Source organism: Cupressus sempervirens, chromosome 6 (assembly GCF_028749045.1).
Source record: "Cupressus sempervirens isolate cs-2001-9-10 chromosome 6, ASM2874904v1, whole genome shotgun sequence".
Classification (NCBI taxonomy): Eukaryota; Viridiplantae; Streptophyta; class Pinopsida; order Cupressales; family Cupressaceae; genus Cupressus; species Cupressus sempervirens.
The window spans coordinates 482,390,256-482,462,344 of record NC_143123.1 but is presented as its reverse complement, the minus strand read 5'-3'; the positions used below and the strand labels follow the sequence as shown (position 1 = coordinate 482,462,344).

Below are 72,089 nucleotides of genomic sequence, written 5' to 3'. Positions count from 1 at the left end.
TGTGTCAATGCCAAATGTCCCATTCAGGAACTGATTAGTCACTAGCCCATCATCTGCACCATCTTCAGCATGAATGCAAAATGTGCATAAGGATTTGCATGATGTGCACATGTGATCGTGACATGCAAAAGGATCCTCCTCAACTAATGGACTCATGCAATGAATGAGGGTCTATGTCAAAGCTCTAATAGTCCCTAGAGCACTGGCCTCTACATGTTCCTTCACAACTAAAGGAATAGTCACATGCTCACCCTATGGCTTGACCATAGGTGCCCTAACTACATTAGGGTCACAACGTTCCCCGACCTCTCAAATGATGACCCCCCACCTCTACCCTAAGAGTCTAATATATCAAAATAATTGGGGATGTCCCCAAGGACAAACTCATAATACAATTTCCTTAAGAAATACATAGGGACCTCGTGATTATTGCAAGGAGGGGCATCAAAAACCATCCACCATGTATCCCAAAAAAATTTCTAATAGCATCATGTATGGACCAATGGATGGGGAACTGTTTAGTACCCTCTCTACTTGTATCTTGTTCACCAGGTTTTCTAAATAATGCACATATTCTACCTTTTGGTATATCATTTTTTTTTTAACATCTTGATATGATAATTTATTTGCATAATATCCTTTTTGTTCTTCCCTCTTAACCTGCCAAACATCTAACTGACCACTAATAAAAGCTATGTGGGTCTTAATAGATTCAAGGGATGATGCCAATTAAGCTCTCATTGGATTGGTTTGTCCATATTTTTTCAACCAACCAATGAGTCCTTCTAATCCAGTTTTGCCTCTTTCTATTTCATTTATTATATTTTCTTGTGTGCCAAGAGGAGGTCTTGAAATTGGTTTAGGTTACAAAATTTTTTGTTCTTCTTGTGGAGGGTTTTGGTTTTGACCTTCTTGGGGATTTGCTGGTTCATTATTGACATTTCCTGATAAGAAATCAATTGAAATCTAAATAAATAAACAAATTTTAAAAAATTTTGAAAAAAACCTAGAAAATAATATAAACAACATATCAAACAATGCAAAAAGAAAGTTAGATAACATATGGTGTGCTTGTGATCTCAAACTTCAATGACAAGGAGGCATATTGGCAAGGCAAGTGGCAAAAAACTTGTTTTGTTACAATCCACATACACGCTGTAGCAAGGAGAAATAGAAAAAAAGAGTTAAAATGAATTGGCTACGGGTATGTAACCCATTTATAAAAATTAGGTTTTTTTAAAAGTGCATACATGCTATAGCACGTATGCGCCATGACTTGGGTTACCTAAGCCATAGTGCATGCATGCTATAGCGTGTATGCACTATTTAAAATTAGAAAAAAAAAGGGTGTCACCTTTTTGGTACCACAACTTGGTGCACATACCCTTATATTCTAAAATCAAATATCTACTTGAAATCTTTGTTCAATCTTCAAATGCTACCCAAGGTTTACCATAGCTTCCTTGCATCATGACAATGCTCCAAGGAACTTCACTCCAAAAAATTCATTGTAAAAACATAGTTTTCATCTTCTACTATAGAATTAACTTTCTTTGTTATATTAGTAACTCTTAATTCCTCTATAACAAGTTTTGATAAGCTAAAAATTGTAAGTGATCTTAGCTATAATCTAAACTTATCTAGATACAGCTTTTTAGAACTTTGCTAACCATAGTTCGATCTCTAAACGAAGTTTCAAATTTTGGTGTGGTGATTAAAATTAATTCAACTTAGTTGAATCAAACTCAATTACTGACTTCAATTTTCCTATCTCTGCATCATCTAACTTTTCTTCAAAAATATTTAATCCCTTCACAAATGCCTCATTAAGTTCTTCTCGAAGTTCACTAACTATATTTCTTTGATCTTCATTATCTTTTCTAGTTTATGAGTTCCTTTCATGTTTCCTTCTATCATTTTTGATGTTTCTTCTATCGTTCCTTTTCTTTCCAAAGTTTCTTCCATTGTTCTTTCTATCTATGAAGTTTCTATCCATTCTACAATACCTTTTTTTATGTCCAAAGTTGTTACATAACTGACATACTAGAGTTTTGCTTCTAGGATTCTATTGATCAATAGGTGCATGACTATTCCAGGCTATGTGTCCAAAGTTGTTACACATATAACACATGATCTACCTTCTTTCTTCATAAGGTCTTCCTTTTGTCAATGTCCTCTCATTAGATCTTCTTTTATTTGTAGGATTAGTATTTCCACACATTCTACTATTCCTTCTATCATTATCATATTTAGGTTTCCTACAAGCAATTGCTTTATAACCCATACCATGAAAATTATGACAATAAAAATCTGTAACATGATTAAATGACTTATTTGTACAATCTCTTTTCATATGACCTATTTCATTACATGAAAAACACCTACCTCTAAATTCATACCTAGTTTTCTTAGGAGATTTAGCTTGCTTTGGTTCATCCAATATCTTAGCTTCCTTGTCTTGTCTAACTTCTTTAGGTTTATTAGAAGATTGACTAGATTCAATCGTATTATTAGATTTTTAGAGTAAATAATTAATTAATTATTAATTATTTATTCTATTTACTGAAGCTTACTTAGGTTAATGCATGTAGTTAATTATTGTAATGATGAGTTGTTGAAAACATAGGAGTTTGTTCCCTTCTAGCATGTTCCACCTTTTTATGGATGCTTAGTTATCAACCTTATCTTCTACCACTTTCCAACTTGTTCTAAAAACTTCCATGAGACCTTTATAGTTGGGCTCTCTCATTGTATCTCACATTCCATTTTTATTGTAAATATATTTTCCTATTTTTACAATATGTTCTCTGTCAAGTCCATTTAGGGTTTTTCTAAGCTCCACCTCTTCCTTCCTTGGTTTCCCTTTGACAAATTATTTGCATGTAGGTGATCTTGGTGAGCTATGGAGTTGGATTTCATCAACTCCTACATGGTATTAGAGCCTCCCTGCTACTTCTTCGATGAAATATTTTTGAAGCCACGATTCGAAGACACAAACCCTAGTTTGTTTATGCATTTTTCTTCAATCCGAGGGAAGAGCATTTTTTCATAGCACTTTGGGCCCAAACAAATGCTGCCATTGGATCTAGAAGGCTATTTATTGTCAGAATCCATATAAAATTTGTCAATTTTAGAGAGAGCTCTGAGAGGAAAAATTTTTTGGTTGTAGGGCTTGCCATATGGTCGTATGGATGGATTTAGTAGAGAAAAATAAATAAAAATAAAAATAGGATGCGCCACTATAGCACCACCCAGTGGCCACCACGGGACCACCCGTGCTTAGTCTGTGCTTTGCAAGATGCCGGGGCACCACCCACGTGATGCTTGAACAATACCTTAGCCTCTCCGCCACTCTTTTCGATGGCACCTCCTTTGTTCTTTTCTTAGACATGTGTTCTCTGCTCAGCCCTTGTGCTGGTTTAGCCACCTCCACTAGTTTAGCCACCTTTGCTCCACTCACCCAACAACATTATGCTATTATTATAATGCATCCTTGGTTCAATGGTTTGATAGTGTGAGCTATGTATTCAATGGTTGATCCTATATACAAGGCGATTGTAATGGCTGGCTACCTATGCATTTTGGTGTGATGGATCATCTACCATATAGACATGCTTGGTTTGTGCCTTCTTCTTCCATGGAGGTTCTTCAGATCAGTGGTTTCTTTCTGATGGAAAAATTTGTGGCTTCTTCATGCTTTAGTGATGCTCTTCATGATCACTTTTTGTTCCTATTTTAGGGGACATTCCTCTAGTTGGAGGCTTCTTCAGTTCTTCACTAGGTTCTTACCTCTTTTTGGGGGAGGGTTTTTCCCATGTGGTTTTCTCTCTTTCCTCATTTTTAGAGGTTGTATTTCTTTGCATTGTATGTGGGTACCTAGCATGACCTCATTATCAAGACCCATTTTGCATTTTCATCTTAGTTTTGTGAGCTTAAGGCATTCCCCTAAGTTGCACTTAAGAGGGGTGTTAGAGTAAATAATTAATTAATTATTTATTATTTATTCTATTTACTTAAGCTTACTTAGGTTAATGCATGTAGTTAATTATTGTAGTGATGAGTTGTTGACAACACAAGAGTTTGTTACCTTCTAGCATGTTCCACCTTTTTGTGGATGCTTAGTTGTCAATCTTATCTTCTACCACTTTCCAACTTGTTCTACAAGCTTCCATGAGGCTTTTATATTCGAGCTCTCTCATTGTATCTCACATTCTATTTTCATTGTAAATATATTTTCCTATTTTTGCAATATGTTCTCTGTCAAGTCTGTTTAGGGTTTTTCCAAGCTCCACCTCTTCCCTCCTTGGTTTCCCTTTGACAGGTTATTTGCATGCAGGTGATCTTGGTGAGCTGTGGAGTTGGATTTCATCAACTCCTACATAGATTTATCTTTTCCTTTTAGATCTAATCTATTTTTAGGTTTCTTTGCAGACATGTTAAATATATAACCAAGATCGGTCTTATCATAGGTAGGTCTCTATATTGACATTGAATCATCTAGTTTTTCTTTGCTAGAATAAAGCTTTTGAAGCTGTATTTTTCTTTGAGTTAGTTCACCTTTCACAATAGTGTTGTACTTTTGAAGTTCTTCATGATATGCTTTTAATTCTTTAAGCTTAGATGTCATATTTTTTAGATTGGCTCTAAGACATAAATTTTTAGTCTTCAAATTAGATTCAACTTTGCTAGGATCACTCTTCAAGCTTGACTTTAGATTGGTAATCTTCAATTCATGCTTCAAGATCTTGTAATCTATTTTCAACATTGAATATTCATCATCATCAACTTCAAATTCTATAGCTTTAGGATTGGATTTAAGATGTTCAATCTTGTTCTTCAGTTTTCCAATGTATACTTTGGAGTCTTCATATCTATCTCTCAAATTATCTCTTTCTTTATTAAGGAGATCAATCTATTTAAGTGCCTCTTCAAGGTTCTTCATCAATTGTTCCATATCCATAGGGATCTTACTCAAGCTATTAAGCCTCTTCTAAGTAAATGGGCTCTGATACCAATTGTTAGAAATAGGAATTACTGAGAGGGAGGGGGGAGGTGGCGTTGAATCATTAATCTAAATACTTTAGTCACCAACTGGATTTTATTTATTACTTTGAACCATACATAAGAAAGTAAACAAGTAATGTTGAATAGTAACAGTAACCATACACAAAGATAACTCATAACACCATATTTTGTTAATCAGGGAAACCCTAGCTAAGGGAAAACCCACTAGATAATATACAGATACATATGTTCCTTGGTAGAGGATGGACCCTGTTAGGAACCAATGAGAAAGTTTAGTATAGAGAGTCCCTGTTAGGAGACTTTGAATCCCTATTAGGAGATTCCAACCATGTTAGGAGTTGTAGTAGAGTAGATGCAATATGAGCCCACTGCCCAAACATGCACTTCCAATTACAAGAAGAGCTGATTGCCCAAATAAGTAATTAGTCTTTAGGTATAAAGGTGTTGTAACTTCCTTAGCTGATCTCTAGCCTCAGCTTGATCTTGGATCACAAAATTAGGTTCTTAAAACTTCACATATATTACTTCATAGAAAGTTTACATATCACTTATTACAATACAATTGCACACTTCTTTTCGCAAGATGTCCTTGCATAAATACCATGCCTTTTCACAAATTACTGCTAGGTAGGCTAAGACCATAATATACTTTTCCAACTTAGAGTAAACATCGAGGATGTTAGTTCTAATTGGTCAAGTAATTATTTTGTAAAAAAAAATAATTTCTTTACCTCCAATTCTGATGTTCGGTAAATCTTGAATATCTTTTATTTGTATAGTCTGTGCTGATGTTCGAGGTTATACACATAATCATCAACATGCATACTATCACCATCTAACTTCTCTTGTCATAATACGATGTCAGAAAATTTATGCATATAAAACAATATACTGTTGAAAACCAATTTCATACTTAGACAATTTTTTGGGTACCAAAAGCTAAGTATCTTTATTTTTGAGGTTGTCTACAAGCATGTACATCATGTGTTGCCATAAATGACAAAAATTACATATCTTCATTAGCCAATTATCAACAAGATGAGATCTCCATTTTAAAAAAAGGATCAAATCTTTTGACAACAAAAGGATTTTGCATTATGAGAGAAGAGGTAGGCAAGCCTCCATTAAAAATTCCTATTAAAAAAATTATAATAAAAAATTATAAATTCCTCCAAAATTGTTAAGAAAGAGAAAATATATAAATCCAACTTTAATAATCTTTGTAATTTTATTTTTTAAATCAAGGAGGTTCCTCTTCTACCCACCCAATAGTCTATTTTGGAGCGAGTGGGGTGAAACAAGTTCCCCTAGGGACGCACACACATGGCCATAAAATCTTTTTGTAATATTTTTAAGACTACTCTATTCCACCCCTTCCCTAAGTCCCCCTACACATGCCCATAAAATCTTTTTGAATTTTTTTTAAGACTACTCTATTTCACCCCTTCCCTAATAACAATCTAACATAAGAAATTCAATTTTCACACATATAATTTCTATCTTTTTAATATGTTACCAATTATAATAAGTTAAATACTATTAAAAATAAAAATGTTAAGTACTACATATCTATTAGTGAAGCTGAATAAATCTTCATGAATGGTTTTGACATCATAAGAGGTTGAAACAGGTGAATGTCCATAAAAAAATTCTATCAAACAATTAAAAATTCCCCCAAATAGATAAGAAAGAGCATGGAAGGCTGTATTAAGTTAAATATTCCCCCAAAATGGAGAAGTTAAGAGATGATTAGAGAATTAATTAAGTAATCACAAGAAGAGAATCAAATCCATTTTGACTCGTTGCATGCCAATGGGAAATGATTAGATGCAAATGGAATGAAAGGTGTCATGTTCATGGGGAGACAAAGACCTAGGTTTTAAAAGTAGAAAAATCCATGGTGAGTAGGTCAAATCTATAATCATGGTTTTGGGGGAATCTTCCATCTCAAAAACCCTAGTGGTATGGTACCCACAAAATGATGTACTTATATAAAAGTTCCTTGTAAAAGGATATGACCATGTTATGATAAAATTTGCTACAATTAGTACAAATGAGTCCCTATTAGAGGACTTTGAATCCCTATGAAGAGATTCTAGCCCTTTTAGGAGCAATAAGGAAGACAACTAAACCCACTGTCCAAATTGCTTTAGAATTGTTACACAAAAAAAATCTCTAGGATAAAATATCCCAAGTAGTGAACTAACTAATATAGAAATTTTGTTTCCAATATATATCCTTTGAAGTTCTCAATCCAATCTCAACATCATCTATTGCTCATCTTTGATCAAATTTGTATCTTCAACATCAATATAATACCATACTCACAAAAGTCACTTAACCACACTCATAACCTTTCCTTTATAAATTGTCCTAGTAACTAATTGATTCAACCTATGAGGGATTTCCCAATATAAAATGAGTAATATAGGTCCTTAATAAGATACCACATCAAGGTTCCACATGCTACAATACACTTTACAACTTCTATAATAAATATCAATTCAAAAGTTAGTTGCCAGTGAACATATCACATGTTACACTTTAGCAAACTCCACAACATGATCTCCAACATCTACTATCAAAAACATTGAATCATGAGTGTTTCTTCAACTAAGATCTAAGATCACTTAACTGCATTCCATCCCACTTAATGGGTAGGTGCAAGAAATTGAGTCCCACTTTTGGCCAAAAATTGGAAGTGTTTTTCCTATTTTTCAAATTTATTGTCACTTAATGTCCAAATTTGAACACATCAAGATTGAATCTCAGATGACTTCACTAATCAAAAAATGTAGTGCTCGAAGTCTAGTTCTCAAGTATGTAATTTTTTGGAATACCTACATGGTATAAATTATATTTTAGTAGACATGTTCAAAAACCACTTTTTCAAAATGCATGTTTCAGGATCATAGCATACACATGTATGACTAGCCTTTTTTGGAGAAAAAAAATGAATTTTTGGAGTTCTATTGGGAAAAGGTACCTAACATACCAAAGATTGATGAGAATATTTTTCCTTATTTTTTATTGAGTATTTTTTTTTTCATAAATTTTCATTTGACCATAAAGTGGATTTTGAAAACCTCTAGTGTATGACCACCATAATTTGATGAAAACTTCACCTTTTTCCATTTTTAAAAAAAAATATTGAAGTACACTCTATGTAGATTGATGACATATAATTCATTTTTCAAAAAATGTAAAATAAAAAAAATTAGCAAAATTTTAGTTAACCATACTATTGAAGTTTAGGTACCAATTTGGCTTGATAAATATTGTAAAAATACTAAAATAAGTCATATTACTATAAAATCTACATTTTTAGAAACTAGACAAAGAGTATTATAATGGGTTTTCATTTCATCAAAAAAATCATTTGGAAAGTCCTCCAAAAAATTACAAGAAGTTGAAAATTTCATGTTCTTGTGCCTTAGCCAAATTTTCTAGAACAAGCACAGGCTTGGTTCTACCAAGCCTATCCCAAGCTAAAACACAATGCAACCCATGACATTTGAAATTCAAATTTTAAGAAATGGGTACATATTTCAAAATGGGTACCCATTTCTAAAAGTAGGTAAAATTGAGCTTTCAAGTGCTAAAAAATAATTTTTTGAATTTTTTAGAAACGTGCACCCATTTTGAAATGGGTACTCACTTTGAAAATAATGGGTGCATGTTTCGAAATGGGTACCCATTTTGGAAAAAAAAAAACCCATTTTTTGAATTTAGGATCGGATAGCTGAGCCTAAAGAGGGTACCTATTTTTTTAATAAACAGGTACCCATTTCTAGCAACAATATTTTTTTCCTCAAGCACTTCCACAATTTTGGTACTTAACTTCTTGCATTTATCCTAATAGATATAACTAAATTACTAGTAAATTGTTTCCTGCACACTAGCCTACAACCAATCTTCAATAAATTAAGTGAAACTCATATGAATCTTCATACTAACTTGAGTGAATATAGATGTAACATCTAAAAACATCTATGAATTCAAATCTAGTAGTTTATAAAGTAGATTATGAGTACTAAAATTTATATTTTTTACTCATGTTATCATTTTAGGTCTTATCATTTTAAGTGGATGATGCTCAAACATCTCATCCAATTTTAGGTTTACTCCTAATTTCATAAAAGAAGTGTCTACATATGCCCCCTTTTTGTACACCATCTTGTTACACTTACCCTATAATATGTTCTTGTACCTTAATCTTTGTATGCATAAGAATATTATGATGTACTATTTTTGGTTTAGTATGAAAAGTGGATGAGAGATAATATATGCTCCTCATTTTGCTAATTTAAACTTCAAGACTCCTTACAAAAGGTGTCAATTTGTATTTCAAACTTTCCAAGTTGTGCATGGTAGATATGACTATAGGGTGTTATATAATGGATAGAGATATCTTGGAAAAGGAATAACATTTATGGGAAGAATATGTGGACACATAGAATTTGGTTTGCTTTGCTAGAAAACTTCCTAATAATAGTAAAGATGGTTTGGTCTTGACAAACAAACATATGGAAGATGAGAAGAATAAAGGGTGTATAAAGAAAAATACCTAATGATTGTATTAAGTTTAAGGGGTTATCATTTACAAAACCCCAATATTGGAGTGGGCTATAAGAGGTAAGTGACATATTAGAAGAGGGTTTTCATAGAAAATAAGGATGAAAAACATGCTACAAATGTTTTTGTTGTAACAAAGAGATTGAGAATGAAAAATATTACTCACATATTTTATATGGATTATAAGACACAACACTTCCTAAAGATTATGTGAATAGGGTAGAAACTAAGAGGAGTTAACTTTGAAAGAAATTTCATGGTTAAGCATGCTTGAGCTAGAGTTGTAATAGTATGGGTGATCTCCTAGGAAGGCTCAATGCTTCATCCCTATGAGAATAATCGAGAGGCAATGAGTGCTAATTGTTCCATTCATTCTCATGAGAGATGGTTCTTATTAACTAGTACTTATAAATCATAGGAGAAGGAGTTTAACTAAAAAACTATGTATTTGAACCCTGATAAATCAATATCATAATTTGAATTGTTATAAAGAATATATATTATTTATCAATTGATGGGATAAGGGGCTTAATAGTTAATGGTTTAAAAAGAATAACATATTTTTAAGGTTTTTAATATGGGTTAGAAAGCTAAGAGAAGCTAACCTCAAAGGAAACTTAATCGTTAAGTGTGTTTAAGATAAAGTTACATACTACAATTGGTAACCTTCTAGGAATGAATGATGCTTCACCCCTATGAGCATCACCTAGATGCAATAAATTCTAACTATTTTATTCATTCACATAAGAGATGGGTTCTCTTGAACCACTAATCATGAAACATGGGTCAAGGAGTTTGATTAAGAAAACTTCACAATTGAATGCACCAATATAAAGATGTTTGATAGTTTTAGAGGAGAAAAGAGTAGATGGACATGATTTGAAAGATCACATAGCCATATTGCATAGTTGTGATGGTGACCTCATACTTTCAGTAGAAGTAGCATCCCTCAAGGAAGAAGTGATGCTCCTTAGGAGCCAATTTGACTACATGGAAAAAGTCAAGAAAAGTGTTGCCCATTTTAGTTGTAGGGTAATACATAGCTCCAATACTTCTCTTTTCCTTCTGAAATAGAGTTTCTCTATTAATGGTTAAGATGTTGAAGGCAAAAAACACTTCAATTTTCTTAGGGGAGACTAGGCTAAGGTCTTCTATGGTGCCCATCATGTCCCTAGATGCCATGACCATAATTAATATCTTAAGGAATTTTTCTTGTAATCTATTTTTCTATTTTTAATTCTTGTTGTTATCATCAATTGCCTTTGTTGTTGATCTATTGTTCCCTCTTTTTCTACTCTTCTTTCTAACTTTATTGACATATTACAAATGCAATAGCTATTTTTAACTACCTCTGATAGTAAACTTGCCCTTTGGGCTGATCTATTATACGGGACACCATCCTTATTTTGTTTCTTCTAACATGAAAAGCATGTTCACGCATCAACCAACTAAATAAAAAGCATAAGAAGAAAAATATATTTAAAAGATCATAAAGATATTCAAGAAAGCCCCTACATGTCCTTATAATTTATTTCTTTAGGCACACTTAAATCTTCAGTTATACAAGTATGTAGATTATTAAGAAATTTTGAAAAAAAGCACATTGTTGGGATTAACTCTCCTTTCCTAAATGATTCTCCACCTTTGACTTGTAGTCATCTTGTAGTAGTAGTAGTAGCGGTAGTAGTAGCTTTTCTTAAGTATTAATTTACAAAAAAAATAATTTAAATGTTAATTAGAAAGACACATGAAATAACCAATTTCATTATATTACTCGCTAGTTATAGAAATAAAAAATAAAAATCAGCACAAACAAATATTATGCAAAATGGAAAAATAATAAATCATACAAATAACTTACAAGCTTAGTAGATAGATGATTAAAATCTTGACCACCACATTTATGACATGTAATTCACAAGGAAAGAAACATGGTATAGCTCCATTCAAAAGAATAAGGCTAAAGGACCAAGGTTGTAGAGCAACTAAGTTCCTCTCGAAAAGTGGTAGATTTGTTTAAGTTATTTGAAAATAATAGACGAGCTTAGAAACATGACTTTGGTTTTTTAAAAAAAAATAAGAAATTATATAGATTTACAAAAAGGAGTAGATAATATATTTTATAAAAAGACTATTTGTAATTTTAATGTATTAAGATTTATTTTGATACAAAAGCTTGCAATTTGAAAATTGAATTTATTAATGTTTGATTTATTTTGATATCAAAAGATATTAGTCAAAATTTTAAAATAAATTAAGGAAATCTTTTTTAAAGTACTTACAAACTTTCAAATTTAAAAATATTAAATCTTCTAATTATTTATTATTATTTTAAAAATATTTTAACACAAATTTTGTATAAATAAATAAAATATAGGAGTTGACATTTATGCTTACAATATGAATATTATATGAATATATTAATAAGAAAAATAATTTAGTAATTAAGATTAAAATAAATAATATATGATTTGTTTTTGGTTAAGATGCAATATTTTTCCTTTTCTTCAAGAATTATTTATTTAAATGGACCTTCTAGAAAGCTATTAAGACAAGTAATCTAATGAATTAGTAAATTATATTGAATAAATTTTGCACGTGTTTTTGAATAAAAGAGCAATAAGAGGGTACTGACTTGTGGTACATTGGGAACTAGAACATTAACAACACATTGACTGCATCTAACACATTCATAGTGTAATAGAGCATCCACTTTTTGCCTCTATAAAAATACAAAATGAAACAAAGAATTTAAGATCAAAATTAAAGCTACTAGTAGTAACATACTTAAACAAATGTTAACGAAAAAGATTAGCCACAAAAGGCTAACAACAATGACAATGTTTTTGTTATAAAACTAGCAGAGCTCCCAAGGCTACCATAGATCAGATAGAAGAAAATAAAGAAAACCATAACCAACTAAATTTTAGTATCCCCTCCTAGTCTCTTTTGGAGAGGAGGGTCGAGGCACATTGCTCCTTGAGGATTTCAATGAGATCCTTGTGGTCCTCCTCAACTTTTGGCTTCACACTTGCAATCCTCTACTCCATCATGCAAAGGGTGACATAACAAGCATGCATCACTTTGATGACAAATTTGTTAGAATTATGCATTTGTCTATTGAGACTAGTGACATCCTTCTTCAACTCTTTCACAACATCATCTAGGTCTGACAACTAGTGCTTGATGTTTCCAACCATTCCACCAAGTTTGGGAGTGGTGGTGTCTAGCTCTAGCTCCCACTGAACAACAACCTTCCTTCTCCATCTAATGACGATTGGTGTAGTGCCTCTCATGTTTGTTTTCTGTACCTTGTCTATTTTGATTCAAGGGATGCTTGATACTCTTATTTTATGTACCTTGACATGACCTAAGGGTCAAATGTTATACTTTGATTCAGTATCATAGATGTTATACTACTATGTTATTCAGTTTATCATATTTACATGTTGATGCCATTTTGAGATGATAGTAGGTCTATGATGATATTTGATTATCTGGTATTTGGACATATTTTTTTATTATGCTATCTGATGGATTTTATGCTATGGTTATTTACTTCATTCTTGTCTCTTTATGCTTTATGCAAATGTGAGTGATGTAAATGGATTTTTAAGTATAATTGAATAAATGGTTAAATTAGTTATTTAATGCAATTATTGCTTTGACTATGTTATTATATGCAATTGCACTTGATCTTGTGTTTTAGTGTGTAGGATTTATATCCCTAGCAGTGGCACATGGAGTTAGTGATTCAACTATTCATATTTTACCAATGTCGTCCTTGTGTGGTTGACATATCCTTAATTTAATTGTTTAATTAAAACCTTTCAGAGATTATTAAATCCAAACTCATCTGCATTATGTGATTAGACCAGTAAGCGTGTTTGTGTATTTAGAGGTTCACATTGTTGCAAAAGTTAATTAAGGGTTTTTCTGTGATTTTGGGTTTTCTGGCTTTAATCTTATTGAATTTAATTTCTGGTAGCTTTGCTTTAGGTGAATTCTTTTTACAAGGGAAAACCTATTTTTGTTTGGGTCAATTTGAAGTCTAGCTAGTCCAACTAGCTATTTGCACTAATTGACTATTAACTCAAGAAGTGAATAAGTATTGGAAAAGGGATTTGTTGTCTCACTTGTGAATTTTACAATTTAGAAATTGGAGAGCTTTTTTGAAATCCTCCTTCTGAAGGATTAGTTTTCTATTCATTCTGGGAGCTGTGAGCATAGGGATTTTTCCAGATTAGTCTCATTGGATCTGGCTCGGGGAGACCTTGCTATGTCATTACTTTTGGTAGTTTTGGCAAATTATTTATTTTATTAGCCTGATTTCAATTTTTGCCCCTTTTGTTATTAGGTAGGGCTTTCTAGTTTTCTTTTTTTTGCTTCTATTTCTAGTAGTAATTTGTCAAGAGGCTGAGAACTAGTGTTCCCCTCTATTTCTAATTGCTAGCTATGCCTAGTTGGTCAGGTATGAATATTTTCCTTATTTTTGGGATGGGGGTTTGCGGTTTTGCACCATTATGCTAGTCATTTTTTGCATACGATGTTTAAACACAAATATTATTCATTTTTTAGCATTTTTGTACCCAAAGGCCAAATGGGTTTTAATTTTGAAGTTTTCCAATTTTTGGGGTTTTTACCTCATTTTGCATGCCACAATATTTTCTCGAGTTTTCTTGGCATGAGTTTGGTCATGGAACTAGATCATCTATTTGGATGTCAGCCAAACCTTTATTGCACTTTTATGCTACATTGGCATGCATGTCACATCCCTCCTCTTGAGTCTATTTTTAGTTGAGTGACTTCTTGCTTTGTGTTCTCATCTAGTCCTTGTGTTATGATCTTCGTGATGGTGGTACGCCACACATGAGTACTTGTGCATACATTTGTCAGGTGACTTGTGAGGCTCGCTCTTCTGTGGTACTTCTAGAAGTTATGATCATTGGAGTTTGGTTGGGAATTTGCATGCTTATGGGAAATCATCATTGGATGAGCATGAGTAGTGTAGGGTAGCATATGAAGGGGGATTCTATCTCACATCCTAGTGATCATTGCACCATAGGTTGGTAGAGGAAGCTTTAATTAAGTGATAACTAAATAAAATGTTGGGCGGTAAAACAACTTAAGATAATAAAATGTGTGAGTACCCGATTAAGTTTGAGGACACAATGTCTAAGCACCCATTTAAGTTTAAGGACACACAATCTAAGCTTGATATTTCTAACACCAAGCAACTCTCCATGATGTCAGCCCCAATTGAGTGTATGACCAGGACCTATAGTTTATGCATTGTCTATGTTCTTGGTTTCAGTCATCATTCTATCTGGCATGAGTGTTAGCCATGGATGTTTTCTTTATGTGTGTTTGTGGTTGGATCATTATCTCCATCAGCATGATGGGAGTGGGCTTGCGAGTTCCACATGGTTGGGAGGCATAGCTACCTTTACCACTACTAGGGACCATTACTAGATGTTTTCACTTGGTACATCAGGTTCCAGAGTATGCTTTCTTTTCATTTATTCTTTCATTGGAATGCTTGTATACAATGTTTAGATGATGTTAGTTATTGAATCATTTTCTTATTATGATGATTAGCATATGATAGATGATGTTATCCATATTTTTAGGAGTATCTTATGCTTTACTTATAACATGTTAGATTTCCTTATGCTTATGTTGTAGCACATTTTAGCAGTGATGTCCTTATATGATAGTACCAACAATATGATTAGTAGCTTGGGAAGTTATGCATGGGGATGGCTAGGGCCCACAATTGTCTTATGATGTTATTATGGTTGGGAGGAACCGCATACTTAGTTTGGTTGTAATGTTCACTATGATGTTACTTTAGTTTATTGTGATGTTGTTTTAGTACACTATGATGTTTCCTTTTGCACTTTCAGTTCACTAATTGTTAGATGGTTAGATTGTGTTTCTATCATCCAATATTTTATTTGTGTCCTTGCCTCGAGATGTGGATCTAGTACTCCCCAATGTGGAGGAACTTTATTCCTTAGCTTTTTACCTTTTTGTTTTCTAGCTTGTTGTCTTGGAATCTCACACAAAATTGTACTTTCTCATGTGAGAATGCAAGATCTCATGTGGTGTGTTGGGTTTCCTCATGTGGCCTTTGGCACTTTCTTGTGCAAAACTAAACACTAGTTTTGGGTGTCTTGACTATTTTGCCAAGCACTTTCTCATGCCATTTGGTGCACATCTTCGCATGTAAGGTATTTCCTCACATTTCATGTTGCAAATCCTCACACGATAATTTGTCTATCTATGGTCCTCGAGCAAAAAGTACGAGACATCTCCATTGGTTTTAGGGATTGACTTTTGGTGTTTCTAGTACCCTTTGCATTTACTTAATTTTCCATGCCTTGACAGATCTTAGATTCCTTGTGCAGTTGTCATTTTAGTTTTTCATTTCCTATTGTGTGTGTGTCACTTTGGGTAGTGAAGTTTGGAGATTTGTTGGTTGTCAGGATGGTGGTTAAGACTTCCATTACAATCTTTGTGATCTATGTATGATGTTACCATGTGCTTTCATACTTGTTCAATTTTATTTTTTTAATATCTTGGATTGTATTTCATCCTTGTTCCAAGGATCTCTAGGTAGAGCATTACATCTTGTATCAAAGGCCATGTTGCAACATTTGGATCTCTGCATTATGCTTCCATTATGGTTTTATTTTCCATTGAGTATTATTATATTATGGTTTCTATTTTGATATCTGGTTAGTTCATTGTTTTGACTCTTATGCTTGTGATCCAATTGTTCTGACATTATCTTGTTATTCCCATAGTGATGCCTCCTGTACATAGACCTAGTGGTTGAGGTGATACCCATAGTGGTAGCCTTGGAGAAGAGCACCATGAAGAAGGATGTCAGGATGGAGAAGGAGAACATGGTAATAATGAATAGAATGGTGTATGGGCATTGATGCCAGTGCTCTAGGGGGTTCTTTCTTGGTTGGGCCCTCATGTAGAGGAATGCTGATAGGATCATGATCAGGAGGAGGGATCCCATCATGGTGATTCCCATCATTCAGAGCATAAAGAGGAGGAATGTGAATGTGAGCATTCGCATACTCCACTAGGTGGTCAAGGGAACTATTGGGGTGGTAGGGACCATAATGGTGAAGATTCCATTAGGTTGGATATCATGAAGTCTCTTCATTGATCCAAACTACCATTGTATGATGGTAAGGGAGGTGGTCTCAAGGAAAAAACTTGGTTATTGGACATGGAGCACTGCTTCATCATGTACCCATATGCAACCAATTTGAAGGCACATTGTGTGATTATGGAGTTGAGGGACTATGCATCCATATGGTGGAATATTGAGGGCCATAAACTCAAGATCAGCATTGTAGATCTCACCTAAGAGATCTTCAAGGAGAGGTTTTGAGAGAGATTCTTATCTCCTCAGTTTAGAGAGGCTCATGCCGATGAGTTCCATGCGATCTGGCAATGTAAAATGCCAATGGATCAGTACAAAATTTGGTTCTTTGAGGTTAGGTAGTACTCATGCTACAATCATGATGATTTACTCCTGGCCCATCATTTCATCTGAGGCCTTAAGGATGCCCTCATTGGAGAAGTCTGTATGCATCAGCCTAAGACTCTTGTTCTTATTGTTATGAAGGCACATATTGTAGAGGAAAATTTGGCTAGAGGTTTTAGTAGCAGGTCTAGTTCTTAGAACCAAAGTGCTCAGAATTTAGGCTAAGATGCATAGTTTATTTAGTCTTCTAGAAAGGGCCAAGCCCAATCAAAACCCTCTTAGGGTGGTTATCAAAGTAAGGGTAAGAAAAGGTTTTGGTGAAAGGGTGGCCAGTATTCTGGTACCACTAAGAAGAAATGAGATAACCAAAGCCGAGGACATAAATCTCAATAGGATGATCCTCCTTAGAGTGCTCAATAGAACTCTAGCAGAGGTAGTGCACCTTATCCTAGCACTACTTAGGGATGTCATGGGATAGGTTCCAGCTTTGGGGGAAACTATTTTTTTTTTGTAGCCAGCCTAGCCATAAATCTTTTGAGTGTTCCATCAAACCATCTTAAGGACCTGGTGAGGGCATAGTGAAATCTGAACTACTATAGGAGATACTCATATGAATCACATAGTCTTTGTGGTAGTTGACAACCATCAAGCATATCATCAAGGTACAGTAGTTGAGGTGAAAGGTATGTTACATGGTATTTCAACTTTAGTTTTGTTTGACTTTGGTGCTTTAGATTCTTTCATTTCACCATCTCTTGTTCAATGATGTGGGCTAGTGGTAGCACGTCAGGTTGATAGGTGGTAGGTTCAATTAGACACGGGTTCCAAAGTGACTGTAGACTCATTGGTCAAGGGTTGTGTTTTGAATTTGGGTACCTTCACTACTACAGTGGATCTATGCATTTAAGTTGAGTTAGCCATGGGTTCCAAAGTGACTATAGACTCATTGGTCAAGGGATGTGTTTTGAATTTGGGTACCTTCACCATCACGGTGGATCTATGCGTTCTCCCCTTGGGATCATATGACATTATGTTGGGCATGGATTGGTTAGCTACCCATTAAGTGAATATTGATTTCCATCATAAGATGGTATAGTGTGTTGATGACATAGGTGGCCAGGGAGAACATTTGGGAGTTCAGAGACCACTCTCACTTTGTATGATCTCAGCTAACTAGCTGAAGCTTAGTTGTTTCTTTTTTCTATTAGTGATCTCGAGGAAGCCTAGAGCCATGTGGTGACACTTGATGATCACCCACTCCTTCGTGAGTATACTGATGTGTTTCTTGATGAGATTCTAGGTATGCCATGGTAGTGTGACATTGATTTTTTAGATTGATTTTGTACTAGGAGTAGAGCCGATTTCATGAGCTCTTTACTGCATGACTACTCACGAGTTGAGTGAGCTCAGATTGTAGTTGGAGGAATTGTTGGCCAAGGGCCATATTTTTCATAGTGTATCCCTATGGAGTGCACCAGTCATCTTTGTGAAGAAGAGGGATGGTTCTATGCATTTGTGCATTGACTACTAGTAGTTGAATAAAATGATAGTGAAGAACTGCTATCCTTTGTCAAGGATAGATGACTTGTTCGATTTGATGAAGGGAGCTTGAGTGTTCTCAAAGATGTATCTAAAGTCAGGATACCATCAGCTTCATATCCAGGAGGATGATATTCATTGAATAGCTTTTCATACACGCTATGGGCATTATGAATTCATGGTTGTACCCTTTGGGTTAACCAAAGCACCATTAGTGCTTATGAGTTTGATGAATGGTGTATTTCACACTTACCTCAATTAGTGTGTCATTGTATTCCTAGATGACATATTAATCTATTTGAAGACTACGGAGGAGCACAAAGTCCATTTATGTCAGGTATTGTAGTACTTGAGAGACCATTAGTTGTATGAAAACTTGAGTAAATACAAGTTCTTCTAGTTAGAGGTGAAGTATTTGAGACACATCATCACTGGTGATGGAATTGTAGTGGAACCAAAGAAGATTTTCACTATCATGGATTGGCTGTACCCACTAATGTCTTAGAAGTTTTTAGTTTCATGGGATTGGCAAGTTACTACCATCACTTTGTGAAGGATTTCTCATGAGTAGCTCATTCCATCACTTCCCTTTAGTAGAAAGGGAAGAAGTGTGTTTGGTTTGACCAGTGCAAGGAAACATTTAATGCTCTTAAGAAGTGTTTGAATAGTGCACTAGTCCTTATAGTTGTTGGCATTATGTTGTATTTGTCATTACTGACAACACTTATTTGATTCTTAATGCTTACCGAGCTTATCACTCAATCTTCAGTTTACACCGAGCATTCCTGAAGCTACCAAGTAAATATAGGCAATGTGAAGACCAATAGTGCCTACCAAGTTTCTTAGTGTCTACCGTGCTTCACAGTGTCTACCAAGCAGTAAGTTTGTGTCATGAAGATTCAGAGAAAACCAAGTGTTGGAAGAAATAGTGTTTACCGAGTGAAGCAAGGTAGACTCAGTGTGCATTATCTATCGATGACACTACATCTACCAAGTCACCAATGGTTACCAAGTTTAGAACTACATTGAGTGATTAGTATGGACCGAGCCTTCACTTCTACTGAGTGCATGATGATGCCGAGTAATGTAGTGGATGCCATGTATCAGAAGGTCACCGAGTCAGTTCAGTGAACCCAAGTTATTTACTATTGGACTGACTTTGCAATGTATTTTTTCACTTGTATTTTGGCTGACCTTGTAGTTTTGTAAATTTGAAAGGTATATATGTAAGATGTATTCTAAGATATCAAAGATATCAAGAAATAGTGTAGTAATGTGAAGTAATTTTGAAAAGTATCTGTGAAATATTTTCAACAGTAGTTCAAGGAATACAACAAGGTCAATATAGAGGCAAAAAAGTTATATTCATCACATGAGGTGATCAGTGCATAAAGGATCTTATCAGCAATTAGTTGTAAGCATATCCACTACTTCATCTTAATAGGTGAATCAGTTTTCTAAATCCTCTAACAAGGTAGACTTGACAGTCTTTGTACAAATCTCTTAATTGAGTGCATAGTTCATTGTATGTTTGTAAATCCTCTAACAAGGTGGACCTAGCAATCCTTTGTGCTCCTAATAGGGTAGATCACTAGAAGTGTTCAATGTAAGCCTTAATAGGCCAACTTTATGCTATAGTATTGAAGTTTTGTGGGTATCATCCACACCCTAGTTTTACTTTCTATTTGGAAGGTTTCTAGGTCACCAAAATATTGTGTTCTTTTGTGTGATGAATGTTTTATCTTTCAAAGTTAATGTATGCAATAACATATATGGATGTGTGGTAAATTTAAAGGAAAGTTTTAAAGTTACTGATTCACCCCTCCCCTCTAAGTAACTTTTCATATCTTGAATATTTTCAACAATTGGTATCAGAGCTTTGTGTTTCTCAAGATAAAAGTTTGGTAGCTTGAGCAAAGATCTAAAGACAAACGGAGATATTCCGACTTGACAAGGTAATTGAAAATGAAAAGCTAGATCTAGAAATGGCCATAGCTCAACTCAAAGAAGAAAAGGAGCATCTTACCCAATCCCTAAAAAGAAGAAAGGAACTTGCAAGACAAATGGATGACCATCAGTATGTTGAAGAAAAGATTGAAGACCTTTTACCATCAAGCAGCTCAGATGAAGCTAATGAGGCAATCAAGGAACTCCTAGCAAAGAATGGCTCTCTGTAGGAAGAAGTAAGACAACTCAAAAGAGAACAAGAAATCCAATCAACCAGACTATGTGAAATTTTGGAACAAAGGAATAAGGAAAATGAAGAATTGGAGGCAAGAAACAATAAAGAATAGAATCAATCCAATCAACATGAAGACCTCATTGATCAAATCACTGGAGCAAATGAAGAAATTAGGATTCTCAAAGCATAGAATGAAAGAATAAGAGGTGATCTAAATTATGAAAGGGAAATTAATGAAAGAATATTGAGAGAACTAAGATGTGAAAAGAAAATTGTTGAAAAATTGAAGAATGACCTAAATGCTGAAAAAAAAATCAATAAGAGAATGTTGAAATCACAAGAAGACATGAATCAACTGATTCAACAAAATGAGCAGAATCTCCATAAGCAAAAAGGTAAAGTAGGACTTGGATACAATGAAGAACAAGGTGAATCTTCCAAGCAAGGTGTAAAACGGAATAAAAAATTCTCATGCAATCATTGTGGAAAAATTGGTCACAGATCAAACAAATGTTGGAGCAATGGAAAAGAAAAATTCAATGGGAAGTGCTACAACTGCAATCAGCATGGTCACAAAGCTAACAAATGCAAGGAGAAACAAAAATTTGAAGGTAAATGTCACAAATACAAAAAGCATGGTCACAAGGCATCTCAATGCAGATTCAAATCATTCAATCCAGTTGAACAACTTGTAAAGGCAATATTTGGATGAGACTGCAATACTTAGTGTAGATGTCATTATTGTGGAGAATATGGACACACTAGTATAAATTGTGCAAGGCATCACCTAAGGAAGAAGGAAACTACTATAAGGTGTTACACATGCATTGAACTTGGTCATATAGCTAAAAACTGCATGAATATAGGCAAAATTGAAGATGAAAAAAAAGCAAGGGCTAACAACATAAGGAAACAAATGAAGCAACAGTGGATTCCTAAATCCATTGAAGATACAAGCTCAAATCATGGAAGTGAAGTCACTCAAGAAGTGGGTGACTCCATCCACTCAAACTAAATTCCTAAAATTGTGTTGGAGCTGTACTCAGCAAGAAAATCATAAGCACTTCCAAGAAATATGAGGAATGCAAATGATCCAATCAATATTCTAGATACACCAAGATCACAAAAAGGTTATCTTTCACTAAGTTGCATCAGACTCCACCGAGGAAAGTTGATTAAAGACCTTACCAAGAGAGGTTGGGAGTAAAATGAATTTGGTTTATCTATCGAGTTGATACTCTTGCTGAGTTAGGTCAGTGGATGACAGTTTGTCATGCACTATGACAGTATGGTACCTAGCATTAATGGCAAAATTTTCATCAAAATGGGCCAAATTCAAATTCATTTTTTACCTTATCCTTAGAGAAAAGAGATCTCCATGTGCATTCAAGAAATTTCAAGTGATTCCAAGCAATTTTGAGTGAATTTGCAATTAGGGAATTTGTTCGAAGATTTTCATCACTTACCGAGCAGCAATGGCATCCAGAAGCACCAACAATAGCAAGGAAAAAAGAGGATCAGAGATTTTGGTCAAGGGTGTAGAGTGGAAAGCACCAGATTTCAATTTAGGTCCAGCAGTGGTGGAGGCACTTGACCCTAATGGTGCACAATCAAAAATTCCACCAAAGGTATATCTGATTAATGATATCTGCACTCATTTTAAATGTTCAATTCAAGAGATAGGAACCCTAGAAATGGATAGTGCTTTAGAAGAAATGTGTGTTGATGGCTCATTAAAACTTGAGCACAAGAATTTGGAAACAAAAGGGTTGACACACATATCACACCTGCCAAGAAGCTTTTAGATAAAATGGATTAGGTATATTCTTAGCCATGTTCACAATGGTCAGTTATGGTTGGAGCAGCCCGTATTGATCACCAAAAAGATGATTCAAAAGATTACTGGCCTTCCCATTCTGAGCAAAGCTAAATCCACCAAAACCGTAGGTCGAGATGAACTCCAAAAGAAAACCCTAGCCAAGTAGGATGGTAGAGGCTTGAAAATTAGCACCTTTACTGATGTGGAGCTGAGGTTTGGAATTCATGTAATTTCTCACAAGATTTACAATTTCAGTCATTTAAATAGTGTGCCATGTGAGGTAGTAGACTTAGCATTCAAAGTTGTGAAGAAAAACCTAGAATTTGACCTGTTAGAACTACTACTAAGGAAACTAAACAAGAATATGGATAGCATCAGGTCATCAAAGAACAATCCCTACAAATTTGTTTCTTTGTTAACATGTCTCTTCTTTTATGTGCAAAAATTCTTTCCATCAAAATGTTTTGTTGTATGGAGAAAGGATGTTCCCATTTTGTATCAGATAAATGAGTTTATAGTAGAAATGGGTGTAAACTTTGATAGTATAATGGATAATTATTTTGAAGACTTCAAAGAAAGAATGAACAACAAGTTCAAGATTTCTCCTAAACTTGTTGAGGACTATAAAGATGATGTATATTTCATGGTAGACTATGATAGAGTATACATTTAAGCAGTTAGGCCCCGAGTTGCATGGGTGAAACCTCTCCCTTATGAGGTCAATATTGATGAAACAAGGGACATCATTGAAGCACTGGTAAATGAGCCTATAGATCCCAAGCAACCAGTCTTTGGTACTTATGATGAGGCAAAAGCCAGAATTGAATTAGAAATTAAGCTACATCAAGAAATCAACAAAGGTAAGAGAAAGATTGCTAAGATGAAAACTATCACTGGTCCCTTAATGCTTACCAAGGGAAAAGGAGAGGATGAAGAACATGATCAAGAACAAGAAGATGAAGAGCAAGAATTAGGAAAAGAGGCATAGACAAAAAAGAAGAAAGAGAGGGTTATCATTACTAAACCTCTAAAGACCTCCACAATTGTTCTCACTAGAAGAGGCAAAGGAAAAAATAAAGATGAAGTAGTATTCAACAAGCCCCAACTTACCTTCCAAGAAAGGTTGAAACAAATGGAAGGAGCTGGCATCACAAATTTCAAGGCATTAAAATTTGAAACTAGAACTGATGTGGAGAAGATGCAAATTGAGGAGTTGGTACTCACCAAAATGAGAAACTGAAAGTATTCCCCAAACTAGATTGCTCCTCAGATCTCAAAAGAATTATTAGTAAGACTGCAATCGAGGTGGGATTTAGCCACATAGATAGCAAAGGACATCTATGAACAATCCTTGAAGAATCTATTACCAAATCTCACTGAGGCAAAAGTAAAGGTAGCCATGAAGAATAATGAAGGTAAAATGATGATTAGATTTCACAAATGTTTGATTCTAATTAAGGACATTAAGCATGTTGTAAGAGATTCAACAAACATGTGGAAGAATATCTATCATCTGCATAAGCCTAGTGATGATCTAGTTGTGATCAAGGATGATGATGGTGATAGTGATGATGAAGAAGATGACAACACTCCATGTGCTACTATTGATATTGAAGATTATTAGGCACTAAGGGCTGATGATGAAGAGAAAGGGGAAGAAGCTAAAGAGGAAGACAAGGAGGAAGTGGATGAAGATGATGACCCAATGAAGATTGCAACAGAAGTCATTACTTCCCTTCCTCACTCTCCACCTAAGCTAGCAACATCATCAGGGTTGAAGATAGCTTCAACAGGATTGATTGCATCTACATCAGAAATATCATCTGCTCCTACCAACCCACAACTCCAAGCATCTTCTATGGAAGTATCAGTTACTTCATCTATCTAGTTGCAGCCCTCTTCATCAACACCTGAGCAATCAATGAAAACATCATCAACTATGCCAACTTCTTTTGCTCCATGTACAATAAGTTCGCCAGCCCATTCTACAATTTTGTCTACCATAGCTCTAACTGCACCAATCTCTGTTAGTACTTCAATTGTAAGTATTCCAATCTATACATTACCTATTGGTACATCATTTTTGGGAAGCACATCAATTTTGGATATAGTTGGCACTTCTCTCAATTTTCCTCTAGTTGGACCAATTCAAGTTTTCTTTGCTAGTCCATTTATATCAACTATTGTTTCTATTTCTAAATCCAAGGAAGTAAGCACTGAAGTACAACCTAAGACTCCTCTAAAACATCTACTTATTGGTAAGGCAATTGATGAAGATTTAGACTTGGATAAAGAAATTATCATTCTCGAGACAGATTTGGACACTACCTTAGCCAATGAAATGAGAATGGTTAGTCAGCTTTTAGAGCAAAAGAAAAGGCAGAAGAAGCTAAGAGAAGAGAGGGACAGAGAATACACAATAATCAAGAATGCCAAAAATATAATTACATAAGCCATAGGTGTTGATGTTGATCCATCTCAACATATTTTGTTATAATTAGAAGAGGCTATAAATAAGTTCAATGAGGACACTTCTTGGCAAGAGAAGCTCATTGAAAAGGTAGAGAAGAAATTTGACAATAAGGTGCTTGAGCACATTGCTCAGCACATTACAATAAAATAGGTAGAATTATCCACAATTTTGAGCAACCTTGAGCAATCTTTTACAAATGTAACATTACTTTTTGAAAGGCCCTATGATGTTACCGAGTACACCAAGGATGTTAACGAAAAATTAAATAAGATTGATATGGATATGAAGGCTAGTGCTGAAAAGTTATAGCTTGACCATAGTTCAAGCTCTTCACATCACATGAAGGTGAAATTTTTGTCAGAAATACAAGCAGAGTTACTTAGAGAAGAAGCCAAGATCAGGTCTACATTGATTGACATCCAGAATATGATCCTTCTAGTCATGGACCAAATGTAGAAACATATTGCCTACTCAAAAACATTGATCCACGACAACAATTTTTCTATAGTAGATCATATGATTGAACTTTCTGTAGAAGTTCAAGTGGCTCTCTTCACCTACAAAATTTTGCAAGAAAATTGGGATAAGACATTGTCTCTTATTCTCAAGGTACAATCCAAATTTCTCCCACATTTTAGTGTCTCTATTTGAATCTATTGTATATACTCTTTGGCATTATTATAAAAAAGGGGGAGTATGAGATGAACAAGAGAAGAGAGCGCGGGGAGTAAAAGAGGCTTGTGAAGAAATAAGAAAGAAAATAAATTGACATATTTACAGATAAAAGCTATGTATGCCATATGTATGGGGAAGACATGTAAGATATGCATATACAACAGCTTTACAAAGATCAATTTTGGAAAATCAAAATCAGAATGTCAGTTAACATAGGTTTTGGTTCATAAGTGTTTTTGTCACTAATGCCAAAGGGGGAGATTTTTGGCATTATGTTGTATTTGTCATTAGTGACAACACTTATTTGATTTTTAATGCTTACTGAGCTTATCAATTAGTCTTCAGTTTACACTGAGCATTCCTGAAGCTACCAAGCAAATACAAGCAATCTGAAGACCAACAATGCCTACCGAGTTTCTCAGTGTCTACCATGCTTCACAGTGTCTATCAAGCAGTGAGTTTGTGTCATGAAGATTTAGAGAAAATCGAGCGTTGGAAGAAATAGTGTTTACTGAGTGAAGAAAGGTAAACTCAGTGTATAGTATCTATTGAGTGAGACTACATCTACCAAGTCACTAGTGGTTACCGAGTTCAGAACTGCATTGAGTGATTAGTATGGACCGAGCCTTCACTTCTACCGAGTGCATGATGATGCCGAGTAATGCAGTGGATGCCGTGTATTAGAAAGTCACTAAGTTAGTTCAGTGAACCCAAGTTATTTACTGTTGGGCCGACTTTGTAATGTATTTGTTCACTTGTATTTTGGTCGACCTTGCAATTTTGTAAATTTGAAAGGTATATATGTAAGATGTATTGTAAGATATCAAAGATATCAAGACATAGTGAAGTAAAGTGAAGTAATTTTGAAAAGTATCTGCAAAAGATTTTCAATAGCAATTCAAGGAATACAACAAGGTCAATATAGAGGCATAAAAGTTATATTCATCACATGAGGTGATCAATGCATAAAGGATCTTATCAGAAATTATTTGTAAGCAGATCCACTACTTCATCTTAACAGGTGAATCAATTTTCTAAATCCTTTAACAAGGTAGACTTGATAGTCTTTGTACAAATCTCTTAATCGAGTGCATACTTCATTGTATGTTTGTAAATCCTCTAACAAGGTGGACCTAGTAGTCCTTTGTGCTCCTAACAGGGCAGATCACTAGAAGTGGTCAATGTAAGCCTTAATAGGCCAACTTTATGCTGTAGTATTGAAGTTTTGTGGGTATCATCCCCACCCCAGTTTTACTTTCTATTTGGAAGGTTTCTAGGTCACCAAAATATTGTGTTCTTTTGTGTGATGAATGTTTTATCTTTCAGAGCTAATGTATGCAATAGCATAGATGGATGTGTGGTAAATTTAAAGGAAAGTTTTAAAGTTACTGATTCACCCCTCCCCTCTCAATAACTTGTCATATCTTGGATATTTCCAATAATAGTGCCTAATCTTATAGGTGATTTCATGGTTTGCACAGATGCTTTGTTGGAGGGTGTGGGTATGGTGTTGATGCAAGTTGGTTGAGTGATTGCATATGAGTCTAGAAAACTCAAGGACCATGAGCTTAACTACCCCACTCATGATTTGGAAATTACAAGCATAGTGCATGCCCTTTTCCATTGGAGACATTTCCTTTTGGGACATAGGTTTGAGTTGCATAGTGATCATAGGAGCTTGTAGTATGTTTTTACTTAGCTAAATTTGAATGCATGCCAAGGTCACCGGATGGAGTTCTTGTGTGAAGATGACATTGATGTTCATTACATTAAAGGAAAGGAGAATGTCATCGTAGATTCCTTGAGTAGGAGGTGACATGAGGTATTAGTATTGTCATTGGGAGTGGATTTGCAAAGCCATATCTTAGAGGCTTTGACTAGTGACACTTGGTATCAAGAGGTGAGGGTAGAGATTAAGTCTGGACATACCCTTGAGGGGAGATTTTTAGGTTATACACTTTAGTCTGATGGACTGCTGTGACACTTGGGGTGTATCTATGTACCAGTGTGAGGTGACCTTCATACCTTGGTTTTGTCAGAAGTGCATCATGCACCATATTTTGCACATCCTGGTGTCAAATTAAACATATGTACTTCTAGGCAGGGATGAGATGCAATGTTGCTAATTTTTTTTCTAGATGTCTTGAGTACTAGAGAGTGAAGGCAAAGCATCAACATTTGGCAGGTCTTTTATAGCTGCATACCATTCTAGAGTGAAAGTGGGATATGATATCTATTGATTTTATCATAGGGTTGCCTATGTCATCATAGAGGCATGATTGTATTATGGTGACAGTGGACAAATTGTCCAAGGTAGCACACTTTTCACGGTCCATGAGAACATCCTACACAACTTCTTCTATAGTGCACATTTTCTTGAATGATATTGTTCATTTGCATAGGATCCCACATCAAATTATTTTTGATAGAGATCAAGTGTTTAATTTTGCATTGTGGATGTCTCTCCAACATGCTTTGGGCAAGTAACTCAATTTCAGTTTGGCTTATCACCCAAAGACCAATGGTCAAACTGAGAGAGTAAATAAGGTTTTGGAGGATATACTTTGTAGGTATGTTATGGATAGGTAGGTAAAGTGGGAGGACTATTTATACCTTGTTGAATTTGCATACAACAATAGATATCATAGTTCTCTTGGCATGTCACCTTTTCAAGTGTTGTATGGTAGACCATGTCGGACTCCACTAAGTTCAGATCATTTAAAGGACTGACTTCTTTTGGGTCCAAAGATGCTTTAGGATATGGAGCAATATCTTGTTCATATTAGGGAGCATTTGGTTACTACTTAGGACATGTAGAAGAAGTATGTAGATTCCCATAGGTTGGATCGCCACTTTTCTGTTGGTGATAGGGTATTTTTGAGAGTGTGATTGAGGAAGAACCCCATCCATTATGGGAAATGCTCTAAGTTGGTGCCACATTTTGTCAGACCATTTGAGATCCTTAAGAGGATTGGTCCTATTACTTATCAACTAGCATTGCCACCCAGCCTATCGCGCATCCATGATGTTTTTCATGTTTCTATTTTGAGGTAGTATATTCTAGATGTGACCCATGTTCTTGATTAGGATGCTTTACAGGTAGTGAATGGATAGCTTACTTTGGAGTCCATTCGTATCCTACATCAGTGGAGGTTGACCTTGCAAGGTTGGGATGTCAAGCAGGTAAGGGTCCAATGGGAGCCAACCAATGAGATCTTTGTGGCTTGGGAAGATGCTACATGACTAAGGGTATTGTACCCCTATCTTTTTGTTGGCTTCCATGAGTAAACTTGTGCTAGTGGGGGAGGATGTAGTGCCTCTTGTGTTTGCATTTTGTACCTTGTCTATTTTGATTCAAGGGGATATTTGATACTCTTATTTTATGTACCTTGAGATGACCTAAGGGTTGAAATGTTATACTTTGATTGAGTATCATAGGTGATATACTGTATGCTGTTCAATTTATCATATTTGCATGTTGATGCCATTTTGAGATGACAGTAGGTTTATGATGATATCTGATTATCTAGTATTTGGATATATTTTCTGATTATGATATATGATGGATTTTATGCTATGGTTATTTACTTTAGTCTTGTCTATTTATGCTTTATGTGAACATGAGTGATGTACATGGATTTTTAAGTATAATTGAGTAAATAGTTAAATTATTTATTTAATGCAATTATTGCTTTGGCTATGTTATTATATGTAATTACACTTGATCATTTGTTTTAGTGTTCATGATTTATATCCCTGGCAGTGGCACAAGGAGTTAGTGACTCAACTATTCATATTTTACCAATGTTGTCCTTGTGTGGTCAATGTATCCTTATTTTAATTATTTAATTAAAACCTTTTGGTGATTATTAAATCCAAACTCATCTACATTATGTGATTAGATCAATGAGCATGTCTGTGCATTTAGAGGTTTGCATTGTTGCGAAAGTTATTAAGGGTTTTTCTATGATTTTGGGTTTTCGGGCTTTATATCTTATTGAATTTAATTTCTAGTAGCTTTGCCTTAGGTGAATTCTCATTACAATGAATAACCTATTTTCATTTGGATCAATTCAGAGTCTAGCTAGTCTAACTAGCTATTTTCCTTAATCAACTATTCACTTGAAAAGTGAATAAGTATTGAAAAAGGGATTTGTTGTCTCACTTTTGAATTTTACAATTTAGAAATTAAGAGCTTTTTTGAAATCCTCCTTTTGAAGGATTGGTTTTCTGTTCATTTTAGGAGCTGTGAGCATGCGATTTTCACGAGATCAGTCTCAATGTATTCAATTTGGGGAGACCTTGCTTTGTTGTCGCTTTCAACAGTTTCAACAGATTATTTATTTTATTTGCCTAATTTCAATTTTTGCCCCTTTTGCTGTTAGGTAGGGTTTTCTAATTTTCTTGTTTCTACTCCATTTCTACTTTCGTTTTTGGTAGTAGTTTGTTAGGAGGCTAAGAAATAGTGTTCCCCTCCATTTTTGTTTGCTGGTTCTGCCCAGTTGGTCGGGTATGAACATTCTCCCTATTTTTGGGAGGGGGTTTGGAGTTTCACACCATTATGCTGTCCATTTTTGCATACAGTGTCTGAACTAAAATATTATTAGATTTTTGAGGTTTTTATACCCAAAGGCCAAATGGGTTTTAATTTCAAAGTTTTCTAGTTTTTGGGGTTTTTACCTCATTTTGCGTGCCACCCTATTTTGTCATGTTTTCTTGGCATGAGTTTCATTGTGGACCTGGATCATCTATTTACATGTCAGTCAAACCTTATTGGAATTTTATTTTGCATTGGGATGCGTGTTGCATCTATCCTCCCCAGTCTATTTTTGGTTGAGTGACTTTCTACTTTATGTTCTCATCCAGTGCTTGTGTTATGATCTTCATGATGGTGGTGCACCATACACGAGTACATGTGTGTACATTTTTTGGGTGACTTGTAAGGCCCGCTCTTCCATACTACTTTTAGAAGTTATAATCATTGGGGTTGGGTTTGGAATTTGCATGCCTATGGGCACTCATTGTTGGATAAGCATGGGTTGGGTAGGGTAGCATATGGAGGGGGCTTCTATCTCATAGCTTGATAATCATGATGCCATAGGTTGACAGAGGGAGCTTTAATTAAGTGATAACTAAATAAAATGTTGGGTGGTAATACGACTTAAGATAATAAAATGTGTGAGCACCCGATTAAGTTTTAGGACACAATGTGTGAGCACTCATTTAAGTTTGAGGACACACGATCTGAGCTTGGGCTTTTTGATGCCAAGCGAGTCTCCAAGATGTCAGCCCTTACTTAGTAGCCATTGAGTGTCTGACCAAGACTTGTAGTTTATGCATTGTCTATGTTCTTGGTTTCAATCATCATACTATCTAGCATGAGTGTTAGCCATGGATATTTTCTTTATGTGTGTTTTTGGTTGGATCATTATGTCCAACAGCACGATGGTAGTGGGCCTGTGGGTTCCACATGGTTGGGAGGCATAGCTACCTTTACCACTACTGGGGACTAGTGTATAGAAATGGTCTACTATCCTAGTACATCCACTGCTGGATGTTTTGACTTGGTATTTCGAGTTCCAGATTATGTTTTCTTGTGATTTATGCTTTCATTAGAATGCTTGTATGTCATGTTTAGATAATGTTAGTTATTGATGCAAATTTCCCTATTATGAGGATCAACATATGATAGATGATGTTACCCATATTTGTAGGAGTATCTTATGCTTTACTTATAACATGTTAGATTTTCTTATGTTTATGTTGTAGCACGTTTTAGTAGTGATGTCCTTATATGATAATACTAATGATTTCATTGGTAGCTTGGGATGTCATGCACGGGGGATGACTAGATCCCATGATGGTCTTATGATGCTATTAAGGTTGGGAGGAACCACATACTTAGTTTGGTTGTACTGTTCACTACAATGTTACTTTAGTTTATTGCGATGTTGTTTTAGTACACAGTGATGTTTCCTTCTATCTTTTCCCTTCACTAATTGTTAGATGGTTGGATTGTGTTTCTGTCATTCAATATTTTATTTGAGTGTCCTTGCCTTGAGATGTGGATTCGGTACTCTCCTGTGTGGAGGAACTTTATTCCTTAACTTTTTACCTTTTTGTTTTTCGCTTGCTGTGTTGGAATCTCACGCGAAATTGTACTTTCTTGCACGAGAACACAAGATCTCATGTGGTGTATTGGGTTTCCTCATGTGGCCTTTGGCACTTTCTCGCGCGAAACCCAACATCAATTTTGGGTGTCTTGGTTGTTTGGCCAAGCACTTTCTCGTGTGGAAGGTACTTCTTCATGTAACATGTTGCACATCCTCACATGAGAATTTGTCTATCTATGTTCCTCACGCGAAAAACAGAGGACATCTCCGTTGGTTTTTGGGGATTGACTTTTGGTGTTTCTAGTACCCTTTGCATTTACTTAATTTTCCATGCCTTGACAGATCTTAGATTCCTTGTGCAATTGTCATTTTGGTTTTTCATTTCCTATCGTGTGTGTTTCAATTCAAGTAGTGGCATTTGGAGATTTGTTGGTTGCCAGAATGGTGGTTAAGACTTTTGTTGTGATCTTTGTGATCTATGTATGATGTTGCCATGTGCTTTCATACTTGTTCAAAACAAAAAAAATCTTGGCTTGTATTTCATCCTTGTTCCAAGGATCTCCAAGCAGGGCATTACAATTGGGGTACTTTACTTTTCACTCCTACCTCTATTGGTACGAGTTAGGCACGTGGCTCAAGATCAGAGATTGTAGGGGATGATTAGGATCATAGGGGAGGGGGGACGGGGGAGGGGGAGCTTATTAATAAAAATCACTTATTATAATTAGAATAATGTAATTTTCTTCAAAACCACCCCTTTGATATAACTTAAATATTTATAATAGATTATTGATGCTAATCTAATTGAAGACATTACATTGGAAAAAAATACTTTTTAATATAGATGGAAGAGATAATATAGTTTGTGTAAATTGGATACATATAAATAATAAGCTCCCTCCTCCCCCTCCCTTCCCACTCAAACACGCATCGCATATAATTTTAATTTAATTTGTTCGGCATAGTCACCATTATATAGCTTAAGTCACTAGTTCAAAACCATGAAATTATCACTTCTTTTAAGCTTATGGGATGGATGGAATAATGTATTGATTTCTGACTTCTATGGCAACTTAAAGTTCAATATATGATAATTTATGTTTATATGTATGTTTCAAAATATATATTTTTAATAATTTTTAATATCACATGTTGAAAAAATTAAACATATTACATCATCAATTTTTTTTCATTGTATATGATTAATGAAATTTATAAATTTTCTATTTCATTGAATATATTTAAAGCTAACATTTGAATAATTAATTTACTTTTAGTGTTATTATGAAGAAAGAATATTTTCAATGATATTTTGTTTCTTCATAATATAGTTTTGTTAAAGGAGTTTATACATATAATATAATACACATACATCACTTTCAAAATCATCATATTAACTAGATGGTCAAAAATATGATAATTTTTACAATTTATATTAATATTTCATTTACAATATATTGATTTGTGACTTTTATAGTAAATTAAAATTCAATATATGATAATTTATGTTTAAAAATATCTTTAAAAATATTAATTTTTAATAATTTTCAATATCACATGTTAAAAAAATTAAACATATTACATGATCAAGTTTTTGTCATTGTATAGGATTAATGGAATTTATAAATTATCTATTTCATTGAATATATTTAAAGCTAACATTTGAATAATTAATTTACTCATAGTGTTATTGTGAAGAAAGAATATTTTCAATGATATTCTATTTCTTCACCATATAGTTTTGTCAAAGGCATTTATCTACTTATAATATAAGACACACACATCACTTTCAAAAGCATCATATTAACTAGATGGTCAAAAATATGATATTATTTATAATTTATATTAATATTTCGTTTGTTTTTATAATTTATATTTTTACAATTTAGTTTTAGTGTTATTGTGAAGAAAGAAGATTTTCAATGATATTATATTTCTTCACGATATAGTTTTGTTGAAGGAGTTTAAACTTATAATATAAGACACACACATCACTTTCAAAAACAACATATTAAAAATATGATATTTTTTATAATTTATATTAATATTTCATTTATTTGTATAATTTATATTTTTACAATTTAGTTTTAGTGTTATTGTGAAGAAAGAAGATTTTTAGTGATATTCTATTTCTTCATGATATAGTTTTGTTAAAGGAGTTTAGACTTATAATATAAGACACACACATCACTTTCAAAAACATCATATTAACTAGATGGTCAAAATATGATATTTTTTATAATTTATATTAATATTTCATTTATTTATATAATTTATATTTTTACAAATTAGTTTTAGTGGTTTGTGAAGAAAGAACATTTTCAATGATATTCTATTTCTTCACAATATAGTTTTGTTAAAGGAGTTTAGATTTATAATATAAGAAACATATCACTTTCAAAAACATCACATTTACTAGATGGTCAAAAATTGGATATTTTTTTACAATTTATATTAATAATTTATTTATTTATATAATTTATATTTTTACAATTTAGTTTTAGTGTTATTGCAAAGAAATAAGATTTTCAATGATATTCTATTTCTTCATGATATAGTTTTGTGAAAGGAGTTTAGACTTATAATATAAGACACACACATCACTTTCAAAATCATCATATTAACTAGATGGTCAAAAAAATGATATTTTTTACAATTTATATTAATATTTCATTTATTTATATAATTTATATTTTTGCAATTTAGTTTTAGTGTTATTGTGAAGAAATAAGATTTTCAATGATATTCTATTTCTTCACGATATAGTTTTGTTAAAGGAGTTTAGACTTATAATATAAGACACACACATCACTTTCAAAAACATCATATTAACTAGATAGTCAAAAATATGACATTTTTTATAGTTTATATTAATATTTAATTTATTTATATAATTTATATTTTTACAATTTAGTTTGGTGTTATTGTGAAAAAGAATATTTTCAATGATATTCTATTTCTTCACCATATAGTTTTGTTAAAGGAGTTTAGACTTACAATATAAGACACACACATCACTTTCAAAATTATCATATTAACTAGATGGTCAAAAATATGATAAGTTTTACAATTTATATATTCAATTCTACAAAAATTACAATTTATATATTCAATTCTACAAAAAATAAATCACTTGTTTAAATAAAACCTCTAATTCTTTTAATATTTTCAAAACTAGTGTGCTCTCTATAAAACCGTATCCTTAAGAACATTTTTCAAATTTGATTTAGAATACTCTATTTCATCCTTTCTTTCTCTCAAGAAAGATGTAAATCCTAAAGTGATACACAAATTCATACTCTTCTAATAAGTACCAAAATATAAATAAATCACTACAAGCCATTAAATACTTAAAAAATCTAAAATCTAAATAAAATCATTAAATCAAAACTCTTCAAAAAAAATTAATAATAGAGCCCGATTCATTCAATAATTTGGAAATCTAATCATTTTCTATTCAATTATAGTCCTCAAAATCTTTTCTAGATCTCTTTAGGAGTACTCTATTCATCCTTCCTTCTTAGCAAGCTCCCTAAAAAATAAAACAAATTGCTAGAGGCAAAGTTAAAAAATATAAAATAAATAAAGACATTAAATCTATTAATAATAAGTTTTTTTTTTTTTTTTTTTCATTTTAATTTTTTTTGTCAAAATATAAAAGTTAAGAGAGGGTGGAGCACTAAATCAATTGATATAAATAAAAAATAATAAAAATTTTACTTTATAAATAATCTTTTAATATTTAATGTTTTTTGGTAAAACGATAGTTTTGAACATCTTTGAGAAATTCTCTAGATTTTGTTAAAACTACTATATTCTAGCAACACACCAAAAGATGCAAATCCAATCTTGAAAATCTATTTGAGATCTCTTTAAAATTGCTCTACTACCCCTTCCCTACTAACACACTAAAATAAGCAATTCCTAAAACACAAACAATTTCAAGTCTTTTAATAAGTCAAACAATAATAAATTAAATATTAAAAAAAAAAAACATTAGAAAAATTGAACACCCAATACAAATTTAGTCTTGCTAGTAAGACTTTGACAACAATAGAGATAGGCTTCCCTAAAAAAATGGAATAAAATCTTCCCTACTACAAAAGGCTTTTTCATTTGAGAGAAGAGGCTTCCCTTGAAAAAAATGGAATAGAATCTTCCCTACTACATAAGGCCTTTTCATTTGAGAGAAGAGACTAAGGTGTCTCCATTAAAAAGTCCTATTAAAAAAATTCTAATACAAAATTATAAATTCCTCGAAAACCTCAAGAAAGAGAAAAGATGCAAATCCAACTTTAAAAATCTTTTAGAGATTTTTTTTTCCCCTAATCAAGGGGGTGTCTCCCCTACCCACGAATTAGTCCATTTTGGAGCCAATAGGACAAGATAAGATTACTGTATTCCACACCTTCTTAAGTCACCCTTTGAAACACGCGCCCATAAAATCTTTTTGAAATCTTTTTACTACTCTATTCCACCTCTTCCCTAAGTGCTCCTTGAGACATGCTCACATGACCCTAAAATCTTTTTGAAAGGTTTTTTTGACTACTCTACCCCTTCTCTACTAACATAACCATTAAATTTTCACCCATACAATCTCCATCTTTATAATAAATAACCAGTTATAATAAATTAAATGTTATAAAAATTAAATAATATAAAATAATAAAAATATTAAGAACTACGTACCTATTAGTGAAGTTTGAATAAATCTTCATGAAGGGCTTTGACATCATATGAGGTTGAAACGGGCGAACCTCCATTAAAAGTAACCTCTGACAAGCAATTAAAAATATCGCCAAACAGTCGAGAAAGAGATGGGAAGGCCGCATTAAGTTAAATATTCCCCAAAAACGTAGAAGTTGAGGCCCCGTTTGGTTTGGTTGGGGAAGATGATTTTTTGACATAACCAGGTTATCTTATAACCAGGTTTTCGAAAACCTGGTTTTGTGGTTTGGAAAGCCAATGGTCCGTTTGGTTGACACGGAAGATGAATATACTGTGGACCCCACAATATTATTAAAAAAATTGTCATAAAATTCAAACCCTGGTTTTAATTTCGAATTCCACCTTTTTGTTGGAAGAAACTTCTTCCAATTTTTGACCAAAATTGGAAGATGAAATTGAAAACCAGGTTATAATTTTAACCAACCAAACACCAAAGTTTTTTTGCAAAACCTGGTTTTGCCTCTGATAACCCGGTTTTGGCCCTCATCTTCCAGCAACCAAACGGGGCCTGAGAGAATTAATTAAGTAATCGCAAGAAGAGAATCAAATCGGTTTTGGCTCGTTGCGTGCCACTCGGAAACGATTAGATGTAAACGGAATGAAAGGTGTCGTGTTCGGAGGACTGGGTTTTAACAGTAAAAGCAGAAAATCCATGATGAGCAGGCGGAATCCTTAATCATGGGTTTGTGGGAAATCTTCCGTCTCGAAAACAATGAAATGCTGCTGTGAAACGTACAAGAAAAAGGAAAAGGAGAGAGGGAGCATTTGGGGCAGGTGACTGTATGTATGTATGATTGAAGAGGAGGAAAAAGGGGGAAGGGTACTTGCTACAACTACTACTGTCCCAAAGGGGGACCAATAGCCCTCTCAATCATCATCTCCATCCCTGACAGGTGTAATGCCCGCGTACTGCCCTCTCACCGCCGCTAAGTACTCGCACAACTTCTCTGTTGTCGGCGCTCTTCTTCGCCTTTCCTTCAAATATATGATGTAATGGCCGCAGCAGCCGCCTTCCGCACCAGTAACAAAATGCGTTACCTATGACATGCTATAGAACGGCACGAAAACGGCAGCTGTTATTATTGTTTTTAACCTTTTTTGCTTAGTTATTGCAGAGTGGGGTGGAGTGGTGGCAGGATCTTAGTGGATTTTCTGAGCCTCTGCCGCCAACCTTTGATCACAAACAAAACCAAAACCAAACCCCACTTGTGCTCCTCTCTCTCATGGCGCACAAGTAGTAATCACAAGGGTCAGCCTCTGGTGTCTTTTCATTCATCTTTGTCCTTTCCTTTCGCTCTGGACTGCACTCACAGATTTTTGTACTGTGAACATCCTTGCTAATGCTCTTCCAGGATTCCCAAGGCCCATCGGTTTTGGACGGTTGGTGCTGCTCAAAGCTCATCCATGCAACTTCTGCTTCTGTCATCCATATTGCGAGGTTGGTTACAGAGAGGCCTCTCATCTTTTTACTTTGTCAGTTCTTTTTTCTGGTTCTTCAAAGTTGGTTGCTAAGATCTAAGAAGAATGTACATGTAAATGTGGTTTGAAAGAAATTTGAGACTGTTTTGACTTCAAATGTTTTTAGAAAAAAATCATGTATGTGACAAATTAACAAGAAATATATGTAAGGAGAGCATTTCATAATTTTTCATTTCCGAGTTACGCACTGTGTGGAGTTTTTTATCAAAAATGTTTCGGATTGTACTGCATAATCAATCTTCCGGATGAAAGCAATAGTTGAAATTTGAAATGTATTGATTGTATGAAATGTGTATCTGGAAAATATAAAGGAGTTCAATTGTTGTTTTAATATTGGTAATAGAAGAATCTGCATGAAGCAGTTTTTTCAAAATGCATTAATTTTGTGTTTCTTGGAAAGTATCACAAGAGGGAGTTTCTTGTTTAAGATTGATGACAGAGAAATCGACATGAGATAGAATAGTTTTGTGTTTCTTGATCCTCAGAAGAAGATATGATAGGTGGAAAATGTTTCTTCTTAGAAATTCTGATATGAGAAAAATTGGAAATGTGTTGATTTTGTGTATCCGGATCCCCTACGCAGTTGGGTTTCATTGTTATCATTGGATTTCCTCTTCTTAGGCTGCAACGCAGGAATCTGATGTACTTTTCCTTACTTTTTCTGCAGGATTATAAAGCCTGTGTCACTGTAAACAGGAAATTTTCGTGAACATCCCCAAGTTACGAGATTTAACCAGGTGGGCGTCGAAAGTACAGTTGTCTGCTTTGGAAATCAGGATGGTTTGCATTAACTCGAAAAAGCTGGCAGGCTTGGAATTCGGAAGAACAGTAGAGACAAGAGTGAAGATTGAAGAAACAGCGCCGCTTAATCCAGTCACAGTGCGAGGACGTACGGCTACAGACATTCACAGAAGCGGTTGGCGCCGCCTGATGAGGGGGACTGCAATCATAATCCTCCTTCTTATCCTTGCCTCTCTCTTTTCACTTCTCAGAGACTCCCATCATTCCGTTTTAGCAGAGGAAAAGAGGATTTCCCAGTTCCACAACTGGTTCATCAATTCAGTAAGCAATATCACTATCGCCACGCATCTGAGGGAGCTCACAAGAACCCAACATGTTGCAGGGACGCCGCAGGGCATGCAAACTGCCGCGTATGTAGAAAAGTATTTCCAAAAGTACGGCCTGAAAGCACATAGAGTCGACTACAAGGTTCTTCTCTCTTACCCAGTTTCTAGATCTCTCTCCTTATCCACAGAACAGCAGCCCTTTTTAATGCAAGATGCCAGCCACCAGAAATCAATGATTTGGCCATTTCATGCTTATTCCCCATCCGGAACCGTGGCCGCGCCAGTAGTATATGTCAATTACGGGCGGGAAGAAGATTACGGTTTGCTTGCAGAGATGGGAGTGAATGTTAGCGGCTGTATTGCGATTGCCAGATATGGCGATGTCTACAGAGGAACCGTGGTCAAAACTGCCGCTAAATTTGGCGCAATTGCTGTTATTATGTACAGCGATCCGCAACAATTTGGCGGCAATGGAGCTCAGGGATTCTTCCCCAACTCCAAATGGCTGTCCCCAGATGGAGCCCAATATGGAACTGTAGTAGATGGAATGGGCGATCCTTCTACCCCGGAATGGCCCAGCACAGATAATAGTGAAAGAGTCTCACCCAAATTTCCGAGTATTCCTTCCATGCCGATCTCTGCAAAGGAAGCTCAGCACATTCTCATGTCACTCTCAGGCCCAACTGTTCCTCCAGCTTGGCGAGGATCTCTAGACTTTTGTGGGGTGGGGAGAAGCCCGGGGATTCTCACTTTTAGCTATGTGGTAAGCAGAGCTTTCATTGTTTATTACATGAATCCAAAATGAACATCACAGTTTTGCACTAAAATTGTATGCTTTGCTTAGCTCAAATATGTTTTGCACTGATATCTTATGCTTTGCTTAGCCCAAATTTGTTGGTAGCCCGTACTGTAGAGTGAAAAGATTTGACTTCAAAAGAGACCAAGCTTGTATGTATGGTGAGAAAGCCGTAGCTTCCGTAGACACCGTATGCTACCATTGGATTTATCTTTAGGTCTTTTCGTAGACACCTAGTGCTTCAGGGCAAAGTGCAATGCTTGTTATTGGTTCCAGCTTGGAGTACCCTTTACACAATGAATGCTACCTTTATAAAGCAGAATGTGACATTTATGCTCACATTTATGTCACAATTTGGTTCAGACTTTTCTCCTCAAATGCTTCTTACCTATAGTATGGGCTAAAGTTGTTCGCTTGGATTCTCATCACATGCGCTGACTTTTTTGCATGCAGGAGAATCAAACGATGACTACTATTCGAAACGTGTTTGCTGTAATACAAGGCTTTGAAGAACCTGACAGGTATTCCCCCTTTTCTCTAGCAGCTAATGCCCTTCAATTGGTATTCATTTCCGCTTAACCAACAGCTTTGTATGTGTTAGTGGGTAAGGAACGTTACATGTTTACACTGTATATTTCTCAACCAAAACTTTTATACATGTTGGCGGGTAAGGAATGTTACATGTTTACACTGTATATTTCTCAACCAAAAGTTTTATACATGTTGGCGGGTAAGGAATGTTACATGTTTACACTGCATATTTCTTTCGTTCTGATGATAGATAAACATTAGACAAAGAGTTTAATATATGTTGTTGGGGGAGAAAACAGGTTTGTTATTCTTGGGAACCATCGGGATGCTTGGACATATGGAGCAGTGGATCCGAATAGCGGAACAGCTGCTCTTTTGGAGGTGAGCTAATGCATTTAACTTTGCCTTTCATGTTTCAAAAGCCCAAGTTGTGGGAATTTTTCATGTGATTTGTTATACAATTCCACCCAGATTGCTAGGAATTTTGGTGCAATGCTTCAGAAAGGATGGCGACCAAGGAGAAGTATTGTCATTGGTAGTTGGGATGCAGAAGAATATGGAATGGTAGAGTGCTCTATCATTCATACATTATATTCACTGCTTTTAGTAATATCAGATTTTAACAATTTATATTAATGATTTTTTTTTCTGGGTATGATTGTGTAATAGTTTTTTATCATTAACATTTTAGATCACATTATATGATTCAGTCAAATAGATGATATATCATTTATTGTGATCTGCAATTCTAATGATCAAAAAACCTATTACACAATCATACCCAAAAGAACTCATTCATTCATTACTGTGTCCTCTCATATATACACTATTTTTCTATTAGATTTGTTATTTTAATTATTATATGTCATAATCTATTATATCAGAATGAAATAGAAAGAAATTATTTTATTCAGATGAATGATGAATACAATTGATTTGAATGGCAGATAGGATCAACGGAATGGGTAGAACAGAATATAGGGAGCCTAGGGGCAAAAGCGGTAGCTTACCTGAATGTTGATTGTGCTGTTCAAGGGCCTGGATTCTTCGCAGGTGCTACACCACAACTAGACGATCTTCTGATTGAAGTTACAAAAGAGGTAGGTACATTGAAAAAAAATATGTTCTTGAGCAATGATTTGACTGTGTGTGAGGTTTATTATTAGATTCAGCCATCATGAGTTGTTTTTGTCGTCGTTCATGGGTTTTCATCGGGTTTCACCAATTCTAGAAACAGGCGTTCTCGTTTATGAAATAGAAAAGTAAGTCTCTGAGAGTTCTTAGATTGGATAAATTAAATACGGCTATCATCCATGTACATGAGTTATATTTCTTTTTGTTGTGTGAAGCTTTTTGAGGGGGATTTTAGTAGGAAATATAGAGGTTTTCCTTCAATGCTCAAAGAACTTACACATACCTTATATTCTATGTTGGGTTTGGGAAGGAGATGAAAGAGGCTGACTATTGTTAGTTTTAATAATTTTAGTTTACAAAATTTATTATATAATTATTAAATGAATATATTTTAATACAAAAATTAAATTAATTAAAGTCATAGAATACTTAGAATATAAGGGATAGCAGGGATAAGTTTGCGGATACTATATGTGACAGTTCTTGGCATAACCTGTTCAACGAAGAGTACATTGAGCAATTGGGGGGGCTCATCATTAGTCTACACAAGAGGCGAACAACGCTACTTAAGTCTGCTTGAGTTGTCTTGCTGTCCCATAGGCTATTTTTAGCCTCGTGGACATTAAAATTTTATCTATCTAAGATTGTCAATTCAATCATGAAGAATGTAGTATAATTTTAAAATAACTAAAGATTCTTGCAAGGAGATATCAAACAAAAACCTTCTCTATACATTTCATACCTCTTTCCCCTCTTAAAAAGGTCTATGTTCTGAACATTAACTTAGTTTTAAGCATTGAATTTAAATATTAGCTATGCTCACTACGATATCATATATTTAACACTATATACAATGTTAATGTCCTACAATCAATAATAGTTTTATTTGTTTTGTTTAAATTAATGTCATACATACAATCAATAATAATTTTATTCATTGGATTTATATTAATGTCATACAATCAACGTGAGTCTTGATGTTGGGTGTGAATTTGCATTGGTCATATATAAAAATATATTAGAGTTCTTAAAAGAAAATACAACAATTATTATTCATTATTTAATTTTTAATGACGACACAAATGCAATATATATAACATAAAATAACTCACTCAAGTATTCAAGTTCTGATTTGTCATGCATTATTGTAATTGTTATAATTTATTTATAAATTAGCACTCTTTAAATAACTTGTTCAAATAACTAGTGGATAAGGCTAAGATTATGTCACGGCCCTTGGCTCCTAGTAGTAGGTAGCTAAAATTAGATCAGTGTGCATAAGAACTTAGTATAGTACTCCTATCAAACTACCATGTTCATGACTTGTAATATTGAAAGAATTGTGCTACCCTATGTTTGCTTGTAACAATCTTTCACTACACGTACTTGCAAGCAGGACATGTAAAATTAAGGAGTCATTTATATATGTGAATTTGATTGATTTTTTGGTTTAACTTATTTTAGTTCTAATTATTCATGTGGATAAATAACTGAAGAAGATTTAACTTTTATATAAGGTAGAATTATGCTTATATGAAGGTGATACTTAAAATAAGAAGACTTCAATTTAACAATCAATATTTAAAAATAAAATAAAATTATGTATTAAAAATATGTAAAATATTGAAAAATTTGATATAAGAAATTGTTGAGAATAAGAATTATTTAAATGTTTTGATAAAATTGATGTTCAAATAATGTTTGAGACAAATAGTAGCTTAGAATAGTAGGAATCACATTTAATGCCCCTTTGTAAATGTTATTTATCTTGTAAGTGAGAAAAACTAATTGCAAATTTAACATGGACAAATAAATGTTTGTCTTTGTATAGGTAAGGGACCCCGATTCAAAGTATAATACAATGTATGAGTCATGGATTTCAAGAAGCACTATAACAAAAGTGAAGGTGAGTTTAAATTGAATGTTTTAGTTGATTAATTGTATAATTAGAGTTTCATCAAGTGAAAATATTATATATGTTATTTGAATTTAAATCTATTCTAACAATTATTACATGCTTATCATAGATTGATAGATTGGGAGGAGGTGGATCTGATTTTGTAGCATTTTTACAACATGCTGGAGTGTCTTCAATAGATATGTATTTTGGTGAATGTATGTATAACTTAGCTCTACTTTAAAAATAAATTTATTTAAGTTTTTATATGACAAATACAATTGCTAAATTTGTGTTTTGTTATATCACTTCTTGATTTTTCTAATGTTTGTGTTTAATAATCAATCAAAAAACTTTTTTAATTTAAAATGTATGACATGATATATTATTTTCTAATACCACAATATGGTTTTGATATAGCTTATCCAGTTTACCACACTATTGACGATTGCTTTGAGTGGATGGAAAAGTTTGGAGATCCATCCTTCCATAGACATGTTGCAGGTTTGTCTATCCAATCACTTTTATTTTAATATTAATGTAAAATAATTTTTTTTACTCAAAAACCAATGAAAAATATCTTACATGTTAAAAAATGTATCCTCTCTCTTTCAATATAGTTTCCACTATATGGGGGCTACTTTCCCTTCGTCTTGTCGATGATCGTATTCTTCCCTTTAACTATATTTCCTACGCCGATGAACTACAGGTACAATGAATTATTTGGGTTTATAGCTTGTATTAGGTCATTTTATCACATATCATTTCCTTATTAAAATCCTATTATATTTCATGATTTATGATTAAAATTCTTCAATATATGTATCTTACCAATTTTCCTTGATATTAATTGCTATTTTTTGATATTTTGAGTAGAGCTATACAAAGAGAATACAAGAGAAAATATATGGTTCTAAGGGAACAACAATAGAACCAATAACTTCAGCTATAAACAAGTTTTATGATGTTTCTATTAAGATTTCCCAAGAAGCAAAGGTGAAGATTGCATGCTCATGTTTATTTATTTCTTATGTATATTTTAATTAACTTGATAAATAATTATATGACAAATTTACAAAACTCATCAAATATCATAATTGAAAAGATCAAATCAATGCATCGAACTATAATCATAAATCAAATTATTGATCATTGAAATAAAAAATTTGATTACTTATATCCAAATTCAACAATTTAGAATTTTAGTTATTTCAACATTCTAAAACCTAATAAATGTTTTTCTTAGATCTTGAAGAAATCTAAAAATGAAGATGCTCTATCCCTTCTAAGGAGAAGGGCTTTTAATGATCGCTTGATGCTTACTGAGCGAGCATTTTTGGATTCACAAGGCCTCAAAGGAAGGCCATGGTTCAAGCATTTGGTGTGTGTAGTCAACACTTAATTCTATATTTTTTGTCCTGCTTTATCTTTAATTTTGTTATCAATAAGAAATTTAGTATACTTATACAATTGTGGATCTTGTTTTGCTAGGTGTATGCCCCTTCTCAAAATAATAAATATATTTTTGATTCATTTCCTGGGGTGTTGGATGCAATGGGAAACAAAAGGAGTCTGAATGATCAAGGTGATAAAGATGTGCAACATGAGATCCAAAGAGTTGCAAGAAGAATCATTGAAGCGACAATTGCTTTGGATGGAAATTTGACTTAATTAATCATGTTATGAGTTGTAACATTTTTGTATTATATTTGTTAAAATAATATTATCAATATGTTTTTTAAAAATCTTTGTTAAAAAATAGTTTATAATTTAATTACAAAAACATTCCTTACAATTGATTCAACATGTAAAGTAAATTTTATTTCTTGTTTAAAAAAAAAAAGACTCATGTGAACCCTATTTATAAGGAGTTTTTTTCTTCACTATTAGGGACCACCTAGTTTTTATTAATATAACTATTAGTGTAGTTAAGAAGTTTATTTAGTAATAATAATTATAAAAATATTATCTTCAAATAAACATAAATACACATTTACAGTTAGCCAACCCTATGTTAGCCTCATGTGCCATCCATTTTGACATGATCACTATATTATCAATCGATTCCTACATGTGCACTATATCATATATAAATCTTTTCTATATTCTCAACCAACTTTTTAAACCCACATTTGCATGTTCTGATTTTAGAGTTGGGATTTATCTTGTAGTTCTTGAATTCAATTTTGATTTTCTCAAGATTAACTAGTAAGTTGAGGTTTTGAAATGTTCAATTGTAGATCATTCCTAAAAATTTAGAATTGTTTTAATACATATTTATGCAATTTATTGTGGAATACTTTGATCAAAAAATGATTATAGGACCACGTGTGTCCATATTTGATCTATGTTTTTGTTCATTTTCGTTAGTCTATTCCCATGCAACTTTATGAATTTGACATTTGAGACTTCCACTATGTCAGACTATAACTTGCATGGATGCATTAGAACATGCAAGTCATTTGATAGATTTAGTGAGATTCCAGCCCCATTTAACTTCCTATTATTCCCTCCTTTCTAAATAAACCATAAAAACTTACTAGAAAGGGATAGTCAACAGATGATATAAATTTTATCTAAATTATTCACATAGGTAGTTTATCTTTCTAGCCAATCCCCATAATTAATTGCATCTTAATTACTTATCCTTGTACAAATTATATGCCAAATTTCTTTTGCACAATAAATTCTAAAACAAAACAATTTTTGTTTTTGTTTAGTAATGCAAACACAAATCTGTATTCCAAACAAAATTTCATATATTCAAATCATCAAATGATAAACATTAAAAACTTGTTCTAGCAACTAAGCTACAGATATAATGCAAAACCAGAGACTCAATAATACATTTTCAATTCACTATTCATTTGTTCACGGATTTGTGAGCCACTATTTCCATTAGTCATGAATTATAGTTTACCCTTAATAAGACTAATTTTATTTCTTTGTGAATTTCCTTAAATTTGTCTCATAGTGTTCTAAGCCCCTATTTTCGTTGCATGGATTCCTTATTTGACAACTCATAAGGAATGTCCAACAAAGACCCCTATCATTATGGATATTTTAAATTTGGAGTTTTGATTTCCTTTGGCTAAGCTAAAGCCCTATACAATCCACACCAATACTTGGATATGAAAAAATTTCTCTCAATGTCTTGTGTTGGTTAATTTGTGTCTGTCTATTACTTTTTCTTCTTTTCTTCTCCTGAAATCATAGTCAATTCCTCATCCCTTTTTCTTTCTATCAATGTGGATTTGAATGCCTTTTTCATTTTTAGACCTTTTCCCTTCTTATATTTTTAACTAATAACATTACTTATTTAAATCAAAGTTTGAAAGGTAACCCTTTAATCAAACACTTACATTCTATCGAAAACACCAAATGCAAGGGTGACAAAACAAGAAAACCACAACTTTGAAAAATACAAAATTCATGTCATTTAATCCTTCTTGGATGCTCCAACATCAAACATCATAGTTAAGTAAAGTAAATGTTTCATGAGTACAAGACTCATGAAGATTTTGATGATGGAAGGTAAAAAGTAAATGTTTCAGGAGTATAAGACTCATGAAATTTTGATGAAAAAAGGTAAATACTATGATTTGTTAAATCTACAACATTGATTCATGAAAACTCATCCACTAGGTAGTACTTCCAATGAAGAAGATACTTCAGATGTTCTCTCTTCCTCATTCTTTTAACTACACATGAACAATTAATTGATCTATTTGTTCAAACTTCCTTTTTGGAAATTGATGTACCAATTCCATGATATTTGATGAATTTGAAGCTACATTGTGTTGCTCACTTGATTCTCCTTCATAATACTTGTACAAATCTGACACATAAACAATTGTAGAAATGTTAATCTCAATTGGAAGTTCAATGTCATAAGCATTTGATGAGAAATTTTCATAAAACCATACAGGGGCCAATTTTATTCCACTTCATCTTGTTATAAGTACCATGATGAAATTTTTATTTTTGAAAATGAGTCTTTAATAGTTTGTAGCTTTAAAATCCTCAACCCTCCTACACTGATCAACATGATCCTATTGGAAACTACAATTGGAGAAATTGTTATGTTGTCATTGATGTCAAACCTATTCACAAGATATAATGTCAAACCTACTAGAGAGACATTTTACTAATGATGTAGAGTCATATCATTTGATTGAGGAAGAGTATTTGAGAGGAAGAGATAGCAAGTTGAGCTAGTAGTGTTGACGAGTGTTGAGAAGTGTGCATGCTTAGCTACACAGTGATGGTCGAGGAGAAGAAGACAATGATTGCCAAGTGACATCAAAAGTTATAGTTTGAGGAAGATTTGAATTTGAGGCTAACACAATTGGAATTTTGAATTAGTCAAAGCATGTGAATGATAAGGATTGATGAGCTAGTGTATTTAATGCACAAGGAGAGTTTGTTAAGGGATCAAAGGAAAGGATTTGATGAAAAGTTTCTAGAAGAAGAAGAACAACAAAATGATGTAAGAATTCGATGAATCTAACCTAAACCTAAATTAATGGTGATGTCTAAGTGGAAAAATACCAAAATTACCTATTTAAGGAGGCATAAGAGATGATTTTTAGTGTTGGTTTGTTGTTGATTGGCAATCTTTAGGAGAAGATATGAAGAAAAAAACAATAGAGGTGAAGTGTGAAGACTTTGGTGAAGAGTGATTTCTTGAGGAGAAAATCATTGATGGAGAGGTCAATGGAGGCTAGTCAATGAACCAACAAATGAGCACATGGAGATCTGAATTTACAAAGTGAATTGTACTTTACAGATCAAACCTACTGTTACATTCTAACGATTGTATCAATCAAAATCATTTAATCAAGGTTGACCTAATAGTCATATTATAAATCATTTAATCAAGGTGAGATTCTAATGGAATGATCCAAATTTCTTTAAGAAGGTCACTTCTAATAGGGTGATTAAATCTTTTAATAGGGTCACATTTAATAGTGTGTTGTATAACCTTTAATAGGGTTGGCTATTATCTGAGCTAACTTTAAAAGAGTGAAAAATTGATAGCATGTTACTTGGTGGTTTTTTTCAAATTGGGTTTCCACATTAAATCCTATTATCAAAGTGTTATTTTATGTGTGGATGTTATTGTTATACGTGCTACATTTAATAATAGTTTATTTACTAGCTATCGACACATATTTGAGACAAGAGTTAAGTACTATCTAAAATGTTGATTTGCTAATAATATGCTATATAGACCGAGTAGGTATTTGAGATTGATCAACCTGTTTGAAGTTAATAAAAGTTGAATTGGTACATCTAGGCTTGTAAATAATTGATTCACCCCCACCTCCAAGTTATTCAAAATCATTATAACAATTGTTATCAGAGCTTTAGTGCTTGTAAGGAAAGTTTGAAGGACTCAAGCCAAAGATCATATGTATAAGAGAAAGATACCTAAGTTGGACAAAGAGAACTTCCCAATATTGAAAAGACTAATGAGATTGCACTTATCTAGCATTGTAGATTCAACACCTTACTACTTGAACAATGAATACATTGAGGTGCCTAGACCTATGATAGTTGAACGAATGAAAGACAAATGATGATTGAAATTACAAAATCCATAAGTTACATAGAATTTGATGATGTGAAGGATTGCTCTACCACAAAAAAATTGTGGGACAAGTTGGAAAAAATCCATGGAGGAGATGAGAATGTGTTGAGAGCTAAGGTAGAAAACTTGAGAGGAAAGTTTGATGACATGAGAATGAAAGAAGGTGTCTCAATTGTTGCACAATATTGTGGTTGAATTAAAGAAGTGGTGAATGATATCATAGGAGCTAGATGAGATATATCTGATGAGATAGTGATAAGTAACTTGGTATCAAGGACTTTGCTTTCTATCTATGCACTTAGAGTATCTTCAACTCAAGAGCTGAGATGAACACCTAGTAATGATCTGACTTGTAATTATACCACAACTAACACTTGATGGATCTAAGAAAAAGAAAAAGAGAAAGTATGTAGAAAGTGATAATGGACTTGATGATGACCTTGATGTGCTTGAAGTATTATTATACAAAAGTAAACTTATTATTATTTATTTTACATGTAACAAAGCTAGTCATATTGATGTTAGATGTCTCGATAGAGATGCAGAGGAAAGGAAAGACTTTATGTACACATACATGAGAGATTATAGAGACAAAAGAAGAAAAAAATACAAAAAAGACTATAAGGATAAATATAAGAAATCTTTCTATATTGTTGAAGAGGATGGTTCTAATAGTGTCTCTAATGATCACGATGAAGGAGTTGTTTTTGTTGCAATGAAAGATGATTCTAATGAAGATGAGAAAATTGTATTGATCTCACATGTAAGTAAGAATGATAGATGGATAATTGATAATGGTCACTCACATCATATGACTGTGGATACATGTAAGTTTGATAAGCTAGAACTTTATAATGGAAGTGGTGTTAAGTTTGGTAATGATGCACCATGTTATGTGAAAGGTAAATTGTCAATTAAACTGAATGAAAATATCAAATGTGACAATGCATATTGGGTTGATGGTTTGAAATATAACTCATTGAGTATGACACAATTGATAAGTTCAGGCTACAGAGTTGATTTCTAGAACAAGAAAGCAAAGATCTATGATGCTAGTGGTAGACTAGTTGGAAGTGGAGAACAACCAAGTGGATGACTTGTTCTATAGATCTACACCTATCAAAAAAATACTTGTCTATTTGTACAATGTGAATATTTTTGGTTATGGCATAAGAGGTTATGTTACGTGAACTTTTATAACTTGGTTAATATTAGTAAGATGAAGAGAGTTAGAGGTTTAACAAGACTAAGAAAACCCAATAATGTGATTTCCAAACAATGTCAAATGGGTAAAATGACCAAGTCTAGTTTCAAGAGAAAGACCTATTCTTCTAATAATATTTGGTTCATACTGAATTGTGTGGCTCTATTAGAATACAAAGCTATTGTGGTGACAACTATCTCATTTTATTTGTTTATGAATTTTATCGAATGATGACTATAATATTTCTTAAGGAAAAATATGATGAATTTCAAATGTTTAAGTGGTATCTATCTAGAGTTGAAAAAGAAACAAGAAACAGTCTAAAATATTTGAGATCAAATAGAGGTGGTGAATTTATTTTAGATGAGTTCAATATATTTTGTGATGAAAAAGGAGTCAAGAGGAAAATGAATGCACCAAGGACTCCACCACATAATGATATAGTTGAGAGAAGGAATATATCAATTATGGATTGTGCAAGAACACTAATGATGGAGAAGAATGTTTCACAAAAATACTAGAGAGAGGCTATAACTACTAAAATCTACACTCTAAACCAAGTTCAAGTGAAGAAAGGAACAAACAAAACACATTTCAAACTTTGGTATGGTTATGCACCAAATGTGAATCATTTTAAAGTTTTTGGAAGCAAGTGTTACATATTAAACGATGCAAGAAGAGGTAAACTTGATTTAAAAAGTGATGAATGTATATTCCTAGGTTATTCCACTAAAAGTAAAGGCTATAAGTGTTTGAATTCTAATACTAACAAAATTGTGGAAAGTGCGAATGTTAGAGTTGATGATTTTGTAGAGAAGAAGAATGCAAGAAAGAACCTAAAGATAATAAAAAGTTTGTCTATATCTATGAAGGTGAGCCTAGAACCTTACCTGAACTAGAGAAGGTGTTTGCCGAGCATCAATAGCCAGGCACTCCCAAGGTTCTGCAGAAGACTTGTGCTAACCATTAGTAGGCTACTGAGCATTAGGCTATATGAGTTAAGTTACAGATAGTGACTATTGACCATTAGATTAAGGAGGACATGTTGTAGAGAGAGACAACAAAAGATGTTGAACATGCTGAATCTATTGAACAAATCAAATCATTGGAGATAAAGATTCAAGAGTCATGAAAAAAAGAATATTGAAGAATGATAAATGCTTATTATGTGTGTTTGAGGCTAAATCTATAAAATATGCTTTGGAGAAGGAAGATTGGATAAAGGCATTGAATGAATAAATTGAACAAATTGAGAAGAACAAAACATGGACATTGGTACCCAAACCAAAGGATAAGAATGTGATTGGAACTAAGTGGGTGTTGAAAAACAAGTTGAATGAGAAAGGTGAAGTCACAAGGAACAAGGATAGATTGATTTGTAAAGGATATGAACAAGAGGATGTGGGTAACTACGGTGAAACATTTTTCCCAGTTGCAAGGTTGGAAGGAGGGAGGACTTTTCTTGCATATGCTACTTACAAAGGATTCAAAGTGTACCAATGGATGTAAAATTTGCATTTTTGAATAGAATTTTGGAGGAAGATGTCTATATTGAACAACCCAAAGGATTTGTTGATCTAAACAAAAAGAATATTACATGTAAGCTACACAAAGCTTTATATGGTTTGAAGCAAGCCCCTAGAACATAGTATGAATATCAATCTATATTTCAAAAGTGAATATGAAGATAAGGTATTACTAGCTAAAATTTGTGTTGATGACATCATATTTGGAACAAAGCATTCAATGAGCAAGTCATTGGCTGATCAAATGAAAAAGGACGTTGAGATGTCAATGTTTGGAGAGATTAAATTATTTTTTGGATTGTAAGTGTATTAGATAAATAAAGGTATTTTCATCACTCAATCAAAGTATATCAAAGAAATTTTGAAGACTTTTGGTATGGAAGTTTCAAGACTAGTTGGAACACCTATGATAGTTGGAAAAAAAATGTTAAATAATGATTATTTTGCTAAGGTGACTCAAATATTATGTTGGGACTCAAAATTGAAGCCCTAATTTTGAGTACCATTGAAAAATTAAGCCCTATAAGCACTTTTTAATGCATATGTACCCAACTATACTTGTGAGACCTAAGAGGTGTTTAATGTTTCTAACACCTTACATTCAATGCATCTATGTGTTCCATGATGATAAATTACCATTTCGATCCATTTTGTAAAGTCCCGTTTTGAGCAATGTCCTATCTGCATTTTTGCCTAAGTGTCAAACAATGACAGAAGGCTGTGTTTTCAATTGAATATCTTGCACCTAGTAATGTCTCATGACTCACCACTTTGGGAGTACTTAGTCTCTATATCAGAGAGCCTATGTTTTAGATTTTGAGTTGTTTCAAATATGTTTGACTAGTTTTCAAATCCCTCAAATTTGCTCATTTATTGTTGTCATGCTGATGTGAATTGTTTAGAATTTTGGAAGGCCCTGTTTGACTTGTTATAACTTTGACCTAGTTGGCCAAAATGACATAATTCCTATTTCATTGTATTTTAGAGGTTAGAGACTTACTATGTTTCAATTTTGATTTTATGATGAATCCGTTTGATCAGTTTTCAAATGTGATTTCAAGTGCAATTTGTAACTTTTTACTGGTGTCAAAAAATGTAGAATGGTCAGTACCCCTGTTTGTGATGTCATATCTTGAAATCTATGATAGGTGAGATTGAATGGATTGTACCACTATGTTCTCCTCTAAAAATAATTCAAGTGTTTCAATTTTCAAGTTCTGACAAATCTATTTGCACATTTTCCTAGGTCCATTCCATTTGCAAAAAATGCTTTTCTGCCATTACTTCCAATTTGCAAATCTGAGTAGCCCACTTTGACCATTTGCCAAATGCATCTAGTTATTTTTCATGAGCCCTATTCACAGATTTATATTGTCCCCATGACAGTGAACTAATGCACCAATTTTCATGCCCCCAAGTGCTAGTCTGCCCAATTTTCAAAGCCAAATCTGAATGTGTTTTATGGTTTCTTGACATGTTTTCTTGTAGGTAGTTTTGATAGGGAAAATTTGGTGGTCAATATCTTTTGACTAAGAATTCATCATTAGATGAGATCTGATAGGGTGCAAGAGGGTAGAATAGAGAATCAATACATTTTATTTCAAAGCTCAGTCGGGTGTTTTTGTTATTTTTTAAAGTTGGTCAAAGGACCTCTTGGCACAAATTTGACTAGTTACAGAAAGAGGTGAATTAAGTTTCAAATGTTTATGGAGTGATTGAATCTAATTTTGATTTGTATCAGATGATTAATGGATGAGTTTGGAATATCAGTTGTTTAAAAATGATTTTTTTTTAGCTAGACCTACTTTCGGACTTGACTATTTCTGCCAGGATTAATAGAGTTCAAGGAAAATCAAGGATGTTTGATTCAATAACTTGCTTGTGAAAGGACCAAATGCTAACCTATGAGGATCTTATAATTTCCAAAGGCATTTATGAGAAAGGTTGTCGAAATGAAATTGAGAATTTCATATATTAGCTAGTTGATTTTAATGAAGATAGAGTTGTGGATAGGTCTAAATTGGAAGCTATCATAATTTTAGCACTAGGAATAGTTTTAAGCTCAAAAGATGCTATTGTAGGAATCAACTTGTCCAAAGATGCCATTCAAAAGTTTGTAAATTCTATGAAATTTACACAAGGACCAAAAAATGACTGAATACGTGTATCATTTGAAGATTTTAAAAGATGGTGTGTCCAAATTCCATCCATAAAGAATTATCTTGGAAGCCTTCTGACACCTCAGAAATCATGAAATTCAGTGAAATTGAGCTTAGAAGTTTGAAATCATTCTTTGTTTTGTTAGCATCACAATCAAAAAGTCATGGCCAATACATCATACCGTCAAAATTTTAGGTACATTATGGAATTCATGGGGCTCTCGGGGTAGAGAAAAGCTTTTTATACTCTAGCACTCTTGGATAGTTAGTGCTCAGTGCCAAGAAATAAATGGGGAGGCAATTTTAGTTCATTACAAAGCTCATGAATCTTCTTTGAAAGATCCATATTGTTTTATAAAAATGTTTTGAAGAAGCCAATTGCAAGGAGCTGCACTCCATAGCAAGTGAGGAGACGTTTTGACCAATCCTTGGCTAAGATACTTACCTGATATGTAGGTAGGTTGGAAAAGGTCTTGAAGGCATCATATCACACTCACTAGCATCATACATGAATCTATGGCTCTGCCCCTTCTTTGGCTAAATGGAGACAAAATGGTCGTAGGATTGATATTGAAGGGACAAAGCACGCCAAATATCTCAAACAAAGGGAGCCCCTCTTAAAAGGAAGAAGCCATTGTTTGAAGAGAAGACCCATGGCATCAGACCAGATGAATTAGAGGGGGAGCTGCTTCAATGAAGGAGACATTCATATAAGCAAGAGGAAGGCATCTTTTGCAAGGAGGCAATAGTGGATAAGATGTTGCATAGGATGCAGGGGCAGGGAAGCTCCACATTGGGATATGTAGCAAGGACATTTGAGGTAGTGGAAATAGATTGACTTAAGGAAAGGTTCCAAGTCTTTTGTTGAGGTACATGTAGCAGGCTTTCAAAAGAGAGTGGAACACTTGGTGAGATTATTGACACTATATCTGGCAGTGAGCTTGTATTGCTATTGATATCTGATGCTACGCAGGTAGACAATTATCAGCCAATATTTTGTCTATGAAACAAAAGAGCATTCTTGGCCTTTCCCATGGGTTTTTACTTGGACATCTGAAGTCCAGTGGTGCTGATTTTCTAAAGGATATAAGTGTAATAGCTATCTATCCCAAGGGTATGGGCTCATTTGTGAGATGGTTATATGAATAGCATCAAAAATAGTGAGGGAACTTTTATCGCACATTTGTGCCATGGGGAAATATTATACTCTTTAAATACAACATCACACACATCCTAAGTGTCTTGAAAGACACAACTTTTAAAGCCTAAGACAGCTAGTGTGGGACCCATGGTCAGTCGAATAGAGAAGACTAATCAATTTTGACCAAGTGTCTCGAGGTGAAAAGTTGTCAGAAAGTTGAAGAATCCAGTGGTCGCCATCTCGCCACCAAAAAATGGGAGGATTTTTTGGCAAGCAACATGGAGACCTCCTAGAAAATTTGAAAACCAATGAGATCGTGGGGCCCACTTAGATTGATGATGTGGTAGTCTGAGATTAGAGGGCACTAGACTGTGCCATGTGACAGATCTAACAGTAGTCGTTATTTCGCCAAAGTGAAGTTGCTGGATTGTTAATCACATGACATGGTGACCCAACCAGCAAGTGACACGTGGCAGTGAGTTGGTGTTGATGTTTCGAGCAGAGGCAAGAAAATCAGGTGCTGCACATGGCAGCCTGATCAAACTTGGTCAACTCAAATTTCAAGGGTGAAGCAAACAATCAAAATGATTTAAGGGTGATTTTTTAATTGTCTTATAAAAAGGGAGTCACATTAGTTTTAAATTGAAAAAGGATATTACCTAAAGTTTAAACTTTAGGGAATATTAAATTTTTGGATAAATTTTAAAATGGCCAAGTTTTAGACCAGAGAGCCATGCCAGGGATAGATTTTTCAAAACTAGTTTTTAGGCATTTCTGGTAGGCTAATATAGGCATATTATATATCACTAGAACTAGGAGAAGACAAAATTTCCTATTATGGAGTTTTTTTCACATAGGAAGTCACTGGTTCAAGTTATAGGTAAAAATGTAAAATTTGGGCCTTTTTAGTGAGATTGGTAAAAATTGAAAACATAGTTACAGGCTTGGTAAAACATGGTAAAAATGCAGTTAAGGTTGATTTTGATTATCTTCAAGTTAGTTAAATGGGGATTTCATCAGCATTTCATGATACTTTTAGATATTTTGGCAAGAAGAATGATTTTCATCATTAAACAAGAGATATTTCAAGTTAGTTACAAAATGTTGATGAAAACTAAATCAGATCAAATGGGTAGAAAGATGAACGAGGTTTTACAACTGCAAAGGATGGAATTTCAAGTGGACACATATCATCTGAATTCTCTCCTTCTATATCTTTCTTTCTCTCATCCATTAGAGTGGTTCCAATTTTTCATTGTGCAATTGATGGATTAGTTCCAGTTCTTGATATGTTTTCATGACTATGATAACATTTCCTTCAGCAATTTCTCTTGTAATGAACAACAAGAAATGAGAACATAGATAGTTTTGATCTATTAGGTAGTTTGGCATTTCAATTTCATGCATCTTATTGTATTTGTTTCAAAGAAATAAATGAAAAGGTAGCAGCAAGTTAGTCTTCATTCTGATGTCTTGTCTCCCATTCATGCTGTTTCTGATCTTTTGTATTTTGTAAACAAAGATTATGAAACTCAATTGCAATATGTTGGTTGGATATGTTGATGTATTTTTCTTATGACTCAAAGAGTTATGCAAATGCTTGATTCATCGTCATAGGATTGTAGATCTCATGAAGGGATGGGTCAATTATGAGGTTTAGAAAGATGCAGATGTCCGTTCACAAGGTGAATAGATAGATGGGATATGCCAATGAATTTTAGGGATGTATGCTAAGGGTTTTGTGAAATCTCCCAATAAATAAGGCACTAATAATTTTGAAGGATCAGAGTGTTATGTTGTTCATGTCATGTTTTTCTAATAATCAACATCATTAATCAAGGGTTTTCCCTTTAATGTTGAAGAGCCAAAACATGATGCTCTCACTTAGCTTATGAATTGCATTGTCTTGCATTTAGCTATTGCAGATTTATGTTATTGCATGAGTCATTAGTAGAAATAAGGGTTTCATCTACTGTTAATAGATTCAAGAATATGTTTAGCATTGGTACTATATAAATTGAATCTAAGGTCCACCCACCTAGGTTTTGTAGAGGTTGAAGTAGAAGAAGGGTCTAGCCTTATAGTTGGCCTGGTGTCTAAAATGATATGTTAAGGATGGGAAGTAGCTACCCATAGATGTATCTTGTTCTCATTGAGGTAATTTGAAACCTGTAGCGTTTCAACACAATGATTGGAAAACTACAATATGTTGTACATAGTAGACTTGAAATGGCATTAGAAGTTGGAATTGTTGCTAGATTCTCTACTAATCCTAGATTAAATATATAATAAAAATAAATAGGATACTGAGATACCTGAAAGGAACAAAAGACTATATACTTATGGTACAAGAAAAATTGACAAATTTGAGTTGAAGGTTTATGTAGATGTTGATTGGGTAGGTGATGTTGATGATGGAAAAAGTGAAAGTGAAGGAGATCTCTTTTTAGGAAGAAGATTGGTTTCATGGACAAGAAAGAAGAAGAATTGTATTTTACAATCTAAAATAGAGGTTGAATATGTTTCCGCAATAGTGAATTGTTCAAATATTGTATAGATCAATTTTTTTTGAAAAGAATGAAGGAAGAGAACAATGAACCTAATGTGATATATTGTGACAACACAAGTGCTATGGATATATCAAAGAATCTTGTAATGCATACAAATACTAGGCATATTGAGATCAAGTATCATTACTTGAGAGAGTTGGTAAACTACAAAGAAGTAAGATTAGAATATGTGAATGCAAAAGAATAGTTAGCTAATATATTCACTAATGCACTACCTAAGGATAATTTTGAGTATCTAAGAGGTAAGTTATGGGTCATTCCCCTATCTAAAGAAAAATAAGAAGAAATGTTGTATTGCATCAATTGTTATGAGAAGAATATCTTACATATTGATGCAAGAGGTCACACTTTAGGAGTTGCCTAAAGATGTCAAAAGTAAGACACTAGACTATGAGCATGTGAAGTTGAAAAGAGTTAATGTTGAGATGAAATTTCTATATCAGTTAGATTAGTTACATGATGATGTATGTGAATGACCAATATCTTTGGAATTTTTGTCAAAGAGGAAGAGATTATCATGATTGAGTTATCATACAAGTTATCAAATAAAGAGCGAGAGAATGATTGTTGTCAAGAGCAATATATTGTTGAACTTGTAAGGTGTTGTACTGAAATGATAGATGGAGCATCCTGAGATTGCATGGATGGGAATTATAATGAAACTAAGAAAGAGAAAAAACAAACACAAATGGAGCTGATAGTATATCATATTAAATATTTTGGATTGCATGGTAACTAGTATGGTGTTTCCATCAATGCCAAAAAGGAAGATTGTTGGAAGCCACACTTGTAGCAATTGTTTTGTTGTCATTGATGTCAAACTTATTGGAAAGAATAAAAGCCAAACCTACTAGAGAGATATTTTACTAACAATATAGAGAGTGCCATATCATTTGATTGATGAAGAGGATTTGAGAGGAAGAGATAGCAAGGTTTTCTAGTGGTGTTGATGAGTTTTGAAAAGTTAAGTATCATGGAAATACAATGGGCACTTGATAAGTTAGTCCTTGACAAGATAAGGTGTTGTTCAATCAATACATGAAGTGACAAAGACAATTGGATGAAGCTTAGAGTTGAAATAAGTCAAAAGGATAAGCTTAATAGAGCATCAATGTTGCACACTCAATGAAGGAGTTGAAGTAGAAGATTAAGTAAAATGTGTAGAGGCTGAACATAATAGTTCAAGCTAAGTGTTAGCTATTGTATGGAGAAGTGTTAGTAGAGACCAAACATAGCAATGACTGAGTGAGCCAGTTGATGTCAAGTGAGAAAGTAAATTGTATGATGAGCTACATAGTAATGATTGAGGATAAGAACACACTAATTCTTGAGTGACAATAAAAGTTATAGTTTGAAAAATATTTGAATTTGTTGCAAACATAGTTAGAATTTTTAATTAATCAAAATGCGTGGAAGACAAGGATTGATGAGATCACATATTTAATGCATGAGGAGATTTTTTTAAGAAATCAAAGGCAAGGATTTGATCAAAAATTTCTAGAAGAAGACGAAGAACAAAAAGATGGAAGGATTCGATGAATCTAAGTCAACCCTAAGTTCAACAGTGATGTTTGAGTGACAAAATATCAAAATTACCTATTTAAGGTGATGCATAAGTGATGATTTGATATTTTTTATATTGAATTTTTTGATATTCTACCTATGAATATACACCATCTCTCACCTCATCTTCAACCCTTGGGATGAAATCATACATCACTTGAAATAGACTCTTACCTAGACTTCAATTGGTGGAGTAATTATAAGATAAACCTTCTTGTAAAAAAATCAAATCCCATTGACTTGGTTGATCACCAACCAAACAACTCAACAAATTTATGAAACTTTGTTAAATAACTTCTATTTGAATTTCTATATATGGATGGTAGGATGGACTAAATGACAATTATTTTCCCTTTTTCTTCCATAGTGTGCACCAATCATGACCAACAAAACTATCAGAAATAATATTTTTAGGCAAGCCATGTAATTTAATTATCTACTCAAAAAATAATGTAGCTATATTAAAACCATTACTACATTTGATACATAGTTTAAAATAAGCCACTTAAAAAAAAATCCATTATAAAAAAATTAACATCAACTCTTTGTGCTCTTGGAAACCCCAAAGAAAAGTAGATACTAATGAATTCCTATGATCTCCTCTGATATTGATAATAGCCAATGGTATCTGTTTTGTTTTTTACTCCTTTGGCATTGTGGTACACTCTATATCCCTACATCATTCATTTTATACATGCACCCATTCTTGATCAATAATAACTCCTAGTCCAAAATGTCTAATTAAACCTCCACTATATTTTTTCCTCCTTATATTTTCCCTTATTAAACCTTGAGGTCTACATTATGTCTTCCCTTTAAGCAAAAAAATTTCTTAAACAAAATACTCCAACCTTAGTGATCTATGATTTCCAAAGGGATTCTTACATGTTGCCCGGGTTTCTTTAGAATTTTCATCCTCCTCATAAAAATCTCTAAAATAATCAATTCCGACTACATTTAAACACTTCTCATTCAACATAAAACATCTCCTAGAATCAATGCACCAACTCTATTCTATTTACCACTATTATGTTTCAAAAATAAATGAATACATTTGAAAGAATTCAATCCAATCCATATGTTTATAATTTATCATACCTTGGCTATTAATGAATTGAAATGAATGATGATCAATGTATAGAACTTGATACAAAAGCATCCTGGGGTTGCTGGAAACATTGCATCCCTAAAAGATATTTCTTTGTTTTCTATTTTCTATTTATCTATCTAACAGTTTGATTTGGCGATCACTTGATTTCCCTTTCCAGATTTTGCGGGTTTGTATTATTATTATGGACCTATTTTGGATAACTATTAGATATGTTTATAGAGTTTAATGTTATGATTGGTTGGATATATGCTTCATATTCTCAAGTGTTGATTTCCTATGTTTTGATTAAATAAAAATAGGTTTTGAAAGGACCCAAAACCTTGTACTGATTTCCTATGTTGTTCCTATGTTGTAATGATCTCCTATGATCTCCTATGTTGTTCTTCATTTGTTCCTTATAATTTATTTCAACAAGGTTCTATATTTATGAGTTAGCTTATGTGCTCTTAGGTCAAGATAGTTTGATGGCACATGGACCTATATCTAAGGTTGTCAAAGTTCTTATAATGTACTATGTATCTAGTCATGGGCTTGGTTAGGGCTAACACTATATTATATAACACATTTCCTATTATTCAAGATTATGAACTCAAAGATGACTTGTGTGTCTAGATGGCTATATATGTAGTGTGGTTAGGCTCCAAAAATAATCATCAATAGTATGATGATTAGAGAAAGAGGATAGCTCATGAGATAAAAGTTTTTTCTATGATATAGAATGTATTGGTCTTAACGAGGAAGGTCTTACAACCCAAAACATATGTGGTTCAATTGGTGTAATTCAAGATCTATTATTAATGAAAGAGTTTATTTTCAATTGTATCTTGTTATACTTCTAGTGTGTTGTACTTTCTGGGGGTTTGGTCATCTCCTTTGGGGACACATCTACCTTGTACTACATCATTGAGGATGTAAATTTGATTAGAGTAGAGAAGAGGATGTTGGCATGAATGCCAAAGGGTGATTGATGAATGTTGAAAAGGAGATTTATAGTGTATTTAGAGAGATGATTGAGTTCTTATGTGTTGCATTTATGACTTGGTTTGTCATTGATGTCAACATATCAAATTTATGGACAATTTAGGAAGAGTTACTAAGATAATTTTGTTCAATGCAACTTGTGGATGCAAAATTATATTTAATGAGGTTATAAGTGCATTGTAGATATGATTTCATTATATTTGTGAGAGTTAAAGAATTGTTTCATAGGCTTGGTTGCATAGAAGTGGACATAGAACAATATGTTGAAGATTGAGCTATATGTTTTCTATGAGGTTGAATCTTCTTCAACGAGCTTGGATTTTGGTCAAAGAAATGTTTATGATGCTCTGTTTGAGATGGAACAATCAAGTATTCATTCTGTGAAGACTTGTGAAGGATAAGGTCTAGGTTAATCTTTGTAGGTCAACTGTGTTATGTAATTAATGTCATTTGTATTGTAGTATATGGAACTTAGTTGTTGTATCTTATGACGGTCCTATGTTATTCATTGTACACTAGGGTAACCTTAAGGGTGGCTCAATTTTTTGTTTAAGGACTTGGTATAAAGGAAAACATATATCCTTTTTTTGTAAATGTTGATCATGTTATACAAACTTTGGATGCAAATTTTCTAAGGTCAGAGAAGTGATCAAGAATTTGAGGACCTCAAAGGAACTGTATTGGAAAGATAAGTTATTATTTTAGTCCTAAAAGGGTTGGAACAACTCCTAAGAGGGTTGGGATTTGATGACAGGGATTTTAAGTATCCTAATTAGGATTCATATGTACTGATTGTATTGAATTGACTCCTAACAGAGGCACATCCTTTCACAAAAAAATGTTTTTAAATTAGTACATCATCTTGTAGGTATCATTCCTATTGGGGTTTTCCCTTTGATCAAGGGTTTTCTAGTTAACATATATTGTGTCACTTTGTATGGTTACCATCTTGCAGTTGTTGTATCTTTTGGTTATATGTTCAATTATGTTAATGTTGATATAATTCATTTAAAGTGCATAATTAATTCACACCCTTACTAGTTATATTGGTGGAATTTACCTTCTAACAATTGGTAATAGAGCATCATGTCCTTGAAGGAAAATTTTAAGAACTTAAGGAGATCAATGGCTACATTTACGAAGGAAAGTATGAAGTTTGATGGAGTGAACTATAACTATTAAAAAGATGAGACAAAGACTCATCTTTGATGCATGAGATTTTATTATTGGATGGTTACAAGGGAAAACATAATGAAAATTGAGGAGAAATATTTGGAGAAGTATTCCTAGGAGTAAAAGGATCTATTCATGTATAACATGTATGCTAGAGAAGATTTTCTATCAACTCTTCCAAAATCAGAGTATGTTGAGTTAAATGGTTTACAACTTGAGCATGCTATTTTGATTAAATTACTAAGTGTATTTGAAGGTGATATATTTTAAGAGAATTATAAACTATAGAATTGAAAGGATATGTTTGTTATTGCTAACATGTAGGAAGATGAAAGAATTAGAGGATATTTTTCTAAGATATCTAAGACTAGTGCAGGGATTAAGGACTGTGAAGGAGTTTTCAAAAAAGATGATGTTGTGTGGAAGATTCTAAAATCTTTGCCACCTTTTTATAAGAATAAGCTATAAAATATTGAAGAGATTATTCAAATTTCACCTAAATTTACAAAAGATACTATAGTTTGGATGTTACAAACATTTGAATAGAAACTAAAATTGGAAAAAGGAAAAATTAGGAAAAAAAAAAAAAAACTTTATGTGTACAAAAATATAGGCTAAATTAAAAGAAGTGCAAGAACAAGTGGAGATTATGCTAGAGAATGGAAAATAAATCAAGAAGAAAATAAGAATATTGATAAAGGACTTTATTTACTTTCTTAAAGAGAACCTAAAGGTAGGTGATCTTTTGTGTTGGACTTACAAAGAACTTGATCATTTTTCATCTCAATCTCCTAAAAGAGAAATTAAAATAAAACATAGGAATCCTTATAAGTAAAAGTTTACACAAGATTACTTCTTTTTTTTGATTATGTAAAAACAAGTTTTAAAGGACCCAAAACATTTAACCAAGTATCAAAGAAGAACTAACAAAAGAGTTTAGAGAACAAAAGGCCTCAGGAAACAAACAAACAAACATAGAAACATGAGGCCAAGTACAACTATGTAGAAAATACAACAAAAGGAAAGCAAAAGGAAAACACTCGGATAGCTACAGAGTTTTTAACAGGTCCACAGATTGGTTTGCCAGAATGTTCATATTTTTTGCAGAAGCTTTAATTTCATCTAACTTTTTCACTTCCATTCCTTAATTCTTCTTGGAATTGGCCCTTATGCACTTACTCAGTCCTTGGTCCTCATTCACAATAGAGGAGTGAAGTCCTTTAGCCCGATCTATCTTGTTCAATAAAGTATTGAAGTTATCAGCTACAGTCTTCAAAATGATGCAATTTAGGTTAGCCACTTGGTTATTTTTTTCCATATTACTAAGGCTCTCCATCCTTTTTTGGATATCTTTATTTGCTTTTTCTAGGTTCTTATTTTTGGTTTCAATTGGGGTCACTCATTTCATTATGTTTTTAACTTCTTCCACATTGCTAATGACTTCAGATAGCCTATCAATATGCTGGCCTAGCGTATGCTCCCCCCTTACTGTCCTATTGAGCTGCTCAAATCCTTTGAAATCTCCTAAATTTGTTGTTTAAGGGTCTTAAAATCCTTCAAAATTGACCCTGGGTTGCCCATGAAACCCTTTAGGAACCCCTTCTCACCCTCTTCCCTATTATGTTCAAATAGTGCTCTTGCCCCCTTATTTGTTTTTATCCAATTCAACCTCCTTGGGAGCATTATCATCACCCTCATCTTGAGCCACACCATTTTTCTTTTTCTTTCCATCCTTTTGATTAAAGGTTCATCATCAGAGGGGATAGAAACCCTATCCACATTTTTACCTCTATTACCCAAGACCTTCCCTATAGTTCCTTTCTCTTGAAAGCCCTTTCTCATCTCCTCCTCATATTCACTATCTTGATTTGACTCACTCCCCTTACCCTTCCTTTTCTTCTTAGAAGTGCTACCCAAATCCCCTTTTATGTTCTTCTTTACATCCACCTCATCCACTTCATCCTTAGTATCCTTATCAAAGTCCTTCTCTGAATCACTGCCCTCCGTCACATAATCAATCACTTTCTTACTTTGCCTAGGTCTATCCACCTTTTTTGATATCACAAGGTTCATAATGAGATCCATTAACCCCTCATGGCATGCATGATCTTTGTTAGGGTCATTTTGAAAGGCTAGAATTGAATTACCTAGATATTGTCTAAGATAAAAAGGTAGATTTATCCTAATACCATGCCTAAAATGATTGACTGACATGAAATGGTGACATAAATCTTAGTGAAGTGCCCATCCAAAGTAAGATACTCAATAATCACAAACACAACAAATCTCCAAGGGCACAAAATGGGAGTTGGGTTAAAGTAGGAATTACCTATTTTAACTAGTCTATTGCGTTCTTTGGCTAAATCTACAAACTTGTCGACCAACCTAACTGAAAGCTTCCTATCATAGTAAAAATGAATGCCCTCCATCTCCAGTTCCATAGCTTTAACTATGATGTCTTTAGATACCTCCATCCTTTGATTTCCCACTAGAACACTCCCATCTTTCTAAGTCTTAATGAACTGTCGGGTAATAGTAGGGTTGTTTCCTTTTAACTTTTCCATAGAACTAGTAAAGTTCCCTTGCTCAAGAATTTCGTAGATTTCCTTCTTCTTCCTCCACTTGTTACATCTAGTTGGTTCAATTCTATTTTTCTTTCCTCCCATCTTCTTGCCACCAAAATCAATTTCCTCTCTTCTCAAAAAAACCCTCTGCAACTAAATACCATAGTCAATATCGCAGCCAAGGAACAAAGTGGAAAATAAGATCCACAATCCATGTGGTATTGAATGGTAATACACTATCCTTCTCATAATAGCACACCGTTTCCCAATTTTGTCCATATAATAATTACTCTTTCCTGACATAATCATCATTAATGAAGCACTTTTTCTTACTTCTAACTTTTCATGTTTGATCAGTAAGCTCCCCTCTATAGGTATTATATCGTTATGGTTCCATATTACTTTTTCATCACTCTTGCATGCTGCATTAGTTTCCCAGTCAAAAACTTGATTAGTTTCTCTATAATTATGAGTGACAACACAAAATTCAAAGGAATTGATAAATCTATGGCTTGACTAATAATATTATTAATAGTCTAGGAAGAATTGATAATGTTATTAAGGCAATTAATTATATTAAGTGAGTCCCCCTCGAGCCATATCTTATTCAAATTCAAACTCTTTCCATAGATAAGACCATAGAGGGCAGCACTAGCCTCTGCAACATGGTTAGTTTGAATTCCAATAGGGATTGCCATTCCACCCATTCTATCCCTAATCACATTCCCAATAATGATACCACAACCAGCAATTCTTGGGCTGCCCTTCGAGGCCCCATCAAAATTTATCTTATGCTAGTCCATCGGGGGACAATCTCATCTAGCTAGATCCCTATGGTTAGGACCAATTTGCATCAAATTGATACCATTTAGATTCCAATTATGAATCACCAATTCTTCCCATTCATTTTGAGGTTGTTGACCTTTTCCACTGGATCTGATATTCTTAGTCACCATATTCTTAATCTTACAAAAAACCTAATTTGTATCAGATTCAACACCCCTAAATACCCTATCATTACATTCCTTCGAAATGCCTTAGCAAAGGAATGGGAGAATAAAATCCCACAATCTCAAAACTAAGACATTATTAGAAGGTGGCTTCCAACCATTGAAAAAATGTTGAATGGTAGTAGGGAAAACCCAAGCAATATTCAACAGACTACATACCCTTTCCCAAACCCTTTTAGTATAATAGCAATGCATAGTCATATGGTTAGTCGACTTAGCATCATTCTTACAAAGGTAACATCTATTAACATGAACCCTCTCTTCAATAAGTTATCTATAGTCAAAAAAATTTCCTGCAAAAGAATTCGAAAAAAATGTAAACTTTGGGGGTCATACCTTTAAACCATGCTTTAGCCCAACAAGGCTCAAGATGCTCTTTAAAAGCATTGTCACACACCGAGGACACGAAAAAAAGCCCATTAGGATTATATTTCCAAATCAGTGCATCCTCCTCATGGCTTAAAAAGACAATATTCAAAATCTTGTTGAGATCAATTAGGTTTCTATCCAACCTCTTGAAATCTAGCCATTTATTCTCATCCCAATAGTCTTCAAAAAAATTCCCTAAGAGATTCTTACATTGCTCCATAAAAGAATTCCACCTTTGATCAACACTGAGAGGATGATCAAGAATCCAAATATCATCCCAAAAAAGAACAACCCTCTCATTTCCCACCTTCCATATAACCCCTTTCTTAATAATCTATTTATATTTTTGAGCATTTTTCCAAATCATAGAACCCCCTTGCATTGACTCATTCTTAAGAAAGTGTCTAAGATCTTGGTTCTCCCTATTATACTTATTAGTCCAAATATCATGCCATTCACCTTCCTCTTTGTGCCATCTCCATAACAACTTGGCAAGCAAAGAATAATTCATAGTGGTAACTGTCCTCAATCCAAGGCCACCTTTATTAAAAGGCATACAAAATTTCTCCCAAGAAATCAGGGGTAGTCTTTTCTTCTTTTCCATACCCGTTCATAAGAAAAGCTTTTGAAATTTTTTAATTGCTAATGAAAACTTTCTAGGGATCCTAAAAACACTCAGAGCATATAGTGAAACATTTTGTAAAATAGATTTGAGAATAATATCCTTGCTAACCTAACTAAGGAGGAAGCCTTTCCACCCTACTAACTTCGAATGAATTTTATCAATCAGCAAAATCCAAAATATATCACACTTTTGTTCCAATTAATAGTTTGACTTGAAGCTTGCCCATAATCCTCCATAGCCTTCTTTATGTTTCTAACATTTCTAACTACAACTTCTCTCATAACTATAGAATCATCCACAAATTGTTGATGCAAAAAAATTAACTCTTTAGAAGAGGGTTTTAGACCAAAAAAATCCCCCGCATTCACCATTTTTTTCACACATCTTCCTAGACATTCAACCATTAAAATGAAGAGGATAGGTGAAAGTGGACCCCCCTACCTTAAAACACACGATACTTGGAGAAAAGGGGTTGGTGAACCATTCAAAAGCACCAAGAAAGTAGTAGAAGAGACTAGTATAAGTACCAGATTCCTAAATCTCTTATTAAAACCAAAAGCTTTGAGTCATCTTTGTAGAAAAGCCTAGTCCACTCTATCATAAACTCTGGATATATCAAGTTTAAGGAGAAACCCTTCTTTCTTGGAAACAATGAGAGAGTGAATATTTTCATGCACTAAAATAATTGAATCCAAAATTTTCCTACCAGGAAAAAAACCATTCTACTACCTAGATATTAAACTAGATAGAAGAGACAAAATTCTAAGAGTTAGCACGTTAGAAATAACTTTACAAAATGAATTATAAAGGCTGATTGGTAAAAAATGGTCCTTACTATTAGCACCCAACTTCTTAGGAATTAAAGCAAGGAAGATATTGTTCAATTCTTTGAGATTTCCTAGAACCAAAGAAATCCTTAACCCCATTACAAACATCATCACTAATGATACCCAAACACTTATGAAAAAACAAGAAAGGAAACCCATCTGGCCCTGGTGCCTTATCTCCATTGAAGGATAAAAAAACCTTGGAAATTTCTTCATAAATGGAATAGAAGTTAGGAATTAATTTTGATCCTCTGAAATATAGTTTGGGATGTAGTCTAGAAACATATTCTACTTTTCCTTATCCAATTTAGGATCACCTTGTAGTAAATTGCTAAAAAAATCCATGGCTTCCCTCTTAATAATCTCCTCATCTTCCATTGAACCTCCATTAGTATTGAGTCTAGAAATTCTATTAGCCATCCTATGCTTCAAGGTGGTCATGTGAAAGTACTTACTATTCTGGTCCCCTTCCTTCAATTTTTTTTCTAGATCGCTGCCTCTAAAACATCTCCTCCTTAGTAATAATATCATGAATCTTAATTAGTTACACACTCTCTTCCTCCCTAGGGACAGTCTCATATCCATCAACATAAATACTACCCTAAATATCTTTAAGCTCCTCTAAGACCTTATTTTTATTCTTAAAAATGTTCCCAAAAGTATCCTTATTCCATTTTAAAATATTTTTAAAAATATTTTTCAACTTAGCAACAACTTGAACATGGCAGTACCCTTGACATGAATGCTCCACCATTCCTTGATAAGATTTTCTAGTCCTAGATGGAGAGTCCACATTTTTTCAAACCTAAATGGGCAATTCTTCAAAAAGGTTAACAGATTAGTCACATAAAAAATGGGATAGTGATATGAACCGATATGAACTTGAGTACTAAGAGAGAATTTATATTTTAAAAACTAATCACTACTAATAAGTGTTCTATCTAGCCTAACTTGAATGAAGTCCTTTCTAGTTCTTCTATTTGTCGAAGTATAATTAATGCCATGCAAATCCATATCATGTAGAAGATGATTATCAATAAAATCCATTCAATCTAATCTATTATCCAAGTTAGTCTAACTTCCTCCCATCTTTTCAATTTCTTTAAGAGGAGTATTAAAATCCCCCATAATGATCCAATTCTGCTCCACAAATTTTTTTCTTTGATTTGTGATATCTTCCCAAAGAGCCTTTCTACCCCATTTATAATTGGAAGTATAGACATTAGTAAGCACCCAAGCAGAGCTATCCTTATAATTGGTAAATTTGATGTTCATCATATTTCTATTCTAAGAGATAAGTTCCCCATTAGTAAATTTATCATTCTAGTAAACTACCACACCACGTAAGGCCCCATCATATTTCTTCTTTGTTAATGATTACAATGAATTAAATTTTAAGGTCATAAATTTTGTAGATAGTGATGATGAACTCAAATTATTGCTATTAAAGAAGAAATCCTTAAGATATAAGAAGTAAAAGAAGATAAAGCCTTAGTGTCATATGTTGAAAATAAAAAGAGTAATTGGATTGTAGATTGTGGTTGCTCTCAACATATGACATGAGATATGAATATATTTGTTGAGTTTAATAGTTATAATGGAGGAGAAGTTAGAGTTAGAAATAAAGCATATTTCCCTATTAAAGGAAAATGATTTATTATTCTTGATGGGAAAACTAACACTGAGTATGTTTATCTAGTTTATGGTTTGAAACATAACCTTTTGAGTATTGGACAACTTGTGGATAAAGTATATCAGTTGTAATTCATAGAAAACACTTTTATAATCAAGGATAAATATGGCAAGCTGATTGGAATAGGTACAAGGACAAGAGGTAATTCTTTCAAATTGAATCCCACTGAAATGACGTATTTAGTCATAAAGGTTGATGGCATTTGGTTATGACATAGGAGATCTTGTCATAATATTTTTGATAACATTGTGAAGATAAGTATTACACATGTAGTTAGAGGTTTTCCTAAGACTGGGAAATTATCTAACATGGTTTGTAAGCAATGTGTGATGGAAAAATAGTGATATAGTTGATCTAAAAGAAATATATTTACTACTTATGCAAAGTTGGTGATTGTACAAATAGATTTGAGTGGTCCTAGAGCATTCTATGGTGAAATATAATTTTTACCTTTTACTAATGATTTTACAAGGATGATGTGGGTAACATTTCTTAACGAAAAGTTTGGAGCTTTTGATAAATTCAAGTTATTCAATAAGACTAGAGAATGAATCAAGATTGAAAATAAATTCTTTAAGATCAAATAGAGGAGGATAATTCATTTCAATTGAATTTAACATCACTTGTGGGGATAATGGTGTTAAAAGACAACTTTTAGCCCCTAAGACACCTCACTATAATGGGATAGAAGAAAGGATAAACACATCAGTTAGTGAGGCAAGTAGAGAAATGATATTTGAGAATAATGTTTCACATATGTTTTAGAGAGAACTGATGAACACCATAGTATACACAATGAACAAAGTAAATATCAGGTAAGGTACTGGTTAGAAACCTTATGAACTATGGTTTGGATACACACATGCTATAAAATACTTTAGAATATTTGAAAGTAAGTATTATATCAAAAAGTGTTGGAATATAATTAGAACAATTTTTATGTTGTCATTGATGTCAAACCTTATTGTTAAGAAAATTGCGATCTGAGTAGAGTGTCATATCAAGATGATTGATGATGACAATTTGAGAAGAAGAGATATGAAAAGGACATGGAGGAAAGGTTGAGTTATGTGAAACTATAATGGTACTTGATTAGTTAGACCTTGACAAGATAATGTGATTGTTTAATCATTACCTAAGTAGAGAAGATAGTTGTATTGAAGCCTAGAAGAAATGATCAAAGGAAGACCATATGCATAGGCTTGGATGAGAAAAATAGAAGAAGATTAAGGATATAGAAGTATGTGCCAACTGACACTAGTGTTGATCGAACGATAGTATAAGCTAACCACCAATATCAACTAAGTATCAAAAAGTGTGGCAATCAACAAAGTTAGTATTGATTGAGAAATTTAGTGTTGACTAAGTGTCAGAAGATAGTGATGAGTGAGTGTCATCATTTAATAGATTATGAGAAAATATTTATTTCTAGAAGATAATTAAATTCTTGGATTATGGAAAGCGTGTTAGAGATAAGAATGGATATGGTGGATCATTTAATGCATGATAAACCATGTTTAAGTAATTCTATGCATAGATTTAAAGATAAGTTTAGAGAAGTTTCTAGAAGAGGAAAGGATAAAAAATGGTGAAAGAATTTGATGAATCTAACCAAACTCTAAGATCTATGGTGATTTTAAAGTTGCAAAAGATCAAATTTACCTATTTAAGGAGGCATAAGGGTAACCTAAAAGTGGTAGATATTTTTTGAGGCTATTGAGTAGCAAACTTAAGTAGGAGGCTAAGAAGAGTTATGAAGAGGTGAAGTGTGACTACCTGAAGGATTTTCAAGTAGATCAGAGACAAAGATTATAATGGAGGTCAATCAGTGGATCAAAATATGAGCTACATTGTGATATGTATTTCCAAATTGATTTTTTATTTATCAGATCAACCTGTTGTTACTTTCTAACTATTGTATCAAATTTAAATCCCTTAATCAATGTTGACCTAACAGTCATTTGTAAATCCTTTAATCAAGGAGACATTCTAATGAAATGTTTTAAATCCCTCTAACCAAGCCACTCCTAATAGGGTGATTAAATCCTTTAATAGGGTCACACCTAATACTGTGTATTGTAACCTTTAATAGGGTTGACTCCTCATAGAGCTCACTTTAGAAGAGTGAAAAAATGGTAGCATGTTACTGGTGGATTTTTCCAAATAGGGTTTCCACATTAAATCTTGGTGTCATACTTTTGTAGGTATTATTTGCTATGTTTTACTGATAATCTTTTACATTTTGCAAGTTTGTTACTATTAGGATAATGGACTGTAGTGCCTCTCGTGTTTGTAGTCTGTACCTTGTTATATTTTTATCTAAGAGATACTTGTTACTCATGTTATTTTTACATTTTAAGCTGACCTGAGGGTCAGATTTTATACTTTGATTTCATTATCATAGATGTTAGATTACTATTCTTTTCACTTGATCATA

At 33.5% G+C, this 72,089-nt stretch overlaps 1 protein-coding gene across 1 annotated transcript; it reads left to right on the top strand.

Moving 5' to 3' along the window:
• Window positions 1-37,757: 37,757 nt before the first annotated feature.
• LOC149553136 (putative glutamate carboxypeptidase LAMP1) lies at window positions 37,758-45,288 on the top strand. Its single transcript, XM_089789839.1, has 13 exons — window positions 37,758-38,077; window positions 38,786-39,948; window positions 40,435-40,502; window positions 40,812-40,893; window positions 40,984-41,076; window positions 41,460-41,612; window positions 43,478-43,552; window positions 43,674-43,761; window positions 43,964-44,047; window positions 44,164-44,252; window positions 44,420-44,539; window positions 44,790-44,924; window positions 45,035-45,288. Exons 2-13 carry the CDS (start codon window positions 38,896-38,898, stop codon window positions 45,212-45,214), a joined length of 2,220 nt encoding a protein of 739 aa, XP_089645965.1. The 5' UTR covers window positions 37,758-38,077; window positions 38,786-38,895; the 3' UTR covers window positions 45,215-45,288.
• The last annotated feature ends 26,801 nt before the right edge of the window (window positions 45,289-72,089 follow it).

Bases quoted from the DNA above. Each gene is read 5' to 3' on its own strand.
- LOC149553136 (XM_089789839.1), top strand. From the start codon at position 38,896: ATGGTTTGCATTAACTCGAAAAAGCTGGCAGGCTTGGAATTCGGAAGA. The intron at 40,894-40,983 runs GTGAGCTAATGC...AATTCCACCCAG, and splicing joins GAACAGCTGCTCTTTTGGAG to ATTGCTAGGAATTTTGGTGC. The intron at 43,762-43,963 runs GTATGTATAACT...GTTTTGATATAG, and splicing joins AGATATGTATTTTGGTGAAT to CTTATCCAGTTTACCACACT.